The following is a 70786-nucleotide window of genomic DNA, read 5'->3' on the forward strand; positions in this document are numbered from 1 at the left end:
TTCCTAAGCGTCACAGGGTGTGGCCCAAAACAAAAAAACCCAAACAAACAAACAAACAAACAACAACAACAAAATAACGAAGTTGGGGCCGGAGTGATAGCACAGCTGTTGGGCATTTGCCTTGCAAGCAGCTAATGTGACACTGATCCAGGTTGGATTTCTGGCATCCCAGATGGTCCCCTGAGCCTGGCACTAGTGATTTTTTTCTCTTTTTTTCTTTTCTTTCTTAGAGTTTTGGGCCACACTTGGCGGTGCTCAGGGGTTACTCCTGATTCTTGGCTCAGAAATCTCTCCTGGCAGGCTTCGGAGACCATATGGGATGCCAGGAATCCAACCTGGGTCCGTCCCACATCAGTCGCGTGCAAGGCAAACGAACGCCCTACCGCTTGTGCTGGCCCCATCTACTGGCGATTTCTGAGCGCAGAGCCAGGAGTAAGTAACCCCTGAGTGCCATTGGGATCCCCAAGAAAGTGTATAATGCAATTTAGTTTTGTTTATTTGGGCTTTCAAGTAGTGTTTGGGGATATTTCTGACAGTGCTGAGGGACCATGTAGTGCCAGGGATTGAATCTGGGGTTCATGTACTCCCAACATGGGGTACACCCTTTGTGCTTTCTCCCTAATCACACCAGACTTTTGCTCTGTTTGGTTCTGGTTTTGGGGGCTATATCTGGCAATGGTTAGGGGCTAATCCTGGCTCTACACTCAGGACTGACCCCTGGCAGTCTCACCATAGTGATGCTGGAGATTTGAACCCTGGTGTGGACACTGCAGTCACCAGCAAAGCAAATTCTTTCCTTCCTGTACTATCTTTCTGGCTCTCAGCAGCTTCTTTTACTGCAGGATAGAAATTACTAGGGGCCGGAGCGACAGCACAGCGGTAAGGCATTTGCCTTGCACGTTGTCAACACAACGAACCCTGGTTCGAATCTGGCATCCCATAGAATCCCCCAAGCCTGCCAAGAGCTTCTGAGTGCAGAGCTAGGAATAACCCTTGAGCACCTCAGGGTGTGTGAACCAAAAATTAAAAACAAAAAAAGAAGTTACTTATCTAATAAATGAGGGAATTTCATGAGAAAAAAAGGGAAAATGTTAAAAGTGCAGCAATAGGAAGCAATTGAGACATCGTGAGAAGAGAATTTCCTACACACCTAGCTGCAGGACGGCCCTTTCTAAAGGATTTGTGGGACTTCTGAAATACCATTTATAACATTTTTACTAAGATGGCTAAAAGAGGAGCAACATGAGGGGAGGAGGCCCAGCTTTAACGCTCTTTACCACAGAGTTAACAGGGAAACGATTTTAGAAACCTGAGAGAAAGGTGATTGTGTCAGAGTTCTGCTAAGCACTTTCCTTCCTCCAGTCTTTCTCCTGCTCTTCCCTTCCTGGCTCCTCCCATCTCACTTCTTCCTCAGAGCAACCTGGCGCCCAAGTTCCCTTCCTGTTCCAGTGCCCTCCTCACCCTGGACTCCTAGACCACATTGGAGGGGATTCACCACGTATTGTCTTTGAAAGTCTCCTTTGAGTTTTTAGTTTATTTCTTATTATTTTTTAATTTGGGGGGGAGGGTTGGACCACATCTTATGGTGCTCAGGGTTTAGTCCTTGATATACACTCAAGAATCACTCCTGGTGGTACTCTGGTGGCTTTATGAGGTGCTGGGGATCAAACTGAGGTCGACCAGGTACCTCAGGAACAAATACAAGCTAAGAACCCTAATCTTTCTACTATCTCATCTCTCTGGCCTGTTCTGCCTTTTTTTGTGTTTTGTTTTGTTTTGGCCACACCTGGTGGTACTCAGTGATTACTCCAGGCACTGGTCTCATGAATCACTCCTGGCTGTGTTCAGGGGACCATATGGGATGCCAGGGATTAGGCCTGAGTTAGCTGCGTGCAAGGCAAGTACCCTACCCGTTGTCATATCACTCTGGCTCCTGTTTTGCATCTAGAGTTTTGTGCTCAGGGAAACACATGGTATGCTGGAGTTACCATATGGGATGCTGGGATTAAACTTGGATGGGTCTCATGCCAGCCAACTGCCCTCCCACTGTCCTATCACTCCAGTCTTCTTGTACATCATTCAACTCCTCTCATAAACTCCTCAAGGACAAGGAGCCCTTTCTTTTGAGGCTGCTACATCTTCCAAAGCACCATCAGCCTGACAGACTCTCTGTTTGCCCTCACTAAAGGCTTCCATTTGTCTCTGTTGCTCCTGCCAGCAATACAGAGAGCACAATGAAGTCCTTTCATTATAAAATGACAAGGTCAAAGAAGGGCCAAGAAAGTTCTCATGACATAATTTAGTCCAAAAGTATTCACATAGCTATATCTCAGATTCCCCAAGTTTTATATGTAGAGATAACTTTGATACATGTCGTAGTCCTTTTTATTTGGGGGGGGGGAAGTTTGGGGTATACCCGGTGAAGATCTGAGGTTATTGCTGTCTCTGTTTTTAGGAGTGACCCCTGGTGATGGTCTGTGGATTAGAACCAAAGTAAGGCAAATGCCTAAACCCTATATTTATTCTCTCTAATTTTGAGATTTTTTAAATTTTAGATTAGTGTTTCATTTGGATGGAAGGCATAAACTAACAAAGAAAAGCATGAGTTATGTAAATAAGAAAAGGAAAAGATTTGCGACCCAGTTAACAGATGTACTCAAAAGTTTTTCCTGCACTCCCTAAATGTACTATCATTATGTTCTATAACCACAAGGAATTTATAGTAGAAGCATTGCTTTTGAGAGACCCCATTTTCCTTTCCTTTCTTGCTCTTTGTTATGATGTGAGTAGTAACTGTTTAGTCGTGGCACGTGCATTTTGAATTCGCTGGGTTGCACTCCTGGCAGGGTGCTCACTAGTCTTAAGCTGTAGCACCCGCACATACCTGGCTGTATGGTAAACATGGCGCCTTTGTTGCACATCGTCCTAGCCAGAGAACCTCTGAGATCATGCTGGGCACATGAAGAACCGCCGAGAACGTACTCAGGACAGGACTTCACATTGGTAAGGTAGGCACTTTTATTATCCCTTAGACCCAGGTTATTTATTTATTTATTTATTTATTTATTTATTTATTTATTTATTTATTTATTTTTGGGTCACACCCGGTAGCGCTCAGGGGTTACTCCTGGCTCTATGCTCAGAAATTGCTCCTGGGAGCCCGGAGAGCTAGCACAGCGGTGTTTGCCTTGCAAACAGCTGATCCAGGACCAAAGGTGGTTGGTTCGAATCCTGGTGTCCCATATGGTCCCCCGTGCCTGCCAGGAGCTATTTCTGAGCAGACAGCCAGGAGTAACCCCTGAGCACCGCCGGGTGTGACCCAAAAACAAAAACAAAAACAAAAACACACAAAAAAAATTGCTCCTGGCAGGCTCGGGGGAACCTATGGGATGCTGGGATTCGAACCACCGACCTTCTGCATGCAAGGCAAATGCCGTAACTCCATGCTATCTCTCAGGCCCGTGGTTTTTAAATTTTTTATGACAATAGGGCTACTAGGGGCAGGAGTGATAACACAGCAGTTAGGGTGTTAGCCTTAAATGTGGTCGACTAGGGTTCTATTCTTTTTTTTTTTTTTTTTTTTTTTTGGTTTTTGGGCCACACCCGGTGACGCTCAGGGGTTACTCCTGGCTATGCGCTCAGAAGTCGCTCCTGGCTTGGGGGACCATATGGGACGCCGGGGGATCGAACCGCGGTCCGTCCAAGGCTAGCGCAGGTAAGGCAGGCACCTTACCTCCAGCGCCACCGCCCGGCCCCCTAGGGTTCTATTCTTGGCATCCCATATGGTTCACTGAGTCTGCCAGGAGTCATATCTTTTTTTTTCTTCTTCAGTTGAGCAAATGTTTATTGAGCACCTAATAAGTGTAAGGCACTGTGCTAGGTGCCACAGGAAACACAAAGAATGAACACAGATGGTCCCTGCCCGCGAGGAGCTCACAGGTTAGGAGGGGCGATTAAGAAACAGTCACAATCAGCTTCAGTGACACTAGTCAACAGGACAAGCGTCAAAAGCAAGACACACGCACTGTGGGGCCAGAGAACATGGAAGGGGTTGCCTCTGGTTAGTGGTAGCAGACAAGGGTACAGAGAGAACTCCGAGCTGGGACATCAATGGGGGAAAAGCTATTTCTAACAGAGAGGAGGTGGGAGTGAGGTCTGGATACAACTATACAAAGTAGGCAGTTGGGCCAGAGAGATAGCATGGAGGTAAGGCATTTGCCTTGCATGCAGAAGGATGGTTGTTCGAATCTCGGCATCCCATATGGTGCCCTGTGCTTGCCTGGGCGATTTCTGAGCATAGAACCAGGAGTAAGCCCTGAACGCTATTGGGTGTGACTCAAAAACCAAAAAAAAGAGAAAAAAACCGCCCAAAAAACAAAGTAGTTAGTCAAGTATGGCTGAGGAGGTGGGCAGCCATGAACATCAGCCTTGGGGAACACACTCCAGACACTCTGGTGGAGGGCCACTGAAGATGTAAAACAGAAATGGGGTGAGCAGAAACCAGTTTCTGAAAAATATGTGTAACTGCGCTGTAATCTGGAAGAGGAGAGTTGAGGCAGTGCTGGCCTGTGGAGTGCCACCTTGAGGGAGACCCACAAGACAGCAGGGAGGCAACAGCAAGACTGGAAACAGGCTGAGACCTTTGTGGAGTAGATAGAAAAGGGGGGTGGTGAGAGCCTCATGATGAGGACATGGGAATGAGTGTGAGGATGCCACAGATGCACTTTTGCAGGGCAGGGTTGAAGGGCAGGGCTGAAGGGGGACTTCAGGAAACAGTGGGAATCCCTAAGGGTGAGGACAGAGCATCTCAAGATGTGGTCCATGCACCATTTCTGTACTAGAACCCCCAGAAGCTGGCGGAAGCCACACACTTCCACGTTTCCTTCCACGCATCAGGGATGGTGCCCAATAACTTGTTTTTCTTCCGAGTTCTCTCCCAACTAGTCGTCTCACTGCTAGACCAAAGTTTGAGACCTACTTGTAAAGAAAGATAAAATGCTCTATGGAGTGGCCTTGAGGTAAAAGAAAAAGAATGAAGAAACAAGGGTGAGGAGAATCTTAGAAAATAGGGATAAGGTCTTATCAAACACAATGAGGAGAGACACTAAGATTACAGACTGATATGAGGTTTATGAACCAAGCAATTCAATGGTCCCTGGTGGCCTAGACATATATAATCAGGTAGGGTCCAAGCTTGAAGGCCAGTGATGCGTAGGAAGGCAAAGATAATAAGCAATGAACACATTAATTCTTAGGGAAATCAGGTTATTTTTTCCATCCAAATGATCTGAAACTATACATAGAGAACAATGGAGAGGTAGATAATGAAGACATGAAATGAGTTAGAGTAATTAGAACCATGGGCTATTTACCAGGAGCCATTTCTAAGTGGAGCCGGAGTAACCTCTGAGTGCCAATGAGCGTGACCCCCAAAACAAAAACAAATAAACAAAGCAAAGACGATAGAGCTACCAAAAGAAAAGGCATGACTAGATGAAGAGGAGGGGAGAGAGACATTACCATTGAATTAATTTTCTTTTTTTTTTTTTTTTTTTTTTTTTTTGGTTTTTGGGCCACACCCTGTGACGCTCAGGGGTTACTCCTGGCTATGCACTCAGAAGTTGCTCCTGGCTTCTTGGGGGACCATATGGGACGCCGGGGGATCGAACCGCGGTCCGTGCGCAGGCAAGGCAGGCACCTTAGCTCCAGCGCCACCGCCCGGCCCCTAATTTTCTTTTTTTAAAACTTTTTATTGATTGATTGGTTGGTTTTTGAGCCGCATCCGGTGGTGCTCAGGGACTGTTTCTGGCTCTGCACTCAGAAATCTCCCCTGGCAGGCTCAGGAGACCATATGGGATGCCAGGAATCGAATCAGGTTCCTCCCAGGTTGGCTGCAAACACCCTACTGCTGTGCTATCTCTCTGGCCTCACTGAATTAATTTTCATCATTAAATATTCTCCAAGCTTGAGGTGGGACTAGAAACAACATTTCAAAAAGAAGGGTGGTCTCCTGCAGCCTTGAAATCTGGGTCTCTCCTTCCATGGCAACTTTTTGGGTAAAATATGATTATTGCATTTGAGGAGGGAGCAGAGGGATTGTACAATGGGTAAGGCTTTTTGATTTTTGGTTTTGGGGCCACACCCGGTGATGCTCAGGGGTTACTCCTGGTTATGCGCTCAGAAGTCGCTCCTGGCTTGGGGGACCATATGGATCGCTGGGGGATCAAACTGGGTCAGTTGAGTGCAAGGCAAACACCCTACCACTGCGACACCACTTCGGCCCCAAGGCTTTTAACTTGTACACAGACAATCTCTGTTCAGAGCTCCCCAGAACCACGTAAGATCCTCCAAGCACAGTCAGGAGTGATCCCTGAACACAAAGTTAGAAATTACCCCTGGAGGGGCCGGAGAGATAGCATGGAAGTAAGGCGTTTGCCTTTCATGCAGGAGGTCATTGGTTCAAATCCCGGTGTCCCATATGGTCCCCCGAGCCTGCCAGGAGCAATTTCTGAGCCTGGAGCCAGGAATAACCCCTGAGCACTGCTGGGTGTGACCCAAAAACCACACACACACACACACACACACACACACACACACACACACACACAAAAGAAAGAAATTACCCCTGGTGAGTTCAGGAGATCATATGGGATGCCATGGATCGAACCTGGGTCAACTGCTTGCGAGGCCAGTGCCCCACTCGCTTTCCTATCTCTTCAGCTTCCTTCTTTCCATATTCTTTTTTTTATTTGTTATTTTTGTTGGGAAAATAATCAGTGGTCCTTGGGCACCTATAAGCATGGTAGCTGGGTGTCATTTACAATGGTACTGGGGAGGGGGAACTGTGGTGCTGGTGATAGAACCCAGGCCTTTCATACATTAAACATATATGCCACCCCTTTGAGTCATCTCCTTAGTGTATTATTTAATTTTTGGGTTTTGGCAACACTTGGAGGCACTCAGGAGTTACTCCTGGTTCTGTGCAGGCTTGGGGGACTACCATATGGGATGCTGGGAATTGAACCTGGGTCAGCCACATACAAGGCAAATGCCCTCCCCACTGTACAATCATGCCGGCCCCCAGTTGGTTTATTTTTATATTCTCTAAAATTTTTATTAGTTCTAACATATATAAGCATATGGTGGGGCTGGAGAGATAGCATGGAGGTAAGGCATTTGCCTTGCATACAGAAGGTCGGTGGTTCGAATCCCAGCATCCCATATGGTCCCCTGAGCCTGCCAGGAGCGATTTCTGAATGTAGAGCCAGGAGTAACCCGAGTGCTGCTGGGTATGACTCAAAAACAAAACAAAAAAGCATATGGTTGTACCTGGTATATAATTTCTCTGGGCTATGGAAAAATATACTATTATCTACTGTGATGTTAATTTCATAATGCCTTAAAAATGGTTAAGTTAAAAACTAGGCCTAAGGGGCCCGGAGAGATAGCACAGCGGTGTTTGCCTTGCAAGCAGCCGATCCAGGACCTAAGGTAGTTGGTTCAAATCCTGGTGTCCCATATGGTCCCCCTTGCGTGCCAGGAGCTATTTCTGAGCAGACAGCCAGGAGAAACCCCTGAGCATCGCCGGGTGTGACCCAAAAACAAAACAAAACAAACAAACAAACAAACAAACAAAAAACTAGGCCTAAGGACCCTGAAATATAGCTTAGTGGTAGTGGTCATGCCTTCCAGGTTCAAAGAAGTCATGAGTGGCCATGCTTTCTAGCTTCTTTACTTTAGTCCACAGGGCAATGCAGAAAGCCTCGTCACTAACTCTGGGAAGGCAGCCCACTCATGCTATACTTCCATGGTTGGAGTAATTGCGCCATCTCGTGGAAGGGTCGCTGTAGTTCTACCAGAAGGATCAACAACCCACATGTGGCCCAGGTACCTAGTGCTGAGAAGATGTAAACAGGGGGCCAGAGAGATAGCATGGAGGTAAGGCGTTTGTCTTGCATGCAGAAGGTCGGTGGTTCGAATCCCAGCATCCCATATGGTCCCAGAGCCTGCCAGGAGCGATTTCTGAGCGCTGCTGGGTAAGACTCTTGTCTTGCACATGGTCAACCTTATTTTAAAACCCAAAACTGCATGTCTTCCAGGTGTAAAGACTTTGGTGTGAGCTTCCAGTTCTCTCTTTCTCTCATCTCGCTTCTCTTTCCTCTCCTCTCTCCTCTCTTTTCTCCTCTATTTCCTCGATCTCTGTGTCTGTCTGTCTGTCTCTCTCTCTCTCTTTGTCACACTGGAAGTACTCAGGGGTTACTTCTGGCTCTGCATTCAGGAATCACACCTGGTCGGCTCAGGGACCATATGGGATTCTGGGGATTGAAACTGGGTTGGCTTGGGTACCAAGCAAGTACCTTACCTGCTATACTATCTCTCTGGCCCCTAGTACACACTATCTTAAAAAAATGATGAAAAGGGGCCGGAGCGATAGATAGGTAGGGCGCTTGCCTTGCACGCATTCGACCTGAGTTTGGCCACCGGCATCCCACATGGCCCCCAGAGCATGCCAGGAAGGCAGGCGTCCTGAGCAAAGTTAGGAATAGCCCCTGAGCATCGCCGGGTGCGGTTAAAATAAAAGACAAAAAAAAAAAAAAAAAAAGAAAAAGAAGAAAAAACCAAAAAAAAAATGATGAAAAAACACCAGGTCTACTGTTAAAAATGATTTTTATTTTTAAACATTGAACCAAAGGGATGATACAAGTTAGAAACAGAATATGATTGGGCCCGCTGCTGCCTGCGTCTTGGAGTAAAAGAAGAGCTCTGTCTACTTGTTGATACTTTTTTTTCCAAGAAAAATATCCAGGGACCTAGAAAAAGCTCTTGAGCCTTTCCTTTTTGGGAGAAGTTGCTTGTCAAAAAGAAATGGTTCTGTTTCAGTCCATTTTTCCCGGGCTGTGCGGAGATTCTTGTCAGGAGATGAGTAACTCTGGCCTCTTGCTTTTAGGTTCAGGTTATCAACCTGGATCCAGGGACTTGGTTCACGGGGCTTCACAGTCTGTGGAGAAAGGAATACATAAATGCAGTCTCATGCAGAAGGTGAAGTTCAAGAGAAAGTCCCATTCACTGTAGTTGAACAGAATTACTCTTTGACTTTTCTAATCAATAAGAAATGAGAGTGTAGGGACTGGAGTGGTGGTGCAGGCAGTAAGGCGTTGGCAAAGTGGTAGGGCGTTTGCCTTGCTTGCAGAAAAATGATGGTTTGAATCCCGGCATTCCATATGGTCCCCCGAGCTTACCCAGGTCGATTTCTGAGCATAGAGCCAGGAGTAACCCTTGAGCACTGCTGGGTGTAACCCAAAAACCAAAACCAAAACCAAAACCAAAAAAAAAAAAAAAAAAAAAAAGAAAAGAAACTGCAGTAACTATGAAACTAGTTAGCTATGACCACCACAAGCCCTGCCCTCTGCCCCCCAAAAATATCCCCCAAAATCCTAGCTGAGACAAGATGCTGTTGGCACATCCTTTCTCTAGCCAGCATGGGGTTGATGTAGTAGAGAGAAGACTACCTCCAGCCCAATCCAGCAAGGACAGTCATCCATCCTAGAGTGAAGAGCACCAGTAAAGAGATTTGGTGATAGGTGGCACCCCTCTACCATTCTCACTAGACATAGCTAGGCAGGCCAGACGTTGGAGTTTCTTGCTCCTGATTTCTGAGCTCCTGAACGCCGCCGGGGTTGGGGGAGAGAGAGAGAGAGAGAGAGAGAGAGAGAGAGAGAGAGAGAGAGAGAGAGAGAGAGAGAGAGAGAGAGAGAGAGAGAGAGAGACAGAGACAGAGACAGAGACAGAGAGACAGAGAGAGAAAGAGACAGAGAGAGAGAGACAGAGAGAGAGAGAGGGAGGAGAGAGGAGGGAGGAAGGTTAGGGAAATTAAGGCCTGCCTCTCAAATAAACGAAAAGCTTTACTTCTGAGCAGTGTTGAAGTGGATTCACTCTAGTCAATAGTGGCCTGAAGATTGTGTTGATCTATAAACCAGCATAGTTTATGGGCAGCGTTGAGCATGTACCTAGTTTTGCGAGTTGAAAGCCCTATGCCTCTGCCAATTTTTTTCTTTCCTCTTTTTTTTTTTTTTGGATTTTGGGTCACACCTGGCAGTGCTCAGAGGTTACTGCTGGCTCTACACTCAGAAATCACTCCTGGCAGGCTCAGGGGACCATATGAGATGCCTGGATTCGAACCACCATATGTCCTGATTTGGCTGCGTACAAGGCAAATGGTCTACCACTGTGCTATCTCTTCGGCCATCCGCTCAATTTTCTATGTTTCTGTTGCTACTGAAATAAATAAACATTGTCTGAAAAGGCCAGAATAGCTGCCAGTGACATATTTGACCTGCCTATCTAACTTTCTCCAAGGAATCTGATGCCAGGATCTTGCATTCATTTATAATCTCTAAGTTAGTCAGGAAGTTAACTCCTTCACTGCTGCTCTTCCTGCCCACAACAGCCTAGACTTAAGCACAGGACTTGGGATAAGAACATGGGTTGTTGGGACTTGAGTGGTAGCACAGCAGTAGGGCTTTTGCCTTGAATATGGCTGACCCAGGATGGATGTGGATTTGATCCCCGGCATCCCATATGGTTCCCTGAGCCAGGAGTGATTGCTGAGCGCAGAGCCAGGAGTAACCAGAACGCAGCCAAGTGTGGCCCCAAAACAAAAACAAAAACAAACAAACAAGAACATGGGTTGGTTTTAGTCCTGGCTCTGGTCCTTGTCCAGATACCTCAGTATCTGGATACAGAGTGGGAACTCACATAATGGCTTTCTCTGATACAGTCTGCTCTGATCTACTTAAACTCCATAAAGCATATGCAAAAATTATTATTTTTTTCTTTTTGTGGTTTTTGGGTCACACCCGGCAGTGCTCAGGGGTTATTCCTGGCTCCAGGCTCAGAAATTGCTCCTGGCAAGCACGGGGGACCATATGGGACACCGGGATTCGAACCAACCACCTTTGGTCCTGGATCGGCTGCTTGCAAGGCGAACACCGCTGTGCTATCTCTCCGGGCCCCCAAAATTATCTTAATATCCCATCTTTTTTTTTTTTTTTTTTTTTGGTTTTTGGGCCACACCCGGTAACGCTCAGGGGTTACTCCTGACTATGTGCTCAGAAGTTGCTCCTGGCTTGGGGGACCATATGGGGCACCGGGGGATCGAACCGTGGTCCGCCCAAGGCTAGCGCAGGCAAGGCAGGCACCTTACCTTTAGCGCCACCGCCTGGCCCCCTTAATATCCCATCTTATGCCTCATTCTTCCCAATTCCAGAATTTCTTTGCCTCCTTTACTCTTAGTTCCTCTTATTTGTTGTTGTGCTAGAGTTGTTTTTTGTATTATGGATCTTCTATCGCCCTAGATATTAAAACATTCTTTTTTTTTTTTTTTGCTTGTTTTTTGGGTCACACCCGGCTATGCTTAGGGGTTACTCCTGGCTCTATGCTCAGAAATTGCTCCTGGCAGGCACAAGGGACCATATGGGATGCCGGGATTCGAACTACCATCCTTCTGCATGCAAGGCAAATGTTCTAACTCTGTGTTATCTCTCTGGCCCTAGATATTAAAACATTCTTATCCCTTCCCTCTAAAGTATTCCTTCAGGAGGGAAAATACTGCCTCCTCCCTCCAGTGGAGAGGATCAATATTATTAGACCACATGAGAAATGATACAAGTCTAAATCAAAGCTTTAGACCTTTGGCAAGATTGTGTGTGTGTGTGTGTGTGTGTGTGTGTGTGTGTGTGTCTCAGGGGACCATATGGAATGCCAGGGGATAGAACCTGGTTGTGTGTTTGTGTGTGTGTGTGTGTCTCAGGGGACCATATGGGATGCCAGGGGATAGAACCTGGTTCCATCCCAGGTTTTCTATGTGCAAGGCAAATGCCCTACTACTGAACTATTGCTCTGGGCCCCTGGCAAGAATTTGGATAGGAATGTGACTGAGGAAAAGGGTTAAAGATCAAAAAGAATCACAGAAAGGCCATTAATACCATGTCCTCTAATTATGTTCAATTATAGACAACACTGGAAATTCTTTTCAAGGGAATTAGGTATTAATCTATTAATTAACCTATTAATCTAATAACCAACTAAATATATTAACCTATTAATCAACACAAAAATGAACTTGTCCTTTGACTCAGAAATTCCATTCCTGGGAATTTATCTTAAATGATTCAAAATAAGACAGATTCTATTTATTGACAAAGCAATAACAGATGAAGACAGTGGCTATATTTTCAACATTTGAGGTGTGAGGGGACCCACAACCAATGGTGCTTTGGGGAATACTCCAGGTATTCTTGGCAGGCTTGGGAGAACATCTGAGATGCTGAGGATAGAACTCGAGTTGGCTGTGTGCAAGGCAAATACCCTTGCGGCTGGAGTGATGGTGCAAGCAATAAGGTGTCTGCCTTGCCTGCGCTAGCCTAGGACGGAGCAGGGTTCGATCCCCTGGCATCCTGTATGCTCCCCTATGCCTGGAGTGATTTCTGAGCTCATAGCCAGTAGTAACCCTTGAGCGTCACCGGGTGTCCCCCCCCAAACAAAAACAAAATACCCTACCCACTGTATTATTGCTCCAGCCCTGGCTTGTGCTTGGGTTGTTCAGGAAGTGATGACCAAATCGGAACTGTTGCAAGGGTTTGGCTTGATGAGATCTCTCTTTTTCCCCTACTTTCAATTTTTGCACTCTCAAGCCTATTAGGGTGTTTGTTAAATGAAAAAATTATCTGGATTTAAAGGTTGATTTAACTTTCAGAGAAGATGAGATGGAAGATTCAGATGAGAGGAGTTGTATAGCTAATGAATTCCTAGCAGCGACAAGAAGGGCAGATAATAAGAAACAAGAAGTTTGGGTCATAGCTTCTTTTTCAGAGAAGAGTTAAGCAGCCTTTTTATTTTCCCTCCTGAAATCCTCAGACAATTTAATATTTGTTTATTTGCTTTTTTAAATTTATGGAATAGTCCCAGAGTTGCTCGAGTGCTTAGCAGTGCTCTGGCAATCAGGGATGAAACCAGGTGGGGGCTACAGGTGAGGCAAAGTGCCTCAACCCCTGTACTCTCTCTTGCTCCCAATTTGATTTTGTTTTTGGGCCACAGCAGGCTGTGCTCTGGACTTACTCTTAATTCTGTCCTGGAAGGCTGGGATCAAACCTTGCTTGACTGCTAGGCAAGTGCCCTGTCTCGCAGTTCTTCCCAATTTGGTACTCAGGGTTTAACTCCAAGCTCTACTCTCAGGAATTATTCCTGGCAGTGCTCAAGGGATCTAAGTCGGGTTGACCATGTGCAAGCCAAGCACCCTACCACTGTATTATCTCTCCAGCTATTTTTCCCTCCAACACCCATACTATAATTATTATTATTTTACTTATTTGGTTTTTGGGTCGTCCCCGGCTGTGCTCAGGGGTTCCTTAGGGCTCTGCACTCAGAAATCGCTCCTGGCAGGCTCGGGGGACCACATGTGATGCCGGGATTCGAACCACCGACCTTCTGCCTGCAAGGCAAACGCCCAGCCTCTGTGCTCTCTCCGACCACAAGATTGAATTTCCCAGAGTCCAGCCAGAGTGAGCAGAGTTGATGGGATGGGTGGGAAACAGAGAAGGGGGCGTGGCCACAGAAGCGCTGGAAGCCACGCCCTTCCATGCCCAGAAGCACCCCGGCGGGCGCGCGACGTGCGCGCGCATCTTTTTCCTCTTACACAGAGCGGGCTGGGCTGTGTGTGGAGCACGTCCGCGAGGAATCGGCTCCAGGCGAGCGGAGGAGGGCGGGAAGAGAGAAGGGGCGTGGTCAGAGACCCGCCGAAACCACGCCCCTTTCCTTCCCAGAAGCCCCGTGGCGTGCCAGGCGACCTGCACGCGCATTTGTTTTCTCACGGATCAGGCTGTGTGGGGACGGGTTCTGGGCTAGCGAAGGAAGGTTGCTGAGGGGGCGGGGGAGTGAAGGGGGCATGACCAGAAAAACCCTACTGGGAGCCACGCCCATCCATTCCCTTCCCAGAAGTCCCCGCGGCGGGACCTGCGCGCGCATCATTTTTTTTCCTCAGTGAGCACGTCGGTCAGGGGGAAAAAGAGAGAAGGGGGCGTGGCCAGAGGCGCGCCGAAAGCCACGCCTTTTTCCTTCCCAGAAGCCCCACGCGTATCTTTTTTTTTTTTTTTTTTTTTTGATTTTTGGGCCACACCCATTTGACGCTCAGGGGTTACTCCTGGCTATGCGCTCAGAAATTGCTCCTGGCTTGGGGGGACCATATGGGACACCGGGGGATCGAACCGCGGTCCGTCCTACGCTAGCGCTTGCAAGGCAGACACCTTAACTCTAGCGCCACCTTCCCGGCCCCCACGCGTATCTTTTTTCTCACACTGAGCGAGCACGTAGGTCAAGCAGCAGGGAGTAAGAGGGGAAGTGGGAGTGACCATAGACGCGCCAGAAAGCCACGCCTTTTTTCCCAGAAGCCCCCGCGCAACGTGCGCGCGCATCATTTTTTCCTCACACTGAGCGAGCACGTCGGTCAAGCACGGGGGGGGGGAAGAGAGAAGGGGGCGTGACCAGAGGCGCCCCGGAAAGCCACGCCCTTTTCCTTCCCAGAAGCTCCCGCGCGACCTGCGCGCGCATCTTTTTTCTCACACCAAGCGGACTGAGCGGTGTGTGTGTGGGAAGCGCGGGGCGCGTCGGTCATGAACGGGCTCCGGGCGAACGGCGGCGGCGGAGGAGGTGGAGGGCTGCTGCGGCGCGGGCGACTGAGACGCCGCCGCCCGCCCCCGCCTCACAGCGGCTCGGTGTTGGCTCTGCCGCTGAGGCCGCGGAAGATCCGGCGGCAGCTGCGCCGGAGCGGGGCGGCGTCGCGCGGCGTGAGGGCCCGCACGCCGCCGCCGCCGCCGTCGGAAGAGTCGGAGGAGTCGCCGCCGCGCGTGGAGCCAGCGGACGGCGCGACAGCGTCGGCGTCGCTCGCGGACGCGGCCCCCTCAGCGCCTCCGGGCGGCGACGGGGACTCTCCGTTCCGGCGCGTGCTGGCCGAGCTGCAGCGCCTCCCCAGCAGCCGGCGGCGGGCGGCGCGCCTGTTCGAGTGGCTGGTGGCGCCGCTGCCGCCCGAGCACTTCTTCCGGCGCCTGTGGGAGCGCGAGGCGGTGCTGGTGCGGCGCCAGGACCCCGCCTACTACGCCGGCCTCTTCGCCACGGCCGACCTGGACGCCGCGCTGCGCGCCGGGGAGCTGCAGTTCGGCCTGCACCTGGACGCGGCGCGCTACCGCCACGGCCGGCGCGAGACGCTGCACCCGCCGGGCCGCGCGCTGCCGCACGCCGCCTGGGCCCTGTACCGCGCCGGCTGCTCGCTGCGCCTGCTGTGCCCGCAGGCCTTCTCGGCCGCCGTGTGGCACGTGCTGGCCGTGCTGCAGGCCCAGTTCGGCAGCATGGCGGGCGCCAACGCCTACCTCACGCCGCCCGGCTCGCAGGGCTTCGCGCCGCACTACGACGACATCGAGGCCTTCGTGCTGCAGCTCGAGGGCCGCAAGCGGTGGCGCGTGTACCGGCCGCGCCGCGCCGCCGAGGAGCTCGCGCTGCTGCCCAGCGCCAACCTCGGCCCCGACGAGCTGGGCGAGCCCGTGCTGCAGGCCGTGCTCGAGCCGGGCGACCTGCTCTACTTCCCGCGCGGCTTCGTGCACCAGGCCGAGTGCCCGGACGGCGCGCACTCGCTGCACCTCACGCTGTCCACCTACCAGCGCAACTCGTGGGGCGACTTCCTGGAGGCCGCGCTGCCGCTGGCCGTGCAGGCGGCCGTGGACGAGGACGTGGAGTTCCGCCGCGGCCTGCCCCGCGACTTCATGGACTACATGGGCGCGCAGCACGCCGACTCCAAGGACCCGCGCCGGGCCGCCTTCGCCGAGAAGGTGCGCGTCCTGGTGGCCCGCCTGGCCCACTTCGCGCCCCTGGACGCCGTGGCCGACCAGCGCGCCAGGGACTTCATCCACGACTCGCTGCCGCCGGTGCTGACGGACCGGGAGCGCGCGCTCAGCGTCCACGGGCTGCCCGTGCGCTGGGAAGCCGGCCAGCCCGTGCACGCGGGGGCCCAGCTGACGACGGACACGCAGGTGCACATGCTGCAGGACGGCCTGGCCCGGCTCGTCGGTGAGGGCGGCCGCCTGCTGCTCTACTACACGGTGGAGAACTCGCGGGTCTACCACCTGGAGGAGCCCAAGTGCCTGGAGATCCACCCGCAGCAGGCCGACGCCGTGGAGCTCCTGCTGCGCTCCTACCCGGAGTTCGTCAGGGTCGGGGACCTGCCCTGCGACAGCGTGGAGGACCAGCTGACCCTGGCCACCATGCTCTACGACAAAGGGCTGCTGCTCACCAAGATGCCTCTCAGCTGACCTCTTCTTGTCGTTTGTTTTCGGGTCGCTCCCGGTGACGTCAGCTCGGGGGTTACTGACTCCTGGCTCCGCGCGCAGCTCAGAAATCACTCCTGGCAGGCTCGGGGGTGGGACCGCGTGCGACGCCAGTGGGATGGGGTCCCACTCTAAACTGACTTTTGTTGACTACTGAGAACAGTGATCCCGCCCTACTCTTCCCCTTCGAGTAGGCAGACGTTTCTGTTTGGACCTTGACGACCGTGTCAGTGTTTCCATCCCTGTGTATTACCTTTATGACTTCTTCGATATCGAAACACTCAGTGGGTCTTCTGAGAGGCGCCATCTCATCTAAGGCACAAAAGTAAAAAGCAAAAGTTGGAGATAGAAAAAAGCAGCTGTTTCTCAGACATTCCTCGGTCATTTCAGAGTACCAGTTTTACCCAGGCTTCTTTCTGTGTGTTTTGTGTAACATTTGCTGCCATTCTGCTCGAGACTTTAGACGTTTCTCTTTGGAGTTTGCGTCCATTGAGTTTTCTTTTGCCAGTTTGGGGATCGGGTGGTGTTTGCGTTCAGTTCCCTATTTGTTACTGTGAGTTTATGTGACTGTTAGAAAAACCATTAAAGTGCCAAAGAATTGTTTCCCTTTATTCAGGCTATCTTGTCAGTTTGAACAAAGGTGGGGAGGGGATTGGAAGACGTCATGGGCAACCTACTGGGGTAAAAGGTAACTTGATTGTAGAATTGGAGTCAATTCTAATTGGAGGCAGACCATTTTTTTTTAACCACACCCAGTGGTACTTAGGGGTTATTCCTGGCTCTGCACTCAGATTTGGAGACCATATGTTGTGCTGGGCATCAAACCCAGGTTGCCTATGTGCAAGGCAAATGATTTGCTATTGTTCATCCCCAGAACCAGACTTTTGGGATGTGGGGTAGCCACACACCTGGAGATGCTTGAGTTATTTCTGACTGTATTGTGGCATCACTCCTCGTGGAAAATGAGGGACATATGGGATGGTGGGAATTGAACTCGTGTCAGCTGTGCAAGCAGCACAGGCAAATGTCCTACCTGTTGTACTATTGCTTTGACCTGGAACCATTGATTTTTATGCTACTAAAACCCGAGCGAATGCAGTCCTGTAAGTTAAGAGTGTAGTTCGTTTTTAAGGGTATAATGATCAGATTCACCTAGTTATGCTCCAAGACAACCAGTTTGTAGCAAGTTGGCCATGAAGGAAGGCTGATGTCCAAGTTACTTTCCGCTCTCATTCTTTTTCTAGTAGTTGGAAGAAACTTACCCAAATCTGGGAGGAACATGAATATTCTGATGGTGGAAAAAAGCCTGGTGTACTAGAGAGCACTGGACTTGGAAGCAAAAGACCTGGATTTAGGGTGGGCAGCTGAGTGATTTGAGGCTGCTGCTGGATTTGGCACACAAGATTTTGTAAGTATATTTGGGTACAGCTTGATGTTTGCACCTTACCATCTAGGTTTTAAGATTTTATCAACAGAACTGATATATAAGAACTTTTGTTTTTGAGCCACATCTGGCGGTGCTCAGGGTTTACTTCTGACTGCAAGCAGGAAGTCTTCTGGTGGGGCATGAGGGACCATATGGAATGCTGGAGATCAAACTTGGGTTGACTGAATGCACAGCAAACACTCTAGGCCCTGGCTCCGTTATAAAAACTTAAGTGCCAGAGCAGTGTTGCAAGTGGTAAGGCCTTGAGCGCGCTAGCCTAGGACAGACTTTGGTTCGATCCCCAGGCATCCCATATAGTCCCCCAAGCCAGGAGCGATATCTGAGTGCATAGCCAGGAGTAACCAGGTGTGGCCCCAAAACCAAAAAATCCAGGGGGGCTGGACAGAGCATGGAGGCAGGGCGTTTGACTTGCATGCAGAAGGACGTTGGTTTGAATCTCGGCATCCCATATGGTCCCCCGAGCCTACTAGGAGTAACTCCTGAGCGCTGCCAGGTGTGATTCCCCCCCCCCCCCCAAATCCAACTTTAAAAAGGTTTTTAAGTTTCTAAAGCATTGATGTATGTAAAGTAAGAGTGGTAGATTCATTTTCTATACATACCCACTAAAAGCTTAAACTTACAAGGCATAGATTTTTCTTAACTGTCCTTTTTCACTTTTTTTTATTTTTTATTATTTTTTTTTTGTTTTGTTTTTGGGTCACACCTGGCAGCGCTTGGGTTACTCCTGGCTCTACACTCAGAAATCGCTCCTGGCAGGCTCGGGGCAACATATGGGATGCTGGGGTTCGAACCACTGTCCTCCATGCAAGGCAAATGCCCTACCTCCATGCTATCTCTCTGGGCCCCCCTTTCACTTTTGAAATCAGTTTAAAGCTGTTGCATTTCTAATGGGGAGGGCTGGTGACTTAGGGTCCAATTCTTGGGGTTTTCTCTTGGGCAATGTGCTCAAGGATCACATTGAGGTAGGCTGCATACAATTTAAGACAAGCTCATAAAACCCTGTATTATCTCTCTAGTCCTGCATTCTTTATAATTTTATCTTTTTTTTTGTTTTGTTTTGTTTTGTTTTTTTTTTTTTGTTTTTTTGGGTCGCACCTGGCAGTGCTCAGGGGTTATTCCTGGCTCCAGGCTCAGAAATTGCTCCTGGCAGGCACAGGGGACCATATGGGGCGCCGGGATTCGAACCGATGACCTCCTGCATGAAAGGCAAACGCCTTACCTCCATGCTATCTCTCCGGCCCCTATAATTTTATCTTTTTCTTTTCCCTTTTTTTTAATTTTTGCCTTTTGGGCCACACCTGGTGACGCTTAGGGGTTACTTTTGGCTATGTGTTCGCTCCTGGCTTGGGAGACCATACGGGACGTTAGGGAATTGAACCGTGTTCAGTCCTAGGTTAGTGCGTGCAAGGCAAACGCTTTACTGCTTGCACCATCGCTCTAGCCCCTTCTTTTTCTTTTATTAAAAAAAAAAAAAGACTTTTAGTCCCTGTTCACAAGTTCAAGTTTTTTATTTAATTTTCCCAAGAAACTACTTTTACCATAGTGACTTAATAATTTTATATCCCAGAAGTAGTACAAATATAGGAGTTTCAGTTATTCATATATTTTCTTTATTTTTTGTTTTGTTTTTGGGTCACACCCGGTGGCACTCAGGTTACTCCTGGCTCTGCGCTCAGAATTCGCTCCGGCAGGCATGGGGGACCATATGGGATGCCGGGATTCGAACCACTGTCCACCCTGGATTGGCTACGTGCAAGGCAAACACCTTACCATTGTGCTATCTCTACAGCCCCTCATATGTTTTCTAACATTATTACTTATAAAATTTGGCCATCCTAATGAGTATGAAGTGATATCTCATTTGATTTTTTTTTTTTTTTTTTGGTTTTTCGGGCCACACCCGTTTGATGCTCAGAGGTTACTCCTGGCTAAGCGCTCAGAAAACCCCCCCTGGCTTGGGGGGACCTTATGGGACGGAAGGATCGAACCGTGGTCCTTCCTTGGCTAGCGATTGCAAGGCAGACACCTTACCTCTAACACCACCTCGCCGGCCCCTCATTTGATTTTTTTTTGTTTGTTTGTTTCTGTTTTTGGGCCACACCTGGTGACGCTCGGGTTACTCCTGGCTATGTGCTTAGAAATCCTGGCTTGGGACCATGTAGGACCCCGGAGATCGAACTTAGATTCATTCTGGGTCATCTGTGTGCAAGGCAAACGCCCTACTACTGCACTATAGCGCTGGCCCCTCAGTTTTGATTTTAATTTTTTTTTTTTTTTTTTTTTTTTTTTTTAGTTTTTGGGTCACACCTGGCAGCGCTCAGGGGTTACTCCTGGCTCCACGCTCAGAAATTGCTCCTGGCAGGCTCGGGGGACCATATGGGATGTTGGGATTCAAACCAGTGACCTGCATGCGAGGCAAACACTTCCATTCTATCTCTCTGGCCCCCCTTGATTTTAATTTTTTTTTTTTTTTTGGTTTTTGGGCCACACCCGTTGACGCTCAGGGGTTACTCCTGGCTATGTGCTCAGAAGTTGCTCCTGGCTTGGGGGACCATATGGGACACGGGGGATCGAACCGCGGTCCGTCCAAGGCTAGCGCAGGCAAGGCAGGCACCTTACCTTCAGCGCCACCGCCCGGCCCCGATTTTAATTTTTTTAATGATTTTTTTTTCTTTTCTTTTTGGAGGGTCACATCTAGCAGTGCTCAGTGGTTACTCTTTGCTCTAGGCTTGGGTCATTCCTGGTGATGCTCTTGGGACCATATGGGATACCAGGGATTGAACTTGAGTCAATAGTGTACAAGGCAAACACCCTACCTGCCCCCCCCCCCCTTTCTTTAATGGGACAAAACAAAAAAACCAAATAGGACAGGAGTAGGGATGGGAAGAAAAGAGGGTGATGTGGCTCTCACTGTACAGGGTTCCCAACTATTCCAAAATATTGAGAAAATTTTAAAAGAATCAACCAAAAAACATACCCTGTAAAGTATTTTGGAGAAAAGTTTGGAGTTTCAATGGTTCTTGGTTCTTTTTGGGAGGGACGTAAACGTATTTTGCTTCGTCCTTCACTTTTTTAATGGCTGCTTCTATCTTCAATATTTTCTGTGTTAGTGAGTCCTTTTCGCTTAGCATTTGAATCTACATCAGAAAAAAAAAATTGAACCAAATAGTGGTACAAAGCAGTAAATGAAAAGCTGTTGTGCTTGTTAGTAAATGGTACATAAATGGCTATGACCATTGTTCTGTTGTGATACTGATTGAGCATTTTTTTTGGGGGGGGTCACGCCCGGCAGCATTCAGGGGCTATTCCTGGCTTTAAGCTCAAAAATCGCTCCTGGCAGGCTCGGGGGACCAGGATTCGGACCACCGACCTTCTGCATGCAAGGCAAGCACCTTACCTCCATGCTATCTCTCCAGCCCCGGATTGAGCATTTTTATACTTGTAATAAAAGATTTACTTAAGCTTTATGGATACAATGAAAGGGACCTTGGAAGTAACTTACATGATGTAAGTTGTTTTTGTGAATTATCTGAAGAATCTCAACTTTATAAAAGTCCTACTTTATCTTATCAAACTGCTTTAGAAAGCTACTTGTTTCCAAACTTGCACAAGTGTTGCATGTGATAAAATAATGTGCCAGGTTGTAGAAAGTCTTGCTGTAATTGGCAAGGTTATATTTTAGGTCTAAAGAACTCTTGAACTCTTGAGGGCCATGAATTTTATCTTGAACAACTTGTACTTATTTCTACTTACCCTGATCTTGATGTTTTGAATCATTTCTTGGTCTTCTTCATTTTCTATTTTAAGCATCTTCATTGCCTTATGAATTTCTCTGAAAGATAAGACTTTCAGGTTGTTCTTCCTATCCTTAACAAAGGCCTGGCTGGGGCCGGTGAGGTGGCGCTAGAGGTAAGGTGTCTGCCTTGCAAGCACAAGTCAAGGAAGGACCACGGTTCAATCTTTCCGTCCCATATGGTCCCCGCAAGCCATGGGCAATTTCTGAGCAGTAACCCCTGAGTATCAAATGCGTGTGGCCCAAAAAACAAAAAACAAAAACAAAAACAAAAGCCTGGGGGTGGAGTTGGTGGAAAATCAGAAGAGTCCTGAATTCCAGTCCTAACTCCAATATTGCTAACTTACAAAAACAGTATTAAGGTTAGCTTATTCAGATGTATAGTTTTTCTTTTTGTTGTTGTTGTTTTCTTTTTTCTTTTTCTTTTTTTTTTTTTTGTGGTTTTTGGGTCACACCCGGCAGTGCTCAGGGGTTATTCCTGGCTCCAGGCTCAGAAATTGCTCCTGGCAGCACGGGGTGTGTTGTGGGGAGTGTTGTGGTGTGTGTGTGTGTGTGTGTGTGTGTGTGTGTCCATATGGGATGCCCGGATTTGTGTGTGTGTGTGTGTGTGTGTCCATATGGGATGCCCGGATTTGAACCAATGACCTCCTGCATGAAAGGCAAACGCCTTACCTCCATGCTATCTCTCCGGCCCCTTTTGTTGTTGTTGTTGTTGTTTTTTTTTTTTTTGTTTTTGTTTTTGTTTTAAGTCACACCTGGCAGTGCTTACGCTTTACTGCTTTACGCTCAGAAGTCGCTCCTGGCAGGCTTGGGGGACAATATGGGATGCTGGGATTTGAAGCACCGTTCTTCTGCATGCAAGGCAAACACCCTGCCTCCATGCTCTCTCTCCAGCCCTCAGATATATAGTTTTTTTTTTTTTTTTGGGCCACACCCGGCTCTCTGCTCAGAAATAGCTCCTGGCAGGCACAGGGACCATGTGGGACGCTGGGATTCGAACCAACCACCTTAGGTCCTGGATCAGCTGTTTGCAAGGCAAACACCGCTGTGCTATCTCTCTGGCCCCAGATGTATAGTTTTTAAGATATATTAGAAATTTGTACTAAGAACATCTTTATGACATGTACTAGATGTATCAATAATCCAGCAAACCTGTAAACATTTGAAATAGGAAAAAGTGGGCTCAGAATTGTTAAATAACATCCAAATTCACATTGGTAATGTATACTTGATTGGATTTAACACCTGTTCTTTTTTAACTCTAAAATATAGTTAAGTAGGTACTTGGTACTTGGTAAACGTTAGTTGACTAACATTTAAAAAATAGATGCCATCTGAGATGAAGAACTGCAGTATGCACTTTTTATATCATTTGGGCCAGTTTTTCTGTTACCCTCTTGGCTAAGTAGATTAATAGCACAGGTGAACCTATGTTTATAAAGACTTTGAGCACCCCGGAGAGGCAGGGGTGTGTTCTGTTAACAAGGATAGACTAGCAGTACAAGAGGTTGTGGCAGGCAGGCATCAGAGGTTTTGTGCTTACTTTAGAATAGCCTCATGATCCTCTAGTAGAAGCACATGTAGGAAGGTGTCCTTGACCTGGTTCCCCTGAATTTTGAGGGCTAGGATGCTACGGCAGGCTTCTAGTCGTACACCTGGTGATGATTCATAGTGGATAGCCCAGAGCAGGAGGTCTGTCAGCTGGGGACTCACTTGACCGATCTGTACCATTGCTGCAGAAATTAGAAAGTATAACAAATTCCACAGTCACTTAAGACCAAGTTAGCTACATCCTAGCAGTCAAGAATGGCCTTATTAGTAAATACTAGGGTATAGACAGCCTCCTACTAAATTAAGTATTTTGTCTATAGAATCCCTCTTGGATTACAGTCACCATTAAAGGATGACCATTAGGTAGAGTAGGGACCATTTAGAGAGTAGTCGGGCATTATCTCAAGGATTCCTACTATTAACCCAGTTGTCATTAGGATATGAGGACATTCTCATAGTAATGAGAATTAAATCAGATAATTCAGATGAGCCCAGGTATATGAGGTTTATGAATGAAGTAAAAGGTATTACCTAGGACTGATTCTGTTAAGTAACTCCAGTGACTGAAAAAGAAGCACTGGCAAAAATACCTAGAAAGAAGAAAATTTGGAAAAGCAGGGCACTGGGGAACTAGCTCAGTGGTCAGTCAGTACATTCTAGATCCTGAGTTCTAGACAGAACTAGAAATGTGCTCTAGAAAGTGAAAAGATAGAATTTTGAATCTGGTCTCACTTGGTGAGTTCTATAGTTGAAACTTAGAGAAAGCAAGTGTATCTAATGGAAATCTAATTTTCATCTATTCAGTTGGCAGGGTTGTCTTAGCCCTTTGCCTTAACAAGTTTGACAGAGACCAAAAATTAGGATTCTTTATTAAAATTTTTTTTGGGTCACACCCATTTGATGCTCAGGGGTTACTCCTGGCTAAGTGCTCAGAAATTGCCCCTGGCTTGGGGGGACCATATGGGATTGTCAGGGATCAAACCTCGATCCTTCCTTGGCTAGTGCTTGCAAGGCAGATGCTTTACCTCTAGCGCCACCTCGCCGGCCCCTTTATTAAAATTTTTTAAATAAAAATTTATTTTTTAATTTTTGTTTTTTTGAGTCACACCCAGTGGTGTTCAGGGGTTACTCCTGGCTCTGAGCTCAGAAATCAGTCCTGGCATGTTTGGGGGACCATATAGAATGTTGGGGATCGAACCAAGGTCGACCACATACAAGGCACACACTCTACCCACTGTGCTATCACTTCAGCCTCCCATTTTATTTTGTCTTTGTTTTATTTTTGGGTAAAGAAAATTTTAATTTCTCAGGCATGGAACTTCTCAAGAGCTGTGTTCGTTCCCCGTCACTACACTTCATTTATTCCTAGAGGGATGCTGGGATCATCCATACTAGTACATGGGAAGGTATTTGAGGTTGAAGAACTGGGGCCACTTGCAGTACCTCGAATGGCCAAGGCCTTGGTTTTCCAGTAAGGGTCTCTCTGTATCAGATTCAGAAGACATTTAATGACCTGGAATGGATAAATGCCATGTTCAGTCCAAAGAACAAAGCAAAAATAAACCAGTGGCAGGGAACCCTTTTGTTTTCAAAATGTTCTTTAACTAGGGGGGGATAAATGCTTAAGAGTGTCTATTGACGAATGCACTAGAACCTGCAGTACTAACCTGCACAAAATAGTAAATCAACTAAATTACATCTGCAGATTGATGTTCTCAGCTCTTAGATCTGAGATAATATAGCTCCTTTTGTAAAGTAGATGGTTTCCCTCAAATAACTATTGATTATGATTTGATTCACTGGAGTCGATCCTCAAGCCCCTCAGTACCTATTTAATGAAATAAACTGAGGGGAGAATGAATTCATGGCTATTTTCTAGAGTGGTTCAACACATTTGGAGCCAAATGTGATTCTAACTGTTGAAGTGGCCTATACACTCCCCGTCTTCCTGGTTTGGATATATAAGGGAAGCTCAGGATATTGGCCACTGGATAATCAGGTGAGATGGGAATGTGTCCTTGACTTACCAGCTCATTATGGATCTGCAGGGCACCAGCTGCCAAACAGGCAGCCTGCTGAACTGTCATGTAGTCATCAGAGAAGCATTTCAGGAAGCTTGGGAGAAGCTTGGCAGTCATGAGCTTGAGCTCACTGATCAGGGTGAGGGATTCCACACGCTCTTGGGGAGTCCCTTGACTCAGCTTTATTCTGTAAGCCACAAGTGTTTTTATTTCTCCTCTTTAATTTTATTTATTTTGGGTCACACCCGGCAGCGCTAAGGGGTTACTCCTGGCTCAGTGCTCAGAAGTCACTCCTGGCAGGCTCAGGGACCATATGGGATGCCGGGATTCGAATGGGGGTTCATCCTGTGTTGGCTGTGTGCCTTACCACTGCTATTGCTCCGGCCCCATTATATATTTTTTGTTTGTTTTTTGGTTTTTGGGTCACACCCGGTAGTGCTCAGGGGTCACTCCTGGGTGTCTGCTCAGAAATAGCTCCTGGCAGGCACGGGGGAGCATATGGGGCACCGGGATTCGAACCAACCACCTTTGGTCCTGGATTGGCTGCTTGCAAGGCAAACGCTGCTGTGCTATCTCTCCGGGCCCATTATATATATACACACACTTTAACTTTATTGATTGATTGGTTGTTGGGCCACATCCAGCGGTGCTCAGGGGTTACTCCTTGCTCTGCACTCAGAAATTGCTCCTGGCAGGTATGGGGGACCATGTGGGATGCAGGGAATTGAACCAGGTCCCTTCTAGGACGGCTGTATGCAAGGCAAATGCCCTAGTGCTTCGCTATCTCTTCGGTTCTTCTCCTGGTAGTTTTGGGGTACCATTGTAGGGTGCCAGAGATCGAATTTAGGCCAATTTATTTTATTTATTTATTTATTTTTGGTTTTTGGGCCACACATGGTAACGCGCAGGGGTTACGCCTGGCTATGCACTCAGAAGTCCCTCCTGGCTTGGGGGACCATATGGGACGCCTGGGGATCGAACCGAGGTCCGTTCTAGGCTAGCGCTGGCAAGGCAGACACCTTATCTCTAGTGCCACCATGCCGGCCCCGAATTTAGCCCAACTTTATGCATGACAAGTGCTTTACATGCTGTACTATCTCTCTGGCCCCCTCCCTGAACACTTTTGAGAAGTTTCTTTTTTTTGGGGGGGGGACACCCTTTGGTGCTCAGGGATTACTTCTGGCTCTGCTTTCAGAAATCACTTCTTTTTTTTTTTTTTTTTTTTTTGGTTTTTGGGCCACACCCGGTAACGCGCAGGGGTTACTCCTGGCTATGCGCTCAGAAGTCGCTCCTGGCTTGGGGGACCATATGGGATGCCGGGGGATCGAACCGCGGTCCGTCTCCTAGGCTAGCGCAGGTAAGGCAGGCACCTTACCTCCAGCGCCACCGCCCGGCCCCCAGAAATCACTTCTGACAGGCTCGGGGGGCCATATGGTCGACTGAGTATAAGACAAAATGCCCTACCACTGTGCTATGGCTCCTGCCCTGAGAAGTTTCTTCATTCCTACGAATAGGTCTTACCCGATGATGTCATGTACCTCTTTACCAAGGTTCATTTGTCCCAGAGCTTGGGCGGCTGCTTGTCTCACCTCTTTTTTCCAGTCACTCCACATCATATGGACTAATCTGCGCTTAATATCCTATCAGTAGGTAAAATGGTACCATTTATTGTCAGTGCTGTACTTAGTACTATGTTAAATGTTTTACCATCACTGATTCCCCAAGCAATCCAGTGAAGCAGAGTTTGCCATCCCAGATGACCAATTGGAGGCTCAGAGTCACCATGGTTCCTCTCTCTTTCTCTCTCTCTCTCCTTCCTCCCCTCCCCCTCTCTTCTCCTCTCTCCCTCCCTCCCTCCCTCTCCCTCTCTCTCCCTCTTTTTCCCTCCCTCTCCCCCTCTCCTCTCTCTCTCCCTCTTTTTCCCTCCCTCTCCCCCTCTCCTCTCTCTCCCCCTCTCTCCCTCCCTCCCCCTCTCCCTCTCTCCCTCTCCCTCTCTCTCTCTCTCTTTCCCTCCCTCCCTCACTCTCCCTCTCTCTCTCCTCTTTCTCTGGAGCCCTGTTGTTCACTCCCATCATTTCACTGCAGTACTGGCTAGGGGTTGCCTTCCTGCATTATATATAGATATAGGTTTCTTTTATTTATTTTTGGGTCTCACTAGTGATGCTCTGGTACAGACCCGGAGATCTCAGACACCAGAGTTGCCACGGTCTTGCTTGGTGCAAGTTGCAACAAATAGGGTTTGATCGTGAGACCTTAGATTTGCAAGGCAAGTATTCTACACTACTGAACTCTCCTTGGGGCCTCTGTTAAGATAGTCTTGTTATTCTGGCAATAATGCCAGCATCTTTGTGTATGATGAACACTGAGAACCAGCATAATATTGGGTTGTGATAGTGCTTCTAACATCTGATGAAGGAGCAATTTGGATAGGGGTAGGAGGATGATACTTTTATAAAGTATATTGTTACTGGGGCAATGTCAGATTACTGTAGAATTTTCTAAACTTTGATCGTTTTGCACTGTGGGTAGATGTCACTGTGCTAAGAAGCAGTGGTTTGTGTTAAAGATGAGGATTTTTTAGTGTGTGCCTGCTTTTGGGGTTCATAACTGACAGTGCTCAGGGCTTCTGGCTCTGCACTCGAGGATCACTCCTGGGGGAGCTTTGTGGGGATCATATGAAGTGCCATGAATTGAACCCATATCGGTAGCGTGCAAGGCAAGTGCCCTGTCTGCTATACTATCTCTCTGGCCCCGAGACATAGGTCACTTGAAGATAATTCTGGGTTAAGACAAGAGGTAGCAGTGTGGGGATATTTTGGTATGAATAGGATTCTCAATAGCAGCAAATAGAAAGGCTTCCTAGTCCAGTTTTGCATTAAATATTTGTTGTGGGAACACTTAATAAGAAGACTTACCGAACTGATGTTTGTATTAATCTGGGCAAGAACTCGGCAGGCCAGAGCCCGTTCCCTCCATTCACCACTGTTTAGCTCTATGGCAAGCATAGTGTTTATCAGTGTCTGAGGAAATGGAATGTTTCTGTATTACACGAATATTCAGTGGCTTTTTTGAATATTGAAGAAGTTTCATACTGACATGACATCTTAGCATAATTAATGTCACAATGGAACACGAGATACTCATCTTTAGCAAAGGGAAGTAGGTTTAATTCATGAGAACTCTCTCATCTGAGCCAGCTGACTTCTTGAATCATAAATTAGGGAACAAAATATTGATTTAGGAAGTTGGAGCAATAGTACAGTGAGTAGGATGCTTGTCTTGCACACAGGCAACCTGGGTTGGATTCCCAGTACCCCATATATATGGTCCCCCAAGCACTGTTAGGAGTAATTCATAAGTATTGCTGGGTGTGAACCCCAAAACAAAACAAAACAAAATTGATGTAATAATCAGAACAGAAAGTTCTGGGGCCTTCTTGGCCTGAAATGTCTTGATCCTAAAAATAATTTGCTTATGTCACTAATATTTGTTTTCAATTTCCTACTGAATATTAAAATAGATCTGTGCAGTTATGGTAAAATTATAGAAAAGTTCTACAAGTCATAATTCTTCTTACATGTTTTGTTTGTTATTTTTTGCCACATCCAGCAGTGCTCCAGGCTCTGCTCTCAGAAGTTACTTCAGGCAGGCTCAGGGGACTATATGGATGCTGGGGATTGAACCCAGGTTGGCAAGGCAAACGCCCTACCCACCCACTGTGCTACCAATCCTGCCCCTTGCTTACATGTTTTTGTTTGTTTGTTTGTTTGTTTATTGTTGGGTCACAGCCAGCAGCACTCAGGTGTTACTCCTGGCTCTATGCTCAGAAATTGCTCCTGGCAGGCCAGGGGACCATATGGGATGCCAGAATTCAAACCTTTGTCCTTCTGCATGCAAGGCAAACACCTTACCTCCATGCTATCTCTCCGGCTCCTTTTTTGATTTTTTTGGTCATACCTAGTGACACTCAGGGATTACTCTCAGCTGTGCGCTCAGAAATCGCTCCTGGGGCTGGAGAGATAGCATGGAGGTAAGGCGTTTGCCTTTCATGCAAGAGGTCATCGGTTCGAATCCCAGCGTCCCATATGGTCCCCCGTGCCTGCCAGGAGCAATTTCTGAGCATGGAGCCAGGAATAACCCCTGAGCACTGCCGGGTGTGACCCAAAAACCACAAAAAAAAAAAAAAAAAAAAAAAAAAAAAAAAAAAAAAAAAAAAAAGAAATCGCTCCTGGCTTAGGGGACCATATGGGACGCTGGGAGGTTGAACTGTGGTCTGTCCTGGGTCAGACGTGTGCAAGGCAAACACCCTACTGCTGTGCCATCGCGCTGACCCACTTGCTTACATGTTTTTTTTTTTTTTTTTTTTTTTTTTTTTGGGTCACACCTGGCAGCACTCAGGGGTTACTCCTGGCTCTATGCTCAGAAATCGCTCCTGGGAGCTCTATGGACCATGTGGGATGCCGGAATTCAAACTTATTGGCCTTCTGCATGTAAGGCAAAAATGCCCTACCTCGGGGCTGGCAAGGTGGTGCTAGAGGTAAGGTGTCTGCCTTGCAAGCACTAGCCAAGGATCAGGACCGCGGTTCGATCCCCCGGCATCCCATATGGTCCCCCAAGCCAGGGGCAATTTCTGAGCGCTTAGTCAGGGATAACCCCTGAGCATCAAATGGGTGTGGCCTGAAAAACCAAAAAAAAAAAAAAAAAAGCCCTACCTCCATGCTATTTCTCCGGCCCCTGTGCTTGCTTACATGTTTTATAAAAAAATGCTGGCAACCAACTTTTCATCTTTCAGCTATTGTCACTTTCTCTTACATACATACATGCATATATGGGAACACACATTTATTATTTTGGGAACATACCATATATACCATATATATGGTATGTGTGTGTGTATCTTACAGTTTACCCATAGAAGAGATTTATCTGTGCTACTCAACCACCCACATTTTCCCAACCACATGCACTAACCTCAAAGACCCCAAACTTGTTATATTTTTTGACCCTGCAATGGACACATACTTTCTGCTTATTGAGATGACACAGCAGCAGACACGAATGCAGTTCAGTGTCCTTGTCTTTCTTGTTAAACAGCTGGTGGAAGATCCGTTTAATCACTGGATATGTGCCAATACCTTCCAGAGCCAAGCACTGAGCCGCAGCCCAGCTGTCCACACTGTTCCCTGCCGTGGCGGGGTAAAAAGGCGTTCAGAATGGCAGCATGTTCTCAACACAGAGGAAACAAGAATTTGGTTCGGTGCCCGTGGAGGCTGTCTGCTACCTCACCTCCCCAAGCCTCTCTCTCAGTCTAAATATTATGTCATAGTTAGTAGATCATGTCAAGATTTTAAATGAAGAATGAATAATCAGCTGGAAAAGTCAAATCCTAGAAGACTACTCTTAAGTAACAAGAGAGAATGGCACATCTGACCTGGCAAAGAGATCACAAAGTCTGAAGTGGAAGCATTTATTGATCTTCCCATGCATTACGTCCTTCAACCCCCAGCAGGCACATCACTTAGATCTTGGACTTATTCTAGCTGAGCCTTTTTGATTGTATTACCCCAACAATGTATGTGGACAGTACCTGTGAATTAAGGTGCAAAAACTGTGCAAAGGATGTGTTAAATGGTGATTTTTAATGTTTATATATATATATATATTTGGTTTTTGGGTCATGCCTGGCAGTGCTCAGGGGCCCTGGCTCTACGCTCAGAAATCACTCCTGGCAGGCTCGGGGGACCATATGGGATGCTGGGATTTGAACCACTGTTCTTCTGCATGCAAGGCAAACACCTTACCTCCATGCTACCTCTCTGGCCCCTAAAAAGTATTCTTTAAAATTGTTACTTTATTTTTTCTCATAAAATATTTTAATTCTCTGTTCAATTTTGCAATAGTCAGCACCTGGAAACAACTCAAGTGCTCAACAATAGATGAGTGTGGCGTAGTATATAATGGAATATGATTCAGCTATAAGAAAGAATGGAAATTTTTCTACAACATGAATAGAATTAGAGGATGTCATGTTAGATAAAATAAGAGGGAAAAAGACACATATTGGATGTGGTAGTCTAATGTGTTCACTCATATGTAGTTATAAAGGAATGAAGCCAATGACTATGTAAAGCTCGGTAAAGATAGATAGGGCCCAGAATGAATGGTAGCACAGCAGGCCTTGCACGCAGCTGACCTGGGCTCTATTCCTGGCATCCCATATGGTCCTTTGAGGCTGCCAGGAGTAACCCCTGATGTAACTGGATGTGGCCCAAAACTAAAACAAAAGTGATGTGTGTGATGAAACAGAAACATAGCTTGGAAAGATGGCACATTTGGTAGCAGTATACTTATTGTAAAAGTCCCTACAAGGAAATATTCTGACAATTTGGACATAAGCCTAAATGCCATACAATAGATATCACAGAGCTGATAGTGGAAAGGAGAAAATTGGGTAAATCTACTGTGAGATACCTTCTGCATGCTATATTCTCAGGCTGTCAGTTGAAGGGATTTGCTTACCATTCTGAAGAGCTTTCTGCATGATATCCCGAGCAAGGGGGTTATGAGATTGTATAGCATACTGGCATAATGCTGCTGCCATTTGCACACTGGCATTTTTATCTCTAAGAGCTGCTTCCAGGGCAGGATGTAGAACCTCAGGCAAATCCTGGGTAGATGAAACTTTTGTCTCTGTGTCCTCTGGAATCAGAAGAGGGCAAGGTAAGAGCAGATATATTCTTTTTATGCTTATTTATTAAGAGCTACTCTTAACTCTGCACTCAGAAATTGCTCCTGGCAGGCTTGGGTGACCATATGAGATGTCGGGTCAAACTCGGATTGGTTGGCCATGTGCAACGGTTCTTAACCTTTCTCTGAAAGCCTTCTAGTACCTGCATGAGGGTTAAACCCAACCTCGTTTGCATATATTGTTCACCAAATTACTTTTGTTTTTGGGTCACACCCAGCAGTGCTCTGGGGTTACTCCTGGCTCTACACTCAGAAATCACTCCTGGCAGGCTCGGGGAGCATATGGGATGCCGGGATTCGAACCACCATCCTTCTGCATGCAAGGCAAATGCCTTACCTCCATGCTATTTCTCCGGCCTCAGTTTTACTTATTTTTATGAAACTCTACCCACCTACTTTATATATTTTAGATATTAATTTTTTTTTATCAAATGAGTGGTAGACAAGTATTTTCTCCCAGTGTATGGGCTATCTTCATTTCCTTTGAGGTGCAGAAGCCTCTTAATGTAATGCCATTTGTTTGTTTGCTTCCACATGTTTTTCTTTTCTTTTCTTTTTTTTTTTTTTGGTTTTTGGGTCACACCTGGCGTTGCTCAGGGGTTACTTCTGGCTGTCTGCTCAGAAATAGCTCCTGGCAGGCACGGGGAACCATATGGGACACCGGGATTCGAACCAACCACCTTAGGTCCTGGAATCGGCTGCTTGCAAGGCAAACACCGCTGTGCTATCTCTCCGGGCCCTTCCACATGTTTTTCTAATGCTTATTAATTTCATTAAAAATGCCTCTATTTTCTTTCTTTTTTAAAATATATTTTTATTTAAGTAACATGATTATAGTTGGGTTACAGTCACAAACAGAACACCCCCTTCACCAGTGTAACATTCCCCCCCTCCCAATGCCCCCCCTTCCTCTTTCCCATCCCCTGCCTGTATTCAAGATAGAAAAATGCCCCTATTTTCAATGTCATGGAGATATTTGCTTATTTTTTCCTCTCATGAACCTCATGGACTCAGGTCTTGTATCAAGGTCTTAAATGCTTTTTTTTTATTTTGTTTTTGTTTTTGGTTACATCCGGCAGTGCTCAGGGGTTACTCCTGGCTCTGTGTTCAGAACAGAAATCGCTCCTGGCAGACTCGGGATCATATGGAATGCTCGAATTTGAACCACCATAATTCTGCATGCAAGGCAAACGCCTTAACTGCATGCTATCTCTCTGGCCCCTTAAATCCTTTTTTTTTTTTTTTGGTTTTTGGGTCACACCCAGCAGTGCTCAAGGGTTACTCCTGGCTATCTGCTCAGAAATAGCTCCTGGCAGGCACGGGAGACCATATAGGATGGCGGAATTCGAAATGACCACCTTAGGTCCTGGACCAGCTGCTTGCAAGGCAAACACTGCTGTGTTATCTCTACTACCCTATTTAAATCCTTTTTGATCTGACTTTTGTGCATAGCATCAGGAAGAAGTCTACTTTCTTTTGCATGTGGCTAACCAGTTTTCCCAGTGCTACTTGTCCACTTTTCTGCTCCACTTAATTTTTTGTTCCTTTATTGAAGATTAACTGATCATGTATTTGAGAGTCTGTCTTTTTTTTTTTTTTTTTTTTTTGGTGGTTTTTGGGTCACACCCGGCAGTGCTCAGGGGTTATTCCTGGCTCCAGGCTCAGAAATTGCTCCTGGCAGGCACGGGGGACCATATGGGACGCCGGGATTCGAACTGATGACCTCCTGCATGAAAGGCAAACGCCTTACCTCCATGCTATCTCTCCGGCCCCAAAGAGAGTCTGTCTTTGGATTTTCAATTCTATTCCATTGATCTGAAAGTATTTATTCTAGTACTGTGCTGTTTAAATTACTTCTGCTTTGAAGTACAGTTTGAAGTTGGGAAAAATAATGTTTCCCAGCTTCTTTCCCCCACAATTGCTTTGGCTATTTAGGAGATTCAGAAGTGCTTGATTTATTTCTTTGAATTAAGAGTTCTAGTTTTAGGGGCCCGGAGAGATAGCACAGCGGTGTTTGCCTTGCAAGCAGCTGTTCCAGGACCAAAGGTGGTTGGTTCGAATCCAGGTGTCCCATATGGTCCCCCATGCCTGCCAGGAGCTATTTCTGAGCAGACAGCCAGGAGTAAACCCTGAGCACTGCCAGGTGTGACCCAAAAACAAAACAAAAAAAAAGAGTTCTAGTTTTACCCCCATTGAGTAAGTATAATGTTTGCTGTGAGCTTGTGGTAAATAGTTTTGTGTATGCTGAAGAAAGTCTTTTAATTCCTTTTCTGTTGAGTTTTTATCATGAATGGTTGCTGCATCCTGTCAGATGCTTTCTATACATCTACTGGTACATTGACGTATGTATGTGAAATTATTCTTGGTCATGAATCTACAAGTAGAGATGAAATCACAGCTGAAAACTGAAGGGCAGGGGCACGAGAGATGGCATGGAGGTAGAGCATTTGCCTTGCATGCAGAAGGACAGTGGTTCAAATACTGGGATCGCATATGGTCCCCTGAGCCTGCCAGGAGCGATTTCTGAGTGCATAGCTAGGAGTAACCCCTGAGCACTGCCGGTGTGGCCCCCCCAAAACAAAACAAAACAAAACAAAACAAAACAAAACAAAACAAAATTGAAGGGAAGCACTAAAAACTAATCAAAGGGAGAGAGGTGTTCAGCAGATGGCGCTGCAAACTTGCCCAAAGGAAACGGTTCATGAATTTAGACCTGAACGAGTTGCCTGGGAGGTATGGCAGAAAGTAAACAATTATGAGAAGGTGATAAGTAGTATCACAGGATAATATCCTACTGCTACCAGTCATAAACCAAGAAAGAGCATAGGTGTAGGTTTTACATAAAATGTGTGAGGATGTGAGGAGGGCCTGAGAGGGCACTTGCTTTGTACATGACTAACCCAAGTTCAAACCCTGGCACCACATATAGTCTCTTGAATCCCACCAGGAGTAATCATTGAGCATAGAGTCTGGAGTAAGTCTGAGTACCACTAGAGTTTCCTCAAAACAAAAACAAAACAACAAAAAAAGTTTGATGAGGGCAGAGCACATAAAAGAAGAAGGTGCAGGGCTGGAGCGGTGGTGCAAGCTGTAAGGCTTCTCTGCCTTGTGTGCGCTAGCCTAGGACGGACCATGGTTCGATCCCCCGACCATCCCCATATGGTCCCCCAAGCCAGGAGCGATTTCTGAGTGCATAACCAGGTACCCTGAACATCACGGGTATGCCCAAAAAAATCAAAAAAAAAAAAAAAAAAAAAAAAAAGAGAAGTGCTTGAGTATAAGGCAGGAGTTAAGTCCTGAGTTAAGCACATGTGGCAAAAAGAAAAGAAAAAAAAAAAAAGAAAAAGGAGAGGAGGCTTGTAAGCAAAGTTAGTTTGTGTTAAGTCTTTTTCCATTGGAACCAACTTATAAACCACTCTTCAGGAGATCAGAGATGGGAAAACTCATTTTACAAATGAATGCTGCAGGGGCCGGGCGGTGGCGCTAAAAGGTAAGGTGCCTGCCTTACCTGCGCTAGCCTAGGACGGACCGCGGTTCGATCCCCCGGCGTCCCATATGGTCCCCCAAGCCAGGAGCGACTTCTGAGCGCATAGCCAGGAGTAACCCCTGAGCGTCACCGGGTGTGGCCCAAAAACCAAAAAAAAAAAAAAAAAAAAAAAAAATGAATGCTGCAAAATATTAACTCCAACCCAGTGAAGCAATCAAAGAATAGTATATGGTAATCAGGATTTAATGTAATAATTCAATACAGAATTATATCTACAAATGCAAGGGAAATTATTTTTATAAGAAATACAAATTCAACATATATGTTGGCATACATTTTAAAGCTCAGAAAGAAATGGAATCTCAAATTTTAGACCTTAATTATGCTGGGAAATGGCATGGCATGGGATGGCACTGAAACTGGGAAGGGTATTGACTGAAGGAATATTTTATATATTCTTCTATGTTAATTAAAATAACATATATATTGGCAGTGAGTAGGATTTGAACCACATCTAAGAATGCTTTGGGATTATTCCTAACCCTGTGCTCATGAATGTCCCCCTGTCAGTGCGCCAGGAATAAAAAAAACCTATGCTCATGAATGATCCCTGGCAGTGCTCCAGGAATAAAAAGTTACAAAAAGTACAAAAATTACTGAAAGAAGTCAAGATTTTTTCTTTCTCTTTCTCTCTTCTTTCCTTCCTTTCCTTTTCTTCTTCCCTCCCTCCCTCCTCTTCCTTCCTTCCTTCCTTCCTCCTTCCTTCCTTCCTTCCCTTCCTTCCTTCCTTCCTTCCTTCCTTCCTTCCTTCCTCCTTCCTTCCTTCCTTCCTTCCTTCCTTCCTTCCGTCCTCTCTCTCTCTCTTTCTCTCTCTCTCTCTTTCTTTCTTTCTTATCTTTCTTTCTTTCTTTCTTTCTTTCGTTCTTTCTTTCTGTCATTCTGTCTTTCTTTCTTTCTTTCTTTCTTTCTTTCTTTCTTTCTTTCTTTCTTTCTTTCTTTCTTTCTTTCTTTCTTTTTCTTTCTCTTTCTTTTTCTTCCTTCCTTCCTTCCTCCCTCCCCTCCCTTCCCTTCTCTTTTCCTTCCTTCCTTCCTTCTTCCTTCCTCTTTCTTTCTCTTCCTTCCTCTTTCTTTCTCCTTTCTTTCTTTCTTTCTTTCTTTCTTTCTTTCTTTCTTTCTTTTCTTTCTTTCTTCTTTCTTTCTTTCTTTCTTTCTTTCTTTCTTTCTTTCTTTTTCTTTCTTTCTTTCTATCTCTTTCTTTCTCTTTCTCTTTCTTTCTTTCTTTCTTTCTTTCTTTCTTCCTTCCTTCCTCCCTCCCTCCCTCCCCTCCCTCCCTCCCCCTCTCCTCCCTCCCCTCTCTTCCCTTCCCTCCCTTCCTTTTCCCCTTCCTTCCTTCCTTCCTTCCTTCCTTCCTTCCTTTTTTCCTCTTTCCTTCCTTTCTTTCTTCTCTTTCTCTATCTTTCTTTCTTTCTTTTTTGTTCTTCCTTTTCTTTCTTTCTTTCTTTTCTTTCTTTTTCCTTTTCTATCTTTCTTTCTTTCTTTCTTTCTTTCTTTCTTTCTTTCTTTCTTTCTTTCTTTCTCTCTTTTTTCTCTTTTCTTCTTTCTTTCTTTCTTTCTTTCTTTCTTTCTCTTTCTTTCTTTCTTTCTTTTTTCTTCTTTCTTTCTTTCTTTCTTTTCTTTCTTCTTTCTTTCTTTCTTTCTTTCTTTCTTTCTTTCTTTCTTTCTTTCTTTCTTTCCTCTTCTTTCTTTTTCTTTCTTTCTTTCTTTCTTTCTTTCTTTCTTTCTTTCTTTCTTTCTTTCTTTCTTTCTTTCTTTTCTTTCTTTCTTTCTTTCTCTCTCTCTCTCTCTCTCTCTCTCTCTTTCTTTCTTTCTTTCTTCTTCTTTCTTTCTTTCTTTCTTTCTTTTTCTTTCTTTCTTTTTTCTTTCTTTCTTTCTTTTCTCTCTCTTTCTCTTTCTCTTCTTCTTTTTTTTTTTGGGTCACACCGGCAGTGCTCAGGGGTTACTCCTGGCTGTACGCCCAGAGATAGCTCCTGGCAGATTTGGGGGACCATATGGGATGCCGGGATTCAAACCACCATCCTTCTGCATGCAAGGCAAAACCCTACCTCCGTGCTATCTCTCCAGCCCCTGTAAAACGCATCTTTGATAAGATTCACCACCTCCAGAAGTTCTTTCTGGCTTTAAAAATTGTTTTATTTCGTTCTGGCTTTCACCTGAGTCTTCCTGGCTAGTGTTAGTCCGGGGCCGTTCTAAAGCTGCTGTGGCGCATGTGATGATGGCTTGGATCCGAACGTCATTGTGCAAATTCACCAATCTCCTCTGCAAGCCCTCTATTGTCTCATGGCGCCACTCGATGACTGCCCAGGGAGGGAAATGAGTGGAAATTAGATACTGTACTGCAGCAGGCAGCAAGAAACCCCCTCTTCCAAGGTTTTTTTTTTTTTTTTTGGTTTTTGGGTCACACCGGCAGCACTCAGGAGTTACTCCTGGCTCTAGCTCAATCACCTTTGGCAGGCTCGGGGGACCATATGGGATGCTGGGATTCGAACTACCGTTCTGCATGCAAGGCAAACGCCTTACCTCCATGCTATCCGGCCCCTTCTTTCAAGGTTTTTAAACAACATTTTAGCTCAGGAGAATAAACAGAAATGGGTTCAGGAGTTGGAGTGATAGTATAGCAGGCAGGGAACTTGCCTTGTATGCAGCTGACCCATGTTTGATCCCCCAGCACCCCAGATTGTGCCCCAAACCCTGCCAGGAGTGATTCCTGAGTGCAGAACTAGGTATAAGTCTTGAGTCCACCAGGTATAACCCCAAAACAAAAAAAATTTGAGAACTTTTTATTGTTACTATCTGGTAACATAAGGAGTAATAAACCCAATAAGGGTTCAGGGGCCGGAGAGAGCATGGAGGCAGGGCGTTGTCTTGCATGCAAAAGAATGGTGGTTCGAATCCTGGTATCCCATATGGTTCCCCGAGCCTGCCAGAAATGATTTCTGAGCGTAGAGCCAGGAGTAAATCCTGAGCACTGTGGGGTGTGACCCCAAAACCAAAAAAAAAACAAAAACCAACAATACCCGAATAAGGGTTCAAATAAGTTGCTGATGGTGTTTGTCATTGAGTTTTCTTACCTTTGAGTTCCCTTCAAGATGTTCAAGGTTTTAAGGTTTCCTTTTTATTTTATTTTTGTTTTTGGGCCACACCTGGTGACACTCAATCAGGGGTTACTCAGAACTTGCTCCTGGCTTGAGGGACCATATGGGATGCCGGGGGATTGAACTGTGGTCTTTCCAAGGTCTATGCCCTACCTCTACTCCACTGCTTTGGCCCCAGGATGTTTAAGGTTTTCACATTATTCTTTGCAGGCATAATATGATTTTGAGTCAAACAGACTTCATCATGTCTCAAACTGTCATGATGAGACTTGTAGTTTAAAAAGTAAGCAATATGTCTCAACATTCTATCAGGGACTACGAAAGAACAACATTTAAGAAACTTTTTCTTTTTTGAGGGGCTGGAGAGATAGCATGGAGGTAAGGCATTTGCCTTCCATGCAGGAGGTCATCGGTTCCAATTCCGGCACCCCATATGGTCCCCTGTGCCTGCCAGGAGCAATTTCTGAGCCTGGAGCCAGAAATAACCCCTGAGCACTGCCGGATGTGACCCAAAAACCACAAAAAAAAAAAAAAAAAAGAAAAGAAAAAAAGAAACTTTTTCTTTTTTGAAAGATATAGTCTGAAAAAACACTGCAATATCTCATGGGCTGGGGAGTCAGATATGTGCCTGTTTGATCTTCTGTAACACTTGGCCCTCACCTCTAAGCTGTAGCCCTGGAGGTCTCTGAGCATTGTAAAGGTGGCCATGGTGGTCCTGGAACTGCAAGACCCGAGCAGAACTTTATCCTCAGGCTCTACCCTGATTGACTTGAGTATCATGGTGAGTGGTTCCTGGGTCCTCTGAGCACGGCTAGGAATACAATGCCACCGCCAATTGCAACCACCAGTTAACACATTATCAAAACAAAAATCAAAAACACAAAAGAGTGTGTTTAATTTCGAATGAAAGTCTATGGAAGAAATACTATATAAATGTATGATTCTGTAAATCTGGTATGCAGACAGCACCTGAGCACAGTCTGCTACTACCACACATGTGGTAGTTCAATTTCTCTGTCCAGGGCAGTTGCAGAGATCAGCACATTCAGGTTGTGATGGGAAAACCTCCCCCTGGAAAACCACCTTCTGATTATTGCAAGCTAAATATGATTTCTTCTTATGAAGGAAAAAGGAAGAACATTGATACGTTCTCTCTTTTTTTTAAACGTTCTCTCTCTTATTGATGATGAGGAAAGATACAGAAAGGTCATCTTTATTGATTGTTACCAAAAGGCTTCATTCACACTGTAACGTTCGTTTGGACCAAAAATTCTTTTTTTTTTTTTTTTTTTTTTTGGTTTTTGGGGCCACACCCGTTTGATGCTCAGGGGTTACTCCTGGCTAAGCACTCAAATTGCCCCTGGCTTGGGGGGACCATATGGGACGCGGGGGAATCAAACCGCAGTCTGCCCTACACTAGCACTTGCAAGGCAGACACCTTACCTTTAGCGCCACCTCACTGGCCCCTGGACCAAAAATTCTAAACAAATCACCTAAGGCGAGCCCTGTTGAACTTCCTGTGTCCTGTCACCAAGAGCACACACCTTGAGACTGTTCTTTAGTTGGGGCCTGAATCATGATCCCTTTCGTCAGATAAACGTTTTATTTTTTGGTAGGGGGAATTTACTGTATGTGGGGTTGTCACACTGGGCAGTGCTGGGTTTAATCCTGATCTGTGCTCAGGGAATCACTCTTGGAGGGCCTGGAGGATGATATGTGGTGCTAGAGATCAGACCTGGGATAGTCACATGAAGGTAAATGCCTACTTACTCTACTATGACTTTCTAACTCCAGATAAATGTTTTTTTTTTCTTTTTTTCTTTCTTTTTTTTTGGTTTTTGGGCCACACCCGGCAGTGCTCAGGGGTTACTCCTGGCTGTCTGCTCAGAAATAGCTCCTGGCAGGCACGGGGGACCATATGGGACACCGGGATTCGAACCAACCACCTTTGGTCCTGGATCGGCTGCTTGCAAGGCAAACGCCGCTGTGCTATTTCTCTGGGCCCTTTTTTTTTTTTTTTTTTTACCACATCTGGTGCTCAGGGGTTACTCCTGGCTATGTGCTCAGAAATAAATCCTGGCTTGGAGGACCAAATGGGATGCAGGGGAATCGAACTGTGGTCCGTCCTAGGTTAGCACATGCAAGGCAAGCGCCCTACCGCTTGCACCACTGCTCTAGCTCTGATAAATATTTTCTTAATAGAGCTTGGATTATTTCTGGGCCAACATTTTAGTGTTAGAACAAGGGATCCAGAGTCAGTGTGAGCTCCTTATGGGATGCTGTGCATGAATTCCGTTCATGAGGTGCCATCTAACAGTGCTCTGAAACACAGAATTGTCCTTTAACCTTCTTCCTGTTCTGGCACTCTGCTCAAAACTCCTGTTGTTTTTCCTTCAAGTTCTCTCTTTTACTTGAACTTTCTTGATGCATATCAATGCTTTTTTTTTGTTTGTTTGTTTTTGGGTCACACCCGGCGATGGCAGGCACGGAGGACCATATGGGACACCGGGATTCGAACCAACCACCTTTGGTCCTGGATCGGCTGCTTGCAAGGCAAACACCGCTGTGCTATCTCTCCGGGCCCTTTTTTGAATTTTAATCACAGGTTTTACTCGGGTTACTCCTGGCTCTGCTGAGCTTAGGAATCACTCCTAGTGGAACCATATGGGATGCCAGGGATTGAACCCAGGTTGGCCACATGCAAGGCAAATGCTTTACTATCACTCTAGCCCCCTGCTTTTGCATTTTGGTAAGTAGCTACTTTTTTTTTTCTTTTTTTTTTCTTTTTTTTTTTTTTTTTTTTTTTTGGTTTTTGGGCCACACCCTGTGACGCTCAGGGGTTACTCCTGGCTATGCACTCAGAAGTTGCTCCTGGCTTCTTGGGGGACCATATGGGACGCCGGGGGATCGAACCGCGGTCCGTCCTAGGCTAGCGCAGGCAAGGCAGACACCTTACCTCCAGCGCCACCGCCCGGCCCCTACTTTTTTTTTTCTTATGGGAAAATTTGCCTCCTCTAGATAACTGACAAATTGTATATATATGCATATATATGGAGGTAGGGTATTTGCCTTGCATGCAGAAGGACGGTGGTTCAAATCCCGGCATCCCATATGGTCCCCTGAGCCTGACAGGAGCGATTTCTGAGTGTAGAGCCAGGAGGAGCCCCTGAGCGCTGCCGGGTGTGACCCATAAACCAAAACCAAAACCAAAACCAAAAAAAAAAAAAAAAGAACCACTAAATTTGAGGTCTTAGATTTGCCTTCTTTGGGAGGATTTATATAGATATTATAATGGTTGCATGTATTTGGAAACGTGCATTTGGTATGCTCAGGAAGATCTGACAGTGGCCATGATGAGGTGCTTTTGAGCTATCAAAATGCATGTTTTTGCATTCCAAATTTGGTGATTTTTTTTTTTTGAGATTCACTTCTTTCTTGTCCTCCAGTTTTACCACCCCATCTCTGGGAACAAATAATCATCCTTTGAAATGCACTTAACTTTCTCTTATGGTGGAACTATTTGGAAAGGAACTATTTGGAAACTATGTTAATAAAAATGTCCAGAGGGTCTTTATCAATATTAATAACAAAATACTTCAGACATCTGAGCATATCACTAAACAACCAAATCAAATGCACTAGTCCTGTTTTTTTCTTTTATTTTTCAAATTAGGGATAATGGGTCCAGAGTGATAGTATAGTGGGTAGGGTGTTTGCCTTGCACAATTCCGATCTGGGTTCAATCCCCAGCACTCCAGGTGATTCCCTGAACCAGCTTGGAGTGATCCCTGAGCAAAGAGCCAGGATTCAGGGGCCGGGAAGGTGGCGCTAGAGGTAAGGTGTCTGCCTTACAAGCGCTAGCCAAGGAACGGACCGCGGTTCGATCCCCCGGCGTCCCATATGGTCCCCCCAAGCCAGGGGCGATTTCTGAGCACATAGCCAGGAGTAACCTCTGAGTGTCAAACGGGTGTGGCCCCAAAACCAAAAAAAAAAAAAAAAAAAAAAAGAGCCAGGATTCAGCCCTGAGCATCACCATGTGTAGCTTTAAAAGCAAAAAATGTGTTTATTTATTTTTGTTTGTTTTGGTTTTTGGGCCACAACCAGTGGCACTCGGGTTACTCCTGGCTCTGTGCTTAGAAATTGATCCTGGCAGGTTCGGGGGATTATATGGGATGTCGGGAATTAAACTCAGGTCCTTAGGTAGGCCGTGTGCAAGGCAAACACCTTACCACTGTGCTATCACTCCAGCTGCCCCCCCCCCCATGTTTTTAAAATAAAAAATAAGCTAGGGTGGGGCTGGAGTGATAGCACAGTGGGTAGGATGTTTGCTTTGCACATGGCCAACCCGTTTTTTTTTTTTTTTTTTGGCCACACCCGGTGGTGCTCAGGGGTTACTCCTGGCTGTCTGCTCAGAATTAGCTCCTGGCAGGCACGGGGGACCATATGGGACACTGGGATTCGAACCAACCACCTTTGGTCCTGGATTGGCTGCTTATAAGGCAAACACTGCTGTGCTATCTCTCCGGGCCCCAACCTGGGTTTTATCCCCTGCATCCCATATGGTCCTGAGTCTGCCAAGAGAGATATCTGAGTGCAGAGCCAGGAGTAACCCCTGAGCACTGCCCAGTGTGGCTCCAAAACAGCAACAATAACAACAACAACAACAACAACAAAAATAAGTAAAAAAAGAAGTTAGAGATCACCTTGGCCATACAAATATTAAAATTGAAATAATACAGAGAAGATATTATGGCCTTGCACAGGATGACATGAATATTCATAAAGTCAGGCCAGAGTGACAGTACAGAGGGTAGGGCACTTGCCTTGCACAGGACTTACCCTAGCATTCTCTATCCAGCACTCCACCAGTAGTGATTCCTGAGCTTAGCACAAGGAATAACCCTGATCACTGCCAGGTGTGGTCCAAAAAACAAACAAAAAACTCATGTCCAAAAATAAAAAAACAAGGGGCCGGAGCAATAGCACAATGGTAGGGTGTTTGCCTTGCATGCAGACAACCCAGGACGAACCTGGGTTCAATCCCTAACATCCCATATGGTTCTTCAAATCTGCCAGGAGCGATTTCTGAGCACAGAGCCAGGAGTAACCCCTGAGCACTGCTGGGTGTGACCCCTCAATCCCCCCAAATGCAAAAAACAAAAACCTCATGAAGTTTTTCAAAATTTTATATGCTACCTCAGCACCACTATCTACCTGACAGAGAAATGATCTGGTCCACAATACTCCCAAAGAAAAGAATGGCTGCTGATTTTTTTCTCAGTCAGGTCAAGTTCAGGCTGATACTTCTGTGGCATTTGCAGAAAGAGGAAAAGACCAGATTTCCCTTTCTATGGGTACCACAGCAGACACACACCACCCCTTATACTCCTCTGACAGAAACAGCTCAGCTCCACAACTTAACCTTATCAAACTTTCAAGCCACCATATTTGTTTTACATCTATAAATCCTGGACCATGTTCAGCAGTATCATAGGAAATTGGATAGAAAAGTTATATAGTAATCTACCAAGCTCAGTGAGCCTAAACAGTAACACAGAAGGCTCAGCTAGCACCAACTAAAGCCAGTAATCCTTAGTTACTGATTTTAGTAATACCATGGAAAGATAAAAATCATTTTGAATTGACTCAAGTTGATCTAAATTTTGATAACTCCATTTGCCTTTGTATTTTAACAGGCAATATAAAGTAAATTTGTGGCTGCATAGAGGCAAGCTATGATGGTGTGTGGGAGATTGGGAACACTGGTGGTGAGATTGGTATTTGAACATTTAGGGCCTTAAATTTATTATGAACTTGGTAAATCATAGTATTATAATAAAAACTGGAAAAAATTTATATGAAACATATACAGACATCAAATAAATTTAGTGAATTATATGTTGTACCTGACATGCTAAAATTGAAATGAAAATAATGAGACTTCAGTTTGTAGCTTTCCTTTTGGGTCTCACTGGATATATTGTTTATTATTATAACATTATGGAAATCAATATATTATCAAGTTTAATTTATAAATGGATCTTATTTAATTTCTAAGCACCTATAGAAATTATCTTAAAAAAAAAAAGCCCAATTTACCACTTAACCACTGATCTCTGGAGATACCAAACTTTGTTGGAGTGAGTATGGGCACCATTCTCCCACCGTCTCTTCTCATACTTCTAGAATGCCTGGCAGCCAAAACTATGGCCTATAAATGCTGCAATATCAATCACAGAGCTTGGAGTTCCAGACCATATGGCCACATGTGCAGCTGGCTGACAACTCTAAGTTTTTCAATATTGTCACTCTAATAAGAACACACCATTTTAGACAACAACATGGATTTGAAGCCACCTAATGTTCAGAAACAAAACTAATAACATAAAGATCAATGAGCAACCAGCGGCTTAGTATTCTGACAATGACTTAATGACCTCATTGGAAGGTACAATAACTGTCACAAATTTTCTTTTTTGCTGAATTTTTAAAAATAATTTTATTTATACTTATATATCAACAAACAAAAATAAATGTAAAAATGAAATAAATCTTGGGGCTGGAGTGATGGTGCAGTGGTAGGACATTTGCCTTGCATGAAGCTGACCCAGGATGGACTTTGGTTTGATCCCCAGTGTCCCATATGGTCCCCCAAGCCAGCAGTGATTTCTGAGCGAATAGCCAGGAGTAACCCCTGAGCATCACTGGGTGTGCTCCCACTCCCCCAAAGAAATAATCTTTAAGGCTCAGATATATAGTAGAAAGTGACCTAAATGTTTTTCTAGTTAACATGATCTAACTGACTCAAAATTTGATGGTTTGGGGCTGGAACGATAGCACAGAGGTAGGGTGTTTGCCTTGTACTTGGCTGATCTGGGATGGACCTGGCTTTGACCCCGAGATTTCATATGGTCTCCCAAACCTGCCAGGGGCAATTTATGAGCAGGGAACCAGGAGTAGCCCCTGAGTGCTGCTGGGTGTGGCCCAAAACTAAAAAAAAAAGATTTAAGAAAGATATATTTTAGAGGTGTAATACTAACTATAAAACTTTATTTCTGAGGGCACAGAGATGATGGAGCCTGGTACTCTCACCTCCAAATGCACCAACAATATAATATGGCACAATTCCTCTCTGCAAAGGCATACTAAATAAGGGGAAATATTACGTATAGAAACAAGCTCTTATCTACTAGGGATAAGAACTCATACATTGGACAATACAGGGCACCTCCCATCTTGAACATATATCATTTGGACCCAACTTAGACTCCATGTGATTAGACAGTGACCGTCCAACCCTGAACCCTAGATCTCAGACATAGAACTGACACTGTTCTCTGCAACACTCCAGGAACCAAACTTCCTCTGGGACATTTTTAATACGGCTTTGACATCAACATATGCCAGTTTTGATATGACATCCTGACAATGAGAAAATGACAACAACTTGATCTATGAGCAGGTTGTCTTATCTCATCACCTATTGATAAGATGAAATCAGAAGCATGCCATCTTTGAACTTTGCAAAAACCAGAATACCGACTACAGAAGACTGACTGTGACAACCACAACTGGGCAGAACTTATCCTAGGACCAATAAGAAAGACCCTGGCCTAGCCTTTTGGCTATGATCTGTACAACAACCAAGAACTCTAATTCCAGAGGTCTGACTGAGACAACTGCAACTGAGCAGAACTTCTGGAAACATAATGACTCTATCCTAGGCTTCATCCTAGGATTGGTACAAACACTAAGACCACCAATTACAGAAGACTGATTAAAACACCAGGGTTGGAACAGAACTTCTAAAACCGTAAAGACTCTATCTTAGACTCCATCCCATGACTTGTGCAAATACCAAGATTTCTAGTTCCAGAGGCCTGCTTTTAGAAGCCACAACTGAGCAGAAAGTTTCCAGACACCACAAAAAGACCTAGGGGAGAGTTCAATGCCGCTATGTACCTAAAATATTACTGTGAAAGATTTGTAATACACTTTGATCACAATAAAAATTATTTAAAAAAAAAACTTTATTTCTGGAGGGGCTGGAGTGATGGCGCAGGCTGAAAGGTGCCTGCCTTGTGCAAGCTAGCCTAGGATGGACCGCAGTTCAATCACCCGGCATTCCATATGGTCCCTCAAGCCAGGAGCGATTTCTGAGCACATAGCCAGGGGTAACCCCTGAATGTCACTGGGTGTGGCCCCAAAACCAAACCAAACCAAAAAACAAACAAAAACTTTATTTCTGGAACTGGAGCACAGTGGTAGTGTGTTTGCCTTGCATGCAGTCAACCCAGGATGGATCTGGAATAAATCCTGGCATTCCAAATGGTCCTCTGAGCCAGGAGTAACTCCTGAGCACTGCCAGATGTGGCCCAAAAACCAAATATAAATAAATAAATAAATAAAACCACCCAAAACTTTATTTCTATTTTTCTTTAATGTCAAGAGACAATAGAACTAATATGCTTGTGCATGGAAATGTAAAAAACTACTATGCCTTCAAGTTTATGGCTTTAGATTGCTTGGTGTATGCTAAGAAATGTTATAATGTACTACAATCTGGGGACTTGAGGGACAAAGTAATTGTACATGGGTTCGGTTTTATTTTACTTAATGTTCTTTGACTGTAAGATCAAAATTAAGGTGTCAGCAGGGGGATTTCTTCTGAGAACTCTGTTTTTGTGTGATTACCCTTTCATTGTAACTTTATTTTGTCCTCTTTCTTTGCATCATTGTTCACATAATTAAAATAAATAAAAAATTAAAAAAATAGAGACAATAGAAGGGGGAAATATTCTTAAAAATGTGTCTGTGTGGGGCCGGAGCGGTTGCGCAAGTGGTAAGGCACTAGCATAGGACGGACCGTGGTTGGAAGCTCTGGCATCCTATCTGGTCCTCCAAACAAGGAGTGATTTCTGAGTTCAGGACCAGGAGTAATTCCTGAGCATCACCGGGTGTGGCCCCAAACAAACAAACAAACAAACAAAAACCCCAAAAACCCCACTATGATCAAAATAAAAATTATATTAAAAAAACAAAAACCAAACAAAAACCAAACAAAAATATGTCTGCATGTGTTGGCCATACTCAGCTGTACTTTTGGACTATTTTTGGCTCTGGGCCTTCAGCAGTTATCCTAGGCAGTACTCAGGGCAAGGTACTTCCCTCTCATCTATCTATCCAGGGACGCCCCCTCCACTCACTCAGAGCCCAGTCAGTCTTCCAGTCCTGCAGCATCTTCCGAAGAGCCTCCAGTTTCCAACTCACATTCCCCTTCAGCAAATGAACCACATTCTTCAGTCCTCTGGTCTTCATGAGTGCTTCAGCTTCCTTGATCTTTACCAGCTCCTTGACCGGGATGGGCAAGGCGGTCCAGCGCCGGGCTCCTTTCACAGGTTTATAAGCTGCACAGTGGGACAGTGTGAGATCTTGGCCCTCGTTCCCTGTGAGCAACACAGCCCGTTCCTGGCAAATGTCAGCACCAAACCAAAGTCGTGGGAGTGAGCTTACAGAAAAAGCCATGGCAATGGTAAAGAGGTATGAGGGAGGAAAATGAAGGTGGCTGCAAACATTTCATAAGATTAATATATATATATATATATATATATATATATATATATATATATATTGGTTTTTCTTTTTTCTTTTTTGGTTTTTGGGTCACATCTGGCAGCGCTCAGGGGTTACTCCTGGCTCTATGCTCAGAAATCGCCGCTGGCAGATCAGGGGACCATATGGGATGCTCGGATTCGAACCACCGACCTTCTGCATGCAAGGCAAACGCCTTACCTCCATGCTATCTCTCCGGCCCCTTTTTCTTTTCTTTCTTTCTTTTTTTTTGGCCAGTGATGCTCAGGAGTTATGTATTCAGAAATAGCTCCTGGCTTGGGGGACCATATGGGATGCGAGGGGGGGGGATCAAACCACAGTCCGTCCTAGGCTAGTGCACGCAAGGCCAGATGTCTTACCGCTTGCGCCGCTTCTCTGGCTCCAAGATTAATAGATTTTTTTAAGATTAATAAATATTTAAGAACAAAATATGTTTATTAACCATGGTTGCTCATAGAAGTCAAAGTTTGAGATGACGCAATTTAGAGGGTCATTGGCATTATTATTATCATTTTAGTAAAGTAAGATAGTTTTTTTTGTTGTTTGTTTTTGGGTCACCTGGCAGCGCGCAGGGGTTACTCCTGGCTCTACACTCAGAAATTGCTCCTGGCAGGCTCAGGGGGCCATATGGGATGCCGGGATTTGAACCACCATCCTTCTGCATGCAAGGCAAATGCCTAACCTCCATGCTATCTCTCCAGCCCCAAGTAAGATAGCTTTTATAAACTAAAACAGACTTAGAAAGAAGTGAAGGGAGAGAAAGAGAGGAAGTACTTTTCAGGAGAGAACATAAATTTCACAGAATAGAAAAAGTAAACAAAGAAACCCAGAGACAAGCAAATGAGCGGGGTACGTGTTCAAAGGATGAACAGAGGCATAAAGAGCAAGCCTGATCATTCTTTTTTTTTTTTTTTTTTTTTTTGGTTTTTGGGCCACACCCTGTGACGCTCAGGGGTTACTCCTGGCTATGCGCTCAGAAGTTGCTCCTGGCTTCTTGGGGGACCATATGGGACGCCGGGGGATAGAACCGCGGTCCGTCCTAGGCTAGCGCAGGCAAGGCAGGCACCTTACCTCCAGCGCCATCGCCCGGCCCCCTGATCATTCTTAAGATATTATTTATGTTTTCTTTTTAATGTTCTTTTTTCTTTTTTGTGTTTTTGGGTCACACCCAGCAGTGCTCAGGGTTACTCCTGGCTCTATGCTCAGAAGTCTCTCCTGGAAGGCTCGGGGGACCATATGGGATGCTGGATTCGAACCACCGACCTTTTGCATGCAAGGCAAACGCTTTACCTCCATGCTATCTCTCCAGCCTCAATGTTCTTTTTTTTAATTCCAGGAGCAACAATAGTGCTACAAGTGACAAAAATTTAAAGATATTCAAACTTAGATTTTTTTTTTTGGTTTTTGGGTCACACCCGGCAGTGCTCAGGGGTTACGCCTGGCTCTATGCTCAGAAATCGTTCCTGGCAGGGAGACCTGGGGGACCATATGGGATGCCAGGATTTGAATCACCATCCTTCTGCATGCAAGGCAAACACCTCACCTCGATGCTCTCTCCAGCCCCAGATTTTTCTAATTATGGAAAATACTGTTGGAAATTTAAGAACAGAAGACAATATTCTAAAGTTACATATACTTATAGCAAAAAAGAAAATCATAGCTATTTTGTAGCTTGTTTTTTCCACCCTAGTATCAATGAGATTCAGAAATCCCCAGAAGAGTTATATGGAGAAAGAGAAAGCAAAGTTATAAGAACATTTCCAGATTTCTAAAGTTCTAATCTTTCTTTCTTTTTTCTTTTTTTCTTTTTTTGGTTTTTGGGACACACCCGGTAATGCTCAGGGGTTACTCCTGGCTATGTGCTCAGAAGTTGCTCCTGGCTTGGGGGACCATATGGGACACCGGGGGATCGAACCGCGGTCCGTCCAAGGCTAGCGCAGGCAAGGCAGGCACCTTACCTTTAGCGCCACCGCCCAGCCCCAAGTTCTAATCTTTCAATACCCACTTCTTCCATTCCAACTTCAACAATTTAGATTTCACTAAATAAACCTCCCACTTTTTTTTGTTATTGGGCCACACACAGAAGACACTGGGTTACTCCTGGCTCTGCACTCAGAAATCACTCCTGGCAGGCTCTGGTGACCATATAGGATGCAGGAAATAAAACGCAGGTTGGCTATATGCAAGGCAAACACCCTACTCAGTGTGCCCCAATAAATCTCTTTTTTGAAGCTAAGTAGACAGTGCCATTTCTTCTGTTTTGAGGAAACTCCCAAATTTGGGATCAGAGGCCATTCCCACTGATATATATATATATATATATATATATACTCTTGATAATATCAAGAGTAAAAATTACCACTTATTTCATCTGACTCAAAAGGGAGAGAAGTCCAGAGAAAGTATACAGGCATTAAGACACCTGCCTGGTAGGTAATCAACCGGGGTTCAGTTCCCAGCTCTGCCAGGTGTGATCCCTGAGCACAGTCATGAGTAAGTCTTGAGTACAACTGGGTGTGGTTTGACTATCCCACTAAAAATAAAAGTGAGAGAAAAAAAATCTAATCCCAGGAATTTTTCTATTTTTTCCAGGTTATCATTTATATATAATAATTCCCACTAATTTACTTATTTATTTATTTATTTATTCTTGCTGTGCTGCTAGAGGGGTATCTGAACAGTAACACCAAGAAGAATGGTGGAAATGGAAGACACAGTCTCTAGAAGGAAACACTTTTTTGGGGTTTGTTTTTGGGTCACAGCTGGCAGATCTCAGGGGCTACTCCTGGCTCTTCACTCAGAAATCGCTCCTGGCAGGCACGGGGATCATATGGGATGCCAGGGATTGAACCCTGGTCTGTCCTGAGTTGATTGCATGTAAAGCAAACATCCTATCGCTGTATTATTGCTCTGACCCTGAAGAAAACTTTTATTTCATTGTGAGCCTCCTATCTAGTCTGTCTTGCAATTGAATAATGCTGTCCGCACTTGTTTTTTTCTTTTTTTTTAATTTTTATTTTATTTATTTATTTTAATTTTTTTTTTTTTTTGGTCACACCCGGCAGTGCTCAGGGGTTACTCCTGGCTTCATGCTCAGAAATTGCTCCTGGCAGGCACGGGGGACCATATGGGACGCTGGGATTTGAACCGATGACCTCCTGCATGAAAGGCAAATGCCTTACCTCCATGCTATCTCTCCAGCCCCTATTTATTTTAATTTTTTTGATGTCCGCACTTGTAAAACAGAAACTTAAACAGTCTGGCACAAATAAGGGAGTGGAAAGGTAGAACCAAAGGAGGGCAAAGGTTAGAGTATACTATTGTGGTTTACTCTCCCTTCTCCGGAAGTAATCCTATGGTGTCTGCCTCACTGGTAATAGCTTTAAAGTACTTGGCTACATCTAAATTTCATCTGCTTTAAACTGAACAGGTATTCGACATAGGCCCCTTCCTAGTTGCAGTTAGTGCTTTTATAATGGTATGAGGCAATTTTCTGCTAGTGGAAAGGGACTCCCCTAGATGCTGGTGGTACCTCAGTTTTTAAAGGGGCTTTATAAATCAGAGTGATAGTAATGAGAGTTCTTTTTCTTTTTTCCTTTTTTTTTTTTTTTTGGTTTTTGGGCCATACCCGGCGGTGCTCAGGGGTTACTCCTGACCATCTGCTCAGAAATAGCTCCTGGCAGTCAAGGGGGGGTGGGGACCATATGGGACACCGGGATTCGAACCAACCACCTTTGGTCCTGGATCGGCTGCTTGCAAGGCAAACGCCGCTGTGCTATCTCTCCGGGGCCCGAAGTAAGTTCTGAACACTGCCAGGTATAGCCCCAAAACAAAAAATGAAAACAAGGGGCCTTAAAGAAATACCCACACTCTATCATTATCCCCCATTATTAGTTGTCTGCTTACGTGCTTCAGGGACTGGCTGAGAAGTCCACCTGTCCGGGGTTTGAGGGAAAATCTCACATAATTGTTTGTTATATCGACTCTGGTTTTCCAGAAGTATCTGATTTCTCTTCATACCAATTGGATGGATAATCTTGATTTTATCTGTGAACAGATAAAGAAATCATGAATTTTCCAGCACTTCCCTGTTTTTCTCTTCCTAAATTTTCATTTTTTTTCTCCACTGAACTCTTTATTCCCTCCCTGGTCCCCCCCCCCCCCCCTTTCAATGACCAGACCAGATCCAATAGCTTTTCCCTCCTCTAGGCCCTTACCTACTGGGGATAACATGCATAAGTTAACATGTATTAGTTATTGCTTATAAATATGAACTGGTGGCCTCCTAGAAAACCAGAAGTCAAGCAAGACAATCTAAAGTCTATTTTGCCTCTCTAAAAGCCAGAAACTAATAAAGGGTAACTAATTCTTTTTCTGATAGTTTTAAATGTTTTTATTAAAATGTTGGTAAACATCCCGAGAAGACTTTCAGTTGCAGAATTTTAGGGGCATGTATGGGTAGGAAAGAATAAATAGCAAATCTGGATCATGCATCTAGGGGACCAAGCATCAGATCAAGATAGAACAGAATGTAGTGTGTGTGTGTGTGTGTGTGTGTGTGTGTGTGTGTGTGTGTTTTGCTGCAGGGGATGGGAGTCAGGCATAGAAGTTACTATTCCAGGGGTCTCAAATTCGAGGCCCGAGGGCCATTTGCAGCCCTCCATACAACATTTTGTGGCCCGCGGTTGGCCTTCAAATATTGCAGTATTCGCAATTATTTGCTTACCAAATAATCGCAATAAAAATCACATTAGTAAGAAAAAAATCGCATTAAACATTCGCATACCCCAAACAGTTCCGTTCGGGGTATGCAAATGTTTAATGCAATTTTTTTTCTTACTAATGCGATTTTTTTTTTTTGGTTTTAGGGCCACACCCATTTGACACTCAGAGGTTACTCCTGGCTATGCGCTCAGAAATCACTCCTGGCTTGGGGGGACCATGTGGGACGCCGGGGGATCGAACCGCTGTCCATCCTACGCTAGTGCTTGCAAGGCAGACACCTTACCTCTAGCGCCACCTTCCCAGCCCCACTAATGCGATTTTTTATTGTGAATATTCGGTAAGCGAAATCCCTTATGCGGCTCTGCCTCACCCCGACTTTGCCTCCTGCGGCCACCAGGTAAATTGAGTTTGAGACCCCTGCACTATTCGTTGAGTGTTGGGAAAGAAGCATTACCTAACATGCTTTCCTGTCTGTTATCGAAATGCATTTTGGTTAGTAAATGTCTAATAAAGTGAAAACAGCTCTGAGATATGATACCTTCACTGAAGGTTAGCAGAAAGGATTTAAATCCAGAGCTCCCTGACTCCAAAGTCTAGAATTTTGTCCCTTACAGCCTTCCAGGGTGTAATAGCTAGAAGTGAGAGAAGGGGAAAGGATAAAGAGCTGCTAAATTTTCCCAAAAGTCTTGGTCCCAAGTCTTGTCTTCTTTACAATTCCACACCCCACTATCTCCTTAGTAAGATAGAGGGGTAGATGGGCTGGAGAGATAGCACAGAGGTAAGGCGTTTGCCTTGCATGCAGAAGGAGAATGGTGGTTCGAATCCTGGCATCCCATATGGTCCCCGAGCCTGCCAGGAGTGATTTCTGAGCATAGAGCCAGGAGTAACCCCTGACCACTGCTGGGTGTGAACCAAAAGCAAAGCAAAACAAAACAAAAAAGATAAAAGGGTAGAGAAAGAGGGAGAGAATCATTTTTGCCTCCCCAGAAACATGTCTGTCCCCCACTTGCCCCCCACAATTCCCCGCCCCAGATACTTCTGTGCTATTGACCAGTTGCTATTGCAAGAACACTCAAGTCATTTCAACCTTTTCATCCATGATCACTTCAACCCTCAGCTACCTTCTACCTCCCTGCTTCTGGGTCTACTGGTGGTCTCCCCACTCCTCACGCAGGGCCCTAGTTCTGTTTACCTAAATAAATTTCCTGTTCGAAGGCGCTGTCTGTGACCAAAGAAAACTTTCCAGCTCGGGGAACCACCAACCGTTGGAAGCAACTCTTGTCTGGGATCTGTAAGGAGTCTCTGTTTTGGTTGATTTCATCTGTTGTTTTGTTCTTGTAGGTTTCAAGTTCAGCTTTCTCCATTTGGGACAAAAATTGGGGCAATCTTGGTAGAAAAAAGAAAGTGAGGGAAAGGCAAGAGAGGGAAGAGCTCAGCTCAAACATACTTGAGTACCTAAAGCATATCTGTGTGAGCTTAGTGTCCTCACTAACAGGGTGCCAAACGAATAAAAAACTGTCAGATGGTCTCCTTCTAGCTTCCTTTCTTGTCTCCTCCAGCCACTCCTTTAGAGAGGTCGTGCTTCCTGCATTACACCCTTTTGTAATGTATCTTCGCTGTTAACTTTGCTGGGTATTTGTGAATCCAAGAACAGTCCCCAGAATGAGAAATTACTTACCATTCCCTTGTCCCCTTTCGGGGGAAGACCTTGGTAATATTTATCCGCAGCAAATAATAATCCACACAGACAAGAAGGATAGGGTATAAAAGATTGGGCAAGGAGAGCCAGAGAATCCTCCTGCAGCCAGCAGCTTTCACAGAAGGACCCCTCTCCCCTGTCCATCAAGCTATTTATTGCCAACTCCACAGCGCCCCACCTGGAAGGGCTAGGTGGGGCAATAGTCACAGAACAATCCTAAGGAAACACTTTTATATACAACAATTCCAAGAATCATCTTATGGAAACTTTTTCATATACTACACCCTTTAACACTGTACGTTTAGGGGTGGTGGAGGATTCAAAGAAGGGAACAAGCCACCTGCATGACCTCACTCTATCCTTAATGTCAGTGTATGGTCAGCTGCCTCTAAATGACAGGTCTCTGAGGGCTGGAGACACAGTATTACTCAGGTTTGATTCCTGGCATTTGATATGGTTCCCTAAGCTCCACCAGGAGTGATCCTGAGCACAAAACTAAGAGAACGTTGAGTTTTTGTGCAAGGTGTAGCACAAAAACACAGAGATTAGACTGTTCTTTTTTGTTTGTATGCTTTTGGGCCACAACTGGCAGTGCTCAGGAGTTACTCCTGGCTCTGCGCTTAAAAATTACTTCTGGAGGGCCTGGAGAGATAGCACAGCAGCGTTTGCCTTGTAAGCAGAAGATCCAGGACCAAAGGTGGTTGGTTCAAATCCCGGTGTCCCATATGGTCCCCTGTGCCTGCCAGGAGCTATTTCTGAGCAGCCAGCCAGGGAAACCCCTGAGCACCACCTCGTGTGGCCCAAAAACAAACAAACAAAAAAGAAATTACTTCTGGGGGGGGCCAAAGAGAGAGCATGGAGGTAAGGCATTTGCCTTTCATGCAGAAGGACGGTGGTTTGAATCCCGGCATCCAATATGATCCCATATGGTCCCCTGTGCCTGCCAGGGGCGATTTCTGAGCATAGAGCCAGGAGTAACCCCTGAGCGCTGCTGGGTGTGACCCAAACACCACCAAAAAAAAAAAAAAAGAAATTACTTCTTGGGCCAGAGCAGTGGTGCAAGCCATTAGGCGTTTGCCTTGAGTGTGCTAGCCTAGGATGGACTTTGGTTTGATCCCCTGGTGTCCCATATGGCCCCGCAAGCCAGGAGAAATTTCTTTTATTTTTTTGTTTTTGATTTTGTTTTTGGGCCACACCCAGTGACATTCAGGGGTTACTCCTGGCTATGCGCTCAGAAATTGCTTCTGGCTTAGGGACCATATGGGACACCAGGGGATCGAACTGTGGTTCATCCTTGGCTTGCATGCACAAGGAAGATGTCTTATGCCCTGCGCCACTGCTCAGGCCCCCAGTAGTGATTTCTGAGCGCATAATCAGGATTAACCCCTGAGTGTCACCGGGTTTGGCTCAAAAACAAAACCAAAAAAAAAAAAAAAAAAAGAAATTACTCTGGCAGGCTCAGGGGACCATATGGAATGCCAGGGATCCAACACAGGTTGGCTATGTACAAGGCAAATGCCCTTCCCACTGTGCTACTACAATGACCCTGTCTATTTTAAGATCTCCACAGCTCTTGTCAGAGTACTGGAGAGTACTGGGAAGCAATTAATGAAATCCAATAAATGAGCAATTAAATGGATTCCCACTTGCTATTTTGGGTATTCATGGAGATCTCCTCTCTATCTATGAATGAGAAAGAAATACTGTGAGAAAATGAAGGAATTCTCTTTTCTCGGTTTTTTTTTTTTTTGCCTTTTTTTGGGGGGTGGGCTACACCCAGTGGTGTCCAGGGGTCACTCCTGGCCCTGCACTCAGAAATCGCTCCTAGCAGGCTCTGGGAACCATATGGAATGCCAGGAATCAAACTTAGGTCCAATCCGGGTTGGCAGTGTGCAAGGCAAACACCCTCTGGCTGTGCTATTACTCTGGCCCTTCTCAGGGTTTTCTGTCCTGTCATTTTTTAGGTCAATGACATTTCGGTCGCTCATTCCAAGTGAGGCAGGTCCTAAAACTCAGAACTATGAGGTTTCTGTCTGGGAGCAGTAACTGGGGTGTGACTGCACCAGGAGGGGAATGCAGCCTGCTGGGAAAGGCCCAGATCCAGTTTCTTTAGAGATAGTGGTTCTTGGCTTAGAGTGATTTTGCCTCTCCAAGGTGTAAAAGTCTAGAGACTCTCTTTAGTTTTCACCACTAAAAGGTACAACTGGGCTGTGAGTCTACTTGGAATCTATGGGCACAGCAGGGTGGCCCAGAAACCTGCTTTAAGATCTTTGTGGGTCTGAGTGATAATACAGAGGACAGAACATTGGCCTTGAATGTTGATAACTGAGGTTTGATCCTTGGCGCCTCATATCACCACCAGGAGTAATTGCTGAGAGCAGAGCCAGAAGTGAGCCCTGAACACTGCCAGGTGTGACCCCAAGACAAAAAGAAATGTAGCTTTTTGGGTGCAGGTGGTAGAACGGCAGGAGATAACAGGATGGCATGTTCTGACCAGAGGGGTGTGTGTGTGTGTGTGTGTGTGTGTGTGTGTGTGTGTGTGTGTGTGTGTGTGTGTGTGTGTGTGTGCAAAACCATCCTACCTGTAATATTCCGACAGCAGCATCTCTGGCTTCTTTTCCTCAACGACTACCTGCGGGGTGGCAGGTGGGGTCTCCAACTCAAATTCCGCCATCTCTTCCCTCTCCAGCTCTGCCAGGAGCTTCAGATGACTGTCCGAAGTGATCTCATCCCTGATGTGGCTCCAGTCGTACTGGTGATGCAAGAAATTCTGCCACTTACTGGGGGTGGTCCCCGGCTTCAAGGGGCGCTTGTTAAGGATCCAGCGGGCAGTGCGTTTGTTCAGCTTTGCCAGCACCATGGCCTCCCACACTCTGGCCTCCTTCTCGGGGGGCTCCAGCCAGCTGTCCTGCTTCTCCAGGCTCAAATTCTCGGGCTGGAGATCCTGCCTATGGGCCACCTCTGCGTGAGACCGAGACTTGCTCAGGGCCAGCTGGGGTTGTGATGGGGAGGTCTCACTCAAAGCCTGGGCTTTCTGTTGCTGGTGTTTGCTCCGGGCCAGGCTTTGGGCCTGCACCTCCTGGGCTGTGGCTGGGGCCTTGGTGCACTCTGAGTGGCTGTCAGTGTACTCAGGCAGTCTAGGCCGAAGGTGAAGCCTGGGGTGACTGTGGCTAGTTCTGGTGCAGAGCTGCCTGATGGGGTCCCCGTCGTAGAGATGCTCAAAGCTGCACTGTAGGTAGGGGAAGCTGGCCAGGCCCCGCTGGGCCACCACGTCGGGGGAGAAGGTCAGCTTGGCGGCTGCACCTTGCAGGTATCGCTCCTGCAGGTGTATGCTGTGCTGCGGGCTGAACTGGAAGATGGGGGACACTCGGGACATGGAGGTGCCCTGAGCAGTGGATTGGGGTCGGATGTGGGAGAGGTTCATCCCCCAGCTCAGAGGCGGGAGGAGCTGCGGAGGGTAGCGACGGGAGCAGAAAGTCTTGCTCTGCGGAGGCCTCTTCATGGTTCCACCAGGGCCTGGAGGTCTCTGGGGTGGGAGGACCTGGGGAGGCGATGGAGGAGGAAGGGGAGCATTGGATAGAGAGACTGGGAATGTTAGGAGGAGCCAGGGAAAAGGTAGGAGACCCTGTGGGAGGTGGTGCAGGGAGAAAAAGACAAGATGAAAAGTTGGGGAGATAGCACAGTGGGTAGGGCATTTGCTTTGCACAGGTTCGATCCTTGGTATCCCATATGGTTCCCTGAGCCTGCCAGGAGTGATTTCTCAGTGCAGAGCCAGTAGTAACGCTTGAGCACTACTCAGTGTGCCTCTCCACCAAAAGAAAAGCCCAAAGGAAGTGTTTATTAATTTTTTAAAATCACCTTTGCTCCCAGCCTTTCTTGGAAAGTCAGCCCATGTGGGTTCCTGAAGCATAAACCACAGAATTCCACATTGTCCTCGACTTTCTCTTCCATTGTGTTCAAAAGACCTTAACTAAAGCTGGGACAACTCAGGCTGGCAGGCCAGGGTTCTGCAAGGGTGTGACCCAATTTATGGCCTTCCATATAGGGAGGGGTATTTCCTTCTATTAGTTCTGTTGAAAAGAAAACGAAAAAAACCCACTTCCACACTTGGCCCAAATTCTAGTAATTCTCAATTCCCAGCTATTCCTTCTCTTTGTCTTATAGGGGTAACAGCTAGTGACGCTCAGGAACCTGGGGTCACTGCCAGCAATGCTGTGGGTGGGGGCCCACATGGTGCCAAGGATCAAACTTAGGTCTTACACATCACTAAGGCATATGCTCTACCAGTTGAGCTATATCCCTAAACCCATAGTGAGTTTTATCTTTCTGTGATACTAGTGATCACAGTTAACACCCACCACAATAGCTTCTCTCCTTAGTGTCTGAGTTATTCTAGTCTTTCCCAGATTAAATCTGACCTCTTGGAGGCCAGAGCAATAGCACAGTAGTCAGGCATTTATCTTGCAAGTGGCCGACCCAGAAGGGACCCAGTTTGATTCCCAGCATCCCATATGATCCCCTAGCCTGCCAGGGGCGATTTCTGTGTGCAGAGGCAGGAGTGGTCCTAAGCGCCACCGGGTGTGACCCAAAAAAAAAAAAAAAACAATCAATCAATCAATCAATCAATAAAGTTTAAGATTTAAAAAAATTCGAGGGGGTGCCGGCGAGGTGGCGCTAGAGGCAAGGTGTCTGCCTTGTAAGCACTAGCCAAGGAAGGACTGGGGTTCGATCCCCCGGCATCCCATATGGTCCCCCCAAGCCAGGGGCAACTTCTGAGCGCTTAGCCAGGAGTAACCTCTGAGCATCAAATGGGTGTGGCCCGAAAAAACAAACAAACAAAAAAAAAATTCGAGGGGCCGGAGAGATAGCATAGAGGTAGGGCATTTGCCTTGCATGCAGAAGGATGGTGGTTCGAATCCTAGCATCCCATATGGTCCTTTGAGCCTGCCAGGAGTGATTTCTGAGCATAGAGCCAGGAGTAACCCGAGTGCTGCCGAGTGTGACACCCCCCCTGGAAATCTGACCTCTTGGTGTGTTTAATTTTTTGGAAAGAAATGAAAAAGTGGGCATTAAGGTTTTGTCAAGAGTGAAGGTTTTGGGCCGGGCGGTGGCGCTAAAGGTAAGGTGCCTGCCTTACCTGCGCTAGCCTAGGACGGACCGCGGTTCGATCCCCCGGCGTCCCATATGGTCCCCCAAGCCAGGAGCAACTTCTGAGCGCATAGCCAGGAGTAACCCCTGAGCGTCACCGGGTGTGGCCCAAAAACCAAAAAAAAAAAAAAAAAAAAAAACCAAAAAAAAAAACAAAAAACAAAAAAAAAAGAGTGAAGGTTTTGATTCAGAATCTGCATTCCTAAACATACTCCTTTGGACCCATGATTCATACTCTTTAGTTTGCCTCAGGTTACCAAACTGAAGACTGACTCAGTCTGTTCTAATTTATTATTGCTATAAAACTCAAACCTAGGGCCTATGTAAGTTCTTTGCAAATTGGAAAGTATTATTAAATTGTGAGGAATTATTATTATTGACTTACCGCTGGGCCATAGAACAGTGTCCATTAACAGTTATGAAACGGTTGAAAATCGACCTAGCCCACTGCAGTTAAAAGGCAAGTTTTTGCTGGAGTGATGGCACAGGGCGTAAGGTGTCTGCCTTGCAAGCGCTAGCCTAGAACGAACCATGGTTCGATCCCCCAGTGTCCCATAAGGTCCTCCAAGCCAGGAGTGATTTCTGAGTGCATAGTCAAGAGCAACCCCTGAGTGTCACCAGGTGTGGCCCCAAAACAAACAAATAAACAAACAAAAGGCAAGTTTTTGGAATACCACTGTTATATACACTTAGAGGACACTTAGAGATATTAAGGTCCCCAGCAATTACTAAAGAAGACTTATAAAGAGGAAGAAAGTATCTAGAGGAAAAAGAGAGTATAGAGATTTAATATATTTTGGGTTTTTTTTTTCACATCTGGTGATGTGCAGGGGTTACTTCTGACTATGCGCTCAGAAATCTTCCCTGGCTCGGGGGACCATATGGGATGCCGGGGAGCGAACTGAGGTCTGTCCTGGATCAGCCTTGTGCAAGGCAAACCCCCTACTGATGCAATATCATGTAGGTTCTAGAGGTTTCATATACGTAGGGGAGCATACCCACCTGTGCTCAGGGCTTATTCATGGCTCTGTGCTCAAAGATCACTCCTGATGGACTTGAGGGATGATATGAAATGCCAGGAAGTGAACCTGGGCCAGTTGCAAACAAGGCAGTATGAAGTACCCACTGTACTACTGCTCCAGCCTCAAGAAGTCCTATATTACCCAAACATAAATGTTACCCAGACCAACAAAAACAATCCTTAGAAACTAAAAATAGGTGGAGGGTGTTGGTGGTGGAAATGCTGCACTGGTGAAGGGGGCTGTTCTTTTTATGACTGAAACCCAACTACAAACATATTTGTAATCATGGTGCTTAAATAAAGATATTATTAAAAAGAAAACAACCTAAAAGTAGGGGTCATAGACATAGGATAGAGAGCATGCAACAGTATGCAACATTATGCAACTAGGATTGATTATTCCCAAATGTTTTCTGAGCACTGATAGGTATAATGCCTGAGTGCAGAGCCAGGAATAAACCCTGAGTGTGCTCCCTAAAACACCCAAAAGAGCAAACAACTAAAAGCAGGAAGGAAGATATGGGAGACTTTTGTGCTCTGGCAGTCTAAGACTATGTGTCCTCCCACAGTTAGTCAAACATGGCATACCTGTAGGCCAACTAGTGAGCAGCCCTGTTTACATTCCCTCTGTACTTCTAGAACTTGACTGAACAAGCAGGAGTGGGGGTGGACAGGTTTATCCACATGCCTTAGGGTAAAAACCTGGTGTTGGAAGCCAGTCTCAAAACCAGTGATATTTCAAACATTCATCATTCAGTTCCCCTCTTTCATTCACCTCTCTAGTTTCCAGACTTTCCTTTATTCTGCAGAAAGAGTTGAGTGAACTGAATATTAAGATGAGTAATCACTCATCTTCTTTCTCAGTACTCTGTACTCAGGAGTGCCCCTTGATAGTGTTCTGGGGGACCCTATGTGGCCCTGGGCCTGAAGGATGCAAGGAAAGCACCTTAAACTTTGTACTGTGTCTCTATCCCTTTCATTGCTCAGGCAGAAAGAAGTGTCTAGAAGGGAAAAATGGTAAAAACAAACAAACAAAAAAACAACCCCAAAAACAAAACCAATAAATATGGAGCCAGAGTGATAGCATAGAGGAGAGAGCATATGCCTTGCATGTGGCCGAAGCAGGACGGACCTGGGTTTGATCCCCAACATTTCATATGATACTCAAACCTGCCAGGAGCAATTTTGGAGTGAGAACCAGGAGAAACCCCTGAGTACTGCCAGATGTGCCCCCAAAGGCAACAAATCTTAGCAAAGTATCCTTTGAGAGTTTTAGAGACATACTAAGCTCTCACCTCCAATCATAGTGGCAATTAGTTAGCTTCTGGGACAGTGTTAGATGTGGTTAAAGGATCTGGATCAAGATCCTTGGATGAGCTTGTCAAATGCAGATTCCAGTGTCCCATTTTCCAAAATATTGATTCTATGAGCGAGGCCTAGAAATCTTCATTTTAATAAGGCCTTAGATTTCTTTCTTTCTTTTTTTTTTGGTTTGGTTTTTGGGTGACACCCGGCAGCGCTCAGGGGTTACTCCTGGCTCTATGCTCAGAAATCGCTCCTGACAGGCTCAGGGGACCATATGGGATGCTGGGATTCGAACCACCGACATTCTGCATGCAAGGCAAATGCCTTACCTCCATGCTATGTCTCTGGCCTCGAGGCCTTAGATTTCTATAGAAATTACATGTAGAGAGGACAGAGTGGTAGTGCAGCAGTAGGGCGCTTGCCTTGCATGTGGCTGATCCAGGACAGACCTCGGTTCTATTCCTGGCATCCCATATGGTCCCCCAGGCCAAAAGTAATACCTGAGTGCATAGCAGGAGAAAACCCTGAGAGTCACCGGGTGTGACCCAAAAACTGAAAAAAAAAAAAAAAAAAAAAGAATTACATATAGAGAAGCCCTAGGTGGTATCTATGGGATATATGAAGGAAGCTTTGTTACTATTATTTTTTTTGTTTGTGAGTGGCATCAGGGGACACAGACTTTTCACTCTAAAAACCTGAAGGCCTTTCACCTGACATCTTTCAAATTCTCTTTCTCATGATTCTCTTTCTCATCAGAAAGTTCCCTTCATTCCACCCTTAGCGTTCTAATCTCCATTTCTTGCTGTGCACACACACCCAATCTACAGTTGTCTCCTGAAATTGTTTTGGAAACTGTTGGGACAGCTGTAGCTGTGCATTGCAGATTAACTGAACACAGATAAAAAAGTTTGGCCCAGAGAGAAGAAACAATTAAGATGAGAGAGAGAGAGAGACAGACAGACAGACAGACAGACAGACAGAGAGAGAGAGACAGAGAGAGAAAGAAGAGAGAGAGAGAAGAATCTAGGACAAAGGTCTGTGTGAGCTGTTTGGCCCAGAGAGAAGAAACAATTGAGAGAAGAGAGAGAGAGAGAGAGAGAGAGAGAGAGAGAGAGAGAGAGAGAGAGAGAGAGAGAGAGAGAGAGAGAGAAGAATCTAGGACAAAGGTCTGCACCAGCCAGTCCCCAGAACACTGCAGGAGGTCCTCAAGCACCACTGAGGGGCCAGGGGACTCCTATTTAAAAACAGGCAGCGCCACATTCCTGAGCTTCCCACTAAATCGCTATTCACTGAATTGCTAGGAGTGGTCACAGCACTTCTTGAGAGAATTCCCCACAAGGACAACTACTAGATCATCATTCTAATTAGAAACTTGAAGCAATAGTGACCTTTTGGACACAATTCAAAACTTTTTCAGTGACTTCAGATTGAGTGTCATCATTCAGCAGTTGCTAAAAATAAACTCTGGTATGGGGCCAGAGAGATAGCACAGCGGTAGGGTATTTGTCTTGCATGCAGCTGATCCAGAGCAGATGGTGGTTTGAATCCCGGGATCCCATATGGTCTCCCGTGCCTGCCAGGAGTGATTTCTGAGTGCAGAGCCGAAGTAACCCCTGAGCACCGCCAGGTGTGACCTCCCCCCAAGTAAACCAAAAAATCCCCCCAAAACTTTGGTTAAAAAAAAAAAAGGGGCCGGGCGGTGGCGCTAAAGGTAAGGTGCCTGCCTTGCCTGCGCTAGCCTCGGACGGACCGCGGTTCGATCCCCCGGCATCCCATATGGTCCCCCAAGCCAGGAGCAACTTCTGAGCGCATAGCCAGGAGTAACCCCTGAGCGTTACCGGGTGTGGCCCAAAAACCAAAAAAAAAAAAAAAAAAAAAAGAAAACACTGGTAGAGCAGTAGTGTTTCAAAATTACCTTCAGAGTAATCTCTTCTGAGATTATCTTCAAAGGGATACACGGTTCTGCATCTTAAGCCTTCCTCAGTTTCTTAGGTTCCAAAGCCGTTTATGTTTGTTACCGGGTAACCAAAGCTTTGGAGTTCTATCAGGATACTCAGAACATTCACAACTTTGATCAGAAATACTATTAATTATTTATGAAATTATTATTTTTTTTTGGTTTTTGGGTCACACCTGGCAGTGCTCAGGGGTTTCTCCTGGCTCTACGCTCAGAAATCGCCCCTGGCAGGTTCGGGGGACCATAAGGGATGCTGGGATTCAAACCATGACCTTCTTCTGCATGCAAGGCAAACACTTTACCTCCATGCTATCTCTCGGGCCCCATGAATTTTTAAAATTGTAAATGGAACTTTGGAAACTGCATTTTAGTCATTAATTAGTGGGAAATGATAAGTTCAGGATGAGAGGGGATAACATTTACCTAAATGAGTGTCCAGTATAAGAAAATTACATCACTTTACTTGGCCAATTCCTATAGGGAATAAAGCTTATGAGATATAAAAAAGTTATATGAAAAAATTGCCAGGCCTCTTAGAGATAGAATAGTATGAACAATAAGCATATAGACAAAATACATAGGCAAAACACTGATGCAGTGTGTGTGTGTGCGTATGAGAGCAAGCGAGAGAGAGAGAGAGAGAGAGAGAGAGAGAGAGACTTCTACTCAGGGATCACTCCTAGTGGTGCTTAGAGACCAAATGTGGTGTCAGGGATTGAACCTGGGCTGGCCATGTGCTCAATAGGTGCCTTGTCTCCTATCTCCAGCTCCAGCCATGGCTTCTTTCTCTCTCTCTTTTTTCCTCTACCTCCCAGCAGCAATTGGTCCTTTCTCTAAGGTGAAGTCACAATTTAAAAAAAAAAGGTGGGCCGGAGTGTGGCACAGGGCATAACGCATCTGCCTTGCACACACTAGCCTAGGACATACCTCGGTTTGATCCCCCAGTGTCCCATATGGTCCCCCAAGCCAGGGGCGATTTCTGAGTGGATAGCCAGAAGTAACCCCTGAGCATCACCGGGTGTGGCTCCAAAACAAAAACAAACAAACAAAATAAATAAAAGAAAAAGGTTATCATGGTAATGGCTGTGAGTTTCTCAATAAAGTCCTAAAACTCAGTTCGGGTCCTACACTTTTTTTGTTATTTGGAGTTTAGAAACTTTTTTTAATAGTGTATTCATATAAGTGGATGGGGTAGAAGGAAGGGAGGAGACATTCTGGTGAGGTGGGAATAACAAAATCATTCAGGGAATAAAAATAACAGTAAGCAAAACCATTAAAATTATCTAATAGAGGGGCTGGAGAGATAGCACAGCGGCGTTTGCCTTGCAAGCAGCTGACCCAGAACCTAAGGTGGTTGGTTCTAATCCCGGCATCCCATGTGGTCCCCCGTGCCTGCCAGGAACTATTTCTGAGCATATAGCCAGGAGTAACCCGTGAGCACCGCCGGGTGTGGCCCAAAAACAAAAAACAAAACAAAACAAAAAAATCAAATAGATAAACAATAATTGTTTTTTTATTTTTATTTTGATCATAATGGCTTATATCTCTTTCACATTAGTATTTTAGGTATATATTAACATTGAATCAGGGGAATACCCACCACCAAATTTATCCTCTCCCCTTCCCCGTTCCCTTTCTGCAACTCATATCCCCCACCATCACCCCCCAGGCTGCTAGAGTAGGTGGTCCCCTCTTTGTCTAGCTTACTATCAGTGATCATACATCTGTTTGGTCCTGGTGCCCTCCCTTGTTTCTCCCTCAATTTGAGAGGCTAACCTAGATAAATCGAGTTATGTGGTTTTGTTTGAGGGAATAATTGTTTTCTTAAGAGGACTCAACTATAGGGGCTAGAGTGGTAGCATAAGTGGTAAGGTGTTTGCCTTGCCCACGCTAGCCTAGGATGGACCACAGTTCGATCCCCTGGCATCCCATATGGTCCCCCAAGCCAGGAGCTATTTCTGAGTGCATAGCCAGGAGTAACCCCTGAGTGTTACCAGGTGTGGCTCAAGAAAGCAAAAAGAAATTATGTTTCTAGATGACTGATAAAAATATTACTCACTACGTGTACAATGGAGTACTATTTAGCTATAAGAAAAGATGAAATAAATTTGTTTTAATTTTTTTGTTTGTTTGTTTTTGGTTTTTGGGCCATACCCAGCGATGCTCAGGGGTTACTCCTGGCTGTCTGCTCAGAAATAGCTCCTGGCAGGCACGGGGGACCATATGGGACACTGGGATCTGAACCAACCACCTTTGGTCCTGGATCGGCTGCTTACAAGGCAAATGCCACTGTGTTATCTCTCCGGGCCCTGAAATCAATTTGTAATCACGGTGTTTAAATAAAGATAATTAAAAAAAAGAAAATCATTCAATTTCATGCTACATGGATTGAACTAGAAGGTTTTATGCTGTGTGAACTAAGTCAGACTGACAGATACAGAATGTTCTTTGTCATATGTGGATATAGACACATTAAAGGAACAATAAATAGACTAAGACAACATTAACCTGAGAACTGGCTTACAGAACTGAATTCCCTTGCAGCAATGAGGAGAGTCCCTGGGACACTGGTGGGGGAAGCGGATATTCATGTGGGTATGGTATTGGGATGATGGTTGTATGAAATTATCATGAACAGTGTTTAAATAATGGAACCTCAATAAAAATTGTAAAGAAAAAAGAAAGAAGGAAAGAAAGAAAGAAAGAAAGAAAGAAAGAAAGTCTGGGGCTAAATAGTAAGCAGTTAGTTACTTGCCTTGCACACAGCTGAACCGTGTTCAATCCCTGGTACCCCCTTTGGTTCCCAGAACCCCTCCAGGAGTAAGCCAGAAGTAAGCCTGACCATAGCCTGATATGGTTTAAGAAACAGACAAACAAACAAAACAAAGATATTCTATTCTGGAGTGATATAAATAAGCTAATACCCACCCACAAGGACTGAACAGTATGGCACAATGACAGAACCCATCACAAATAACACTCTCATGAGTGACATCCTTTGCAGTAAAGCCATCTTTCATGTAGAAATGATTCATAACTGTCATATCCTAACTGTTATATCAAGCTACTTATCAGAATGTCCAGGGTTTGTTTTGGATGAAACGGCTGCATGCAAGGCAAAACGCCCTACCTCTGTGCTAGCTCTCTGACCCCGGCTATAATCTTATTAATATATATATATATTTTTTTGGTTTTTGGGCCACACCCGGTAACGCTCAGGGGTTACTCCTGGCTATGCGCTCAGAAGTTGCTCCTGGCTTGGGGGACCATATAGGACACCGGGGGATCGAACCGCGGTCCGTCCAAGGCTACCGCAGGCAAGGCAGGCGCACCTTACCTTTAGCGCCACCGCCCGGCCCCAATCTTATTAATATTAACTAGAAAAAAAGAAATAATAAAATGCTCCCAGTTTTTTTTTTTTTTTGGGTCACACTTGGCAGCACTCATGGGTCACTTTTGGGAACCATATGGGATGCCAGGATCGAACCCAGGTTGCTTGTGCAAGGAGACAAACGCCCTCCTACCCTCTGTACTATGGCTATGGGTCTTTTATTTTTTTCTCTTTAACAAGACTGTTGGACAGAGGCAGATGCGGTCCACAACTCGAGTTTGGCAGAGCTGTGTGTCAGCTTCCTCGGAATCAGCTGAGTTGGATGGAGACTCCAAAGGGCAACTCAGGACACTGCTGAAGTGAAGAGGCATCTATCTGTGTGTGTGTGTGTGTGTGTGTGTGTGTGTGTGTGTGTGTGTGTGTGGTGTGTGTGTGTGTGTGTGATCACTTCACCGTGAAGGCACATCCCACCCTTTTATTTATTTAATTTAATTTATTTTATTTTGACACAGGCTTTTGGAAACTGTGCTCTAAATCTGATGATTGGCACTTGCATCCTTTGGATTTCCCAGAAATCCAGATAATAAAGTCAGCCAAACCAAACCCTGGACATTCTGATAAGTTAGCTTGATGCAACAAGGATGAAACAGTTGTACATGAAAGATGGTTTTACTTGCAAAGCAGATGTCACTCATGAAAGTGTTATTTGTGATGGGTTCTGTTACTGTGCCATACTGTTCTATTTTATTTATTTATTTTAAAGGTAAACACCGTGTTTCACACGGCTTTTGCCTAACGGAAACTTTCAGAAAGCATTCCATATTCCATCTCCCAAGCCATCCCAGTCAACATCCTTTTACACGGCTCACTCCAGGTTCCCTCCCTCTCTGCACCCCGCCTCCTTTTAGCTCCAGTTTTCCCAGGCGACCTGCTGAGCTGCAAGATCTGCTGGCCTGCGAATTCCTCAATTAGAATTCAATTCCTCAGTTCCTGCAGAACTCCTCGGAGGGGGCTGATGGATGCCCAGTGAAGTCTGCAGAGACTCTCAGCCCAGTTTCTTCGAACTTTCTCTGCCACCCAGAAGCTGATTCGGGAACTGAAGTTTAAGGAGCAAAATGGCCTCTTGCCCTGTCGTCCTGCGAGCAAGGGGACTCAGCCGATGGGCGCGGTGTCAGGCGGGCCCTTCCTTGCTGAGACCGGCTGGCCAGGCCTCTTGGGTTCCAGCCCGGATGGAGACTACTGTGACCTTAGAGCCGGCGGGCCGCAGCCTGTGGGACGAGCCGGTGCGCATCCGGGCGTGGGGCCTGTCCCCGGGGCAGCGGGTGACCCTGCGCGCGTCCCTGCGCGACGAGAAGGACGCGCTGTTCCGGGCCCACGCGCGCTACTGCGCCGATGCCGGCGGCCGGCTGGACCTGGCGCGCTCGCCCGCGCTGGGCGGCAGCTTCGCGGGGCTCGAGCCCATGGGGCTGCTCTGGGCGCTGGAGCCCGAAAAGCCCATGCTGCGGCTGGTGAAGAGGGACGTGCAGAAGCCCTTTGTGGTGGAGCTGGAGGTGCTGGATGGCCACGATCCCGAGCCAGGGCACCCCCTGGGCCGGGCGGTGCATGAGCGCCACTTTCTGGGACCCGGGGTGCGGCGGGAGCCCGTGCGCGCTGGCCGGGTGCGTGGTACGCTTTTCTTGCCTCCAGGTGAGCTTTTTTGGCTAAGTCTGGATCTGGACCTATGTTGGAGAAGGGAGTCTTCACTGTACCCAATTCTAGTGTCAGGGTCACAGGAGTGGTTTTGAGGCCCACTGGGCCGTGACTCTGCTCCCAAAAGGAGAAGTCCTTTGAAAGACATCCCAAGGAGAGGGAAAGGACTTGTGCAATGAACTACACACACATACTCAACCTACGCGGGCAGTTTCAAGTTGGTCCTTTCAGTTTCTCGATTTTTCAGCTTTGGGTTTCTACCCACAACAAATAATAGCGTTAAGGAAATTGCCCAAAGGTAGAAACATTTTTTTGGGTGTGTGTATGTGTGTTTGCTTTTTTGGACCACACCCCATGGTGCATACGGATCACTCCTGGTAGGGCTTGAAGGATCATAAGGAGTGCTGGGAATTGGACTTTGGCGTGGCTGCTTACAAGGGAAATATTTTATCTACTTATCTATTCTCTAGCTCCCTAGAAACTTTTTTTTTTTTTTTTTTATGGGACGGGACTCTGGGAACAATAACTCAGATTGATACTGGTGGTGAAATTAGTACTGAAATATTTTTTTTTAATTTTTTTTTTTATTTAAACACCTTGATTACATACATGATTGTGTTTGGGTTTCAGTCATAAAAGGAACACCACCCATCACCAGTGCAACATTCCCATCACCCAAGTCCCAAATCACCCTCCTCCCCACCCAACCCCCGCCTGTACCCTAAACAGGCTCTACATTTCCCTCATACATTCTCAATATTAGGACAGTTCAAAATGTAGTTATTTCTCTAACTAAACTCATCACTCTTTGTGGTGAGCTTCCTGAGGTGAGCTGGAACTTCCAGCTCTTTTCTCTTTTGTGTCTGAAAATTATTATTACAAGGGTGTCTTTCATTTTTCTTAAAACCCATAGATGAGTGAGACCATTCTGCGTTTTTCTCTCTCTCTCTGACTTATTTCACTCAGCATAATAGATTCCATGTACATCCATGTATAGGAAAATTTCATGACTTCATCTCTCCTGACAGCTGCATAATATTCCATTGTGTATATGTACCACAGTTTCTTTAGCCATTCATCTGTTGAAGGGCATCTTGGTTGTTTCCAGAGTCTTGCTATGGTAAATAGAGCTGCAATGAATATAGGTGTAAGGAAGGGGTTTTTGTATTGTATTTTTGTGTTCCTAGGGTATATTCCTAGGAGTGGTATAGCTGGATCGTATGGGAGCTCGATTTCCAGTTTTTGGAGGAATCTCCATATCGCTTTCCATAAAGGTTGAACTAGACAGCATTCCCACCAGCAGTGGATAAGAGTTCCTTTCTCTCCACATCCCCGCCAACACTGTTTATTCTCATTCTTTGTGATGTGTGCCATTCTCTGGGGTGTGAGGTGGTATCTCATCGTTGTTTTGATTTGCATCTCCCTGATGATTAGTGATGTGGAACATTTTTTCATGTGTCTTTTGGCCATGCGTATTTCTTCTTTGTCAAAGTGTCTGTTCATTTCTTCTCCCCATTTTTTGATGGGGTTAGATGTTTTTTTCTTGTAAAGTTCTGTCAGTGCCTTGTATATTTTGGAGATTAGCCCCTTATCTGATGGGTATTGGGTGAATAGTTTCTCCCACTCAGTGGGTGGCTCTTGTATCCTGGGCACTATTTCCTTTGAGGTGCAGAAGCTTCTCAGCTTAATATATTCCCATCTGTTAATCTCTGCTTTCACTTGCTTGGAGAG

At 45.7% G+C, this 70786-nt stretch overlaps 3 protein-coding genes across 10 annotated transcripts in view; 2 read left to right on the plus strand and 1 right to left on the minus strand.

Moving 5' to 3' along the window:
• The first annotated feature begins 14666 nt into the window (after window positions 1–14666).
• Window positions 14667–16355, plus strand: RIOX1 (ribosomal oxygenase 1). Its single transcript, XM_049770280.1, has one exon. It carries the CDS (start codon window positions 14667–14669, stop codon window positions 16353–16355), a length of 1689 nt encoding a protein of 562 aa, XP_049626237.1.
• Window positions 16356–16520: 165 nt separating this feature from the next.
• HEATR4 (HEAT repeat containing 4) lies at window positions 16521–58555 on the minus strand. Its single transcript, XM_049770281.1, has 17 exons — window positions 58463–58555; window positions 57187–58145; window positions 54098–54291; window positions 52087–52227; window positions 47775–47975; window positions 37627–37770; window positions 31702–31881; window positions 30205–30365; window positions 28098–28202; window positions 26704–26822; window positions 25189–25369; window positions 24605–24674; window positions 23154–23343; window positions 21571–21649; window positions 20795–20954; window positions 16624–16682; window positions 16521–16574 (listed from the first exon to the last, which is right to left on the minus strand). Exons 1-17 carry the CDS (start codon window positions 58553–58555, stop codon window positions 16521–16523), a joined length of 3090 nt encoding a protein of 1029 aa, XP_049626238.1.
• A 9908-nt stretch (window positions 58556–68463) lies between these two features.
• The window catches only part of LOC126004028 (acyl-coenzyme A thioesterase 6-like), a 226179-nt gene continuing 223856 nt past the window's right edge, over window positions 68464–70786 (plus strand). For 5 of the 8 annotated variants that reach the window (XM_049770412.1, XM_049770410.1, XM_049770413.1 and 2 more), the window contains exon 1: window positions 68464–69024. In XM_049770412.1, the coding sequence (XP_049626369.1) occupies window positions 68482–69024 (543 nt within the window). In that variant the 5' untranslated portion in view covers window positions 68464–68481. Of the gene's footprint in view, window positions 69053–70786 lie in introns of all 8 variants that reach the window. The other 3 variants (XM_049770416.1, XM_049770417.1, XM_049770418.1) reach the window with 3 other exon arrangements.

Source organism: Suncus etruscus, chromosome 3 (assembly GCF_024139225.1).
Source record: "Suncus etruscus isolate mSunEtr1 chromosome 3, mSunEtr1.pri.cur, whole genome shotgun sequence".
Taxonomy (NCBI): Eukaryota; Metazoa; Chordata; class Mammalia; order Eulipotyphla; family Soricidae; genus Suncus; species Suncus etruscus.

Bases quoted from the DNA above. Each gene is read 5' to 3' on its own strand.
- RIOX1 (XM_049770280.1), top strand. From the start codon at position 14,667: ATGAACGGGCTCCGGGCGAACGGCGGCGGCGGAGGAGGTGGAGGGCTG.
- HEATR4 (XM_049770281.1), bottom strand. From the start codon at position 58,555: ATGGAAGAGAAAGTCGAGGACAATGTGGAATTCTGTGGTTTATGCTTC. The intron at 31,882-37,626 runs GTGAAAGCCAGA...TTCTGATTCCAG, and splicing joins CACTAGCCAGGAAGACTCAG to AGGACACAGAGACAAAAGTT. The intron at 25,370-26,703 runs GTAAGACCTATT...TGTGGCTTACAG, and splicing joins GAGGTACATGACATCATCGG to AATAAAGCTGAGTCAAGGGA.